The sequence below is a fragment of the Bos grunniens genome, chromosome X (assembly GCF_055505025.1).
Source record: "Bos grunniens cultivar Pamir isolate PY7600 chromosome X, Bosgru_T2T1.0, whole genome shotgun sequence".
In the NCBI taxonomy this organism is placed as follows: Eukaryota; Metazoa; Chordata; class Mammalia; order Artiodactyla; family Bovidae; genus Bos; species Bos grunniens.
The window spans coordinates 33654565-33719988 of record NC_141194.1 but is presented as its reverse complement, the minus strand read 5'-3'; the positions used below and the strand labels follow the sequence as shown (position 1 = coordinate 33719988).

Below are 65424 nucleotides of genomic sequence, written 5' to 3'. Positions count from 1 at the left end.
AAGTAGCTTGAAGTTAAAACATTCACACATTGCTGCCTGTTTTTCTGACTTGACTGTTTCAAACCTGAGTCTGATCACTTCCTTTACTTCAGAGTCTGGGAATGACTCCTTCCTGCCTTTCTGTGGCTACATAACTCAGGCAAAGTTACATGTCAGAGTTCTGACTCCAATTTTCATGGAACTCCTAGACTGTGGAATAGAATTTGGGCCCTTAGCTTTTGCCCCTCTAGTGCCCAGGTATAGAGGTGACCATGGTGACATGATGCCCAAGCTAGATTCAGGTAAAAGAGGGGGTCTCTGGTGTCTGTGTAGCATCATAATGAAGGGCCAACAAAGTTATCACTTCTAACAATTCTCTTGAAAATTTGCCTAAGCAAGGGACTCTTCACAGTTCAATGTAGTCCCATTTCATTTCTCAGTATGGGTCTTTTTCAATTTTTGTTTCTACTCCACACACACACACACACAGTCTTTGGTTGTCACCTCCCATCTCACTTCCAGCCAGATATCTTTTTTTGGTAGGTTTTTATTCAGTGTTTACTAATTGATAGAATCCCTGCTTTACTATTTCCATTTTTAGAGTAAATGCAGGTCCACCATCCCAAATAATATAAAACTTTTGGGGCCAGCTGTGTTGAGAAAATCAGCCTTTTTCATATCATTGAATGATACTGTGGCTCATATGCTGTAAATTAGACAATACCCAACAGGGTTTGCGGCTCCATATTTATTCACACTAAGTGGAATAAACCAAAACCATAAACAGCCTCACATCAGTTTGTATTTTTTTTTTTAACCAAATGAATTTGCTACAAACTTATGAAAAGGAAAAAAAAAAAAAAAAAACTTCTGTCTTGAGAGCTTTTTGTATTATGAAAATGAAGATTTAGGATTGTTGAGCTGTATTATACTCTGTAAATTCAACATAATTAAAAGAGGAATGGGGTATTCTAGGAGAATTTGGTTATTTGTTGTTTAAAATGCCTTCATTTTTTTTAACTTTTGAGAGAGTACAAAGACAATTTCATAGGTGGTATAATGAAGGATGGAGTCACTCAAGTAAGCACTTGAGACCAAGCCAGAAAGAAAAACAAAGCAAAAGGAGCATGGGGTTTAGGGGGCTGAGGAGGGTAGAGAAAGAAGAAAGCCCAAATTAGATGGAACAAAGATAAAGAAAAATATTGGCTGACTGGGAATGGAATCTATAAAGGGAAAGTGATAGAACTTGGAGGAAAAAAGGTAACTTTGACAGCATAGTCAAGAAATATTCTTAAATATTATTTTCTTTTTAAAAATATTATTTTCAAATGTACACTTTAAACCTGTGAACAAACAACAGACTGGTTCCAAATAGGAAAAGGACTACATCAAGGCTGTATATTGTCACCCTGCTTATTTAACTTATATGCAGAATACATCATGAGAAACGCTGGGCTGGAGGAAGCACAAGCTGGAGTCAAGATTTCCGGGAGAAATATCAATAACCTCAGATATGCAGATGACATCACCCTTATGGCAGAAAGTGAAGAAGAACTAAAGAGCCTCTTGATGAAAGTGAAAGAAGAGAGTGAAAAAGTTGGCTTAAAGCTCAACATTCAGAAAACTAAGATCATGGCATCTTGTCTCATCACTTCATGGCAAATAGATGGGAAAACAGTGGAAACAGTGGCTGACTTTATTTTTCTGGGCTCCAAAATCACTGCAGATGGTGGTTGTAGCCATGAAATTAAAAGACACTTGCTCCTTGGAAGGAAAGTTATGACCAACCTAGACAGCATATTAAAAAGCAGAGACATTACTTTGCCAACAAAGGTCCGTCTAGTTAAGGCTATGGTTTTTCCAGTGGTCATGTATGGATGTGAGAGTTGGACTGTGAAGAAGGCTGAGCGCCAAAGAATTGATGCTTTTGAACTGTGGTGTTGGAGAAAACTCTTGAGAGTCTCTTGGACTGCAAGGAGATCCAACCAGTCCATCCTAAAGGAAATCAGTCCTCGGTGTTCATTGGAGGGACTGATGTTGAAGCTGAAACTCCAATACTTTGGCCACCTGATGCGGAGAGCTGACTCATTTGAAAAGACCCTGATGCTGGAAAGATTGAGGGCAGGAGGAGAAGGGGAAAACAGAGGATGAGATGGTTGGATGGCATCACCGACTAGATGGACATGGGTTTGGGTGGAGTCTGGCAGTTGGTGATGCACAGGGAGGCCTGGTGTACTGAGGTTCATGGGGTTGAAAAGTGTCATGTATGGCACTTTTCAACCCCACGTATCGCTCACAACTGAGCGACTGAACTGAACTGAATAGAAAAATATCCCAGGTCTGGTCATCCTTATTAATCATCATTGTTTTTAATTTTTCAGTGTTCCATTAGGAACTATTTTCAAGGATAAGTATGTAAGATTATTTCTCCTTGGAAAGATAGTAGGCCAAAAAGCCTGTTGGAAGTTAGAAGTTACGGGGCTCAGAGTGCTCTAGCATTCTTTGTTAAGGGCAGTAAATATCATGACAGAGAGGTAGGGGGAAGTTGCCAGTTCTCTAATTTCCAAATGTAAGAAAACCATGGGTTTTTATTTCACATTGGATTGGTTCTTATTCTTAAGCCATTTGACAGGGGAGCCTGGTGGGCTGCCGGCTATGGGATCGCACAGAGTCAGACACGACTGAAGTGACTTAGCAGCAGCAGCAACTGTTTCTTACATTCAAATTGTTGCTTCAGTCAAAATGTAGTCAGCTCTATGGAAAAATATGATAAGAAGAAAAGAAACTGTCAGGGCTTCCCTGGTTTCCCTGGTGATCCAGCAGTTAAGACTCCCGAGTTTCCAATACAGGGTACATGGGTTCAACTCCTGGTCAGGGAACTAAGATACCATATGCCTCCCAGTGTGGCCAATAAATAAACAAATAAAATAAAAACAGCAAACAACAAAAACCCAGTTACCCATAAAAAAGTAACTCCTGCAGTGGGAAAGGATGATGTTTCATTAAAAGAGAGAAAGCATTTTTTCCATTCTTCCTATTTTTTTTTTTAAAGTTATTGATTTTAATTGGAGGCTAATTACTTTACAGTATTGTGGTTGTTTTTGCCATACATCGACATGAATCAGCCACGGGTGTACATGTGTCCCTCCATCCTGAACTCCTCCTTACCTCCCTCTCCACCCCATCCCTCTGGGTTGTCCCAGAGCACTGGCTTTGAGTGCCTTGCTTGAAGCATGGAACTTGCACTGCTCATCTATTTTACATATGGTAATATACATGTTTCAATGCCGTTCTCTCAAATTATCCCACCCTTGCCTTCTCCCACATAGATCAAAAGTCTGTTCTTTACATCTGTGTCCCTTGTGCTGTCTTCGTCTTTGTAAATTCCATATATATGCGTTAATATACTATATTGGTGTTTCTCTGAGTTACCTCACTCTGTATATCCAGTCTTCCTTTCTTAACCAGTATTTTTGGGTTTCTCCCCAACTTTCCCATATAGTGAAAGATCTGGGATCATCCCTACCCCCAACGAACTATTCAATAAATTGTTTCTTTTATAGGAAAAAGGGAAAGTAGTTAAAGAGATACAAGAGACAGATAACCTACCATTACAAGCTGAACCAATCAATTACAGAATTGCAAATTCAATTTCAAGGTGAGTCTATTCCTCCTGTGGGGAGGCGGGCTGCGGGGGGGCGGGGGGCGTCTCCTTAAAAATCCAGTCAAACCGGATTGAATCCTTAGCCCCAAGCACACAGTAAATGCGGATAGACTGATTACTTAAAGATATCCTACTTTTCCTATGCCAGGCCCTGGGCCAGGTCTTCCGGGCACAGGAAAAGGTTAATGCCATTTACAGACTCAGATCCAACTTGGCATAATGTAAAGCCCAATGAATAAAGGTTTTAGACAACGCGCGAAGAACACAGCAGCCGATAAGCAAGTAAGGTTTACATCACATTTTGTGGAAGCTCTCCTTCCCATTTTAGCTCCTGCGTTCGTTCCCTGAGCAAGCGCCCTTCCTAGGGGGCGAGAAAATAGGCTAGCTCAGAGAATAGAAACGCCGGTAAGCTGGCGGGGAAAGTTAGGAAATAGGGAAAACTGGGGGGTGGCGGGGAGATGACTTGCTCCAAGACTAGGTTCATCCTGAGTTTGAAAAGAGAGTACTTTTGTCACTTTTCTCCATGTTCCAAATCCCCGGGATGAGAAATCGGCGGGGCGGGAGGGGGCGTGTTACATCCCTGAGAGACCCTCCCTTGGCTCCAGTGGCCACATCCCAGGAAACCTAGGAATCTACAGCTGACGCCTTCCAGAAAAGGACCCACCCCAGCTCCCTAAGAAAAGGAAACCCACGTGACGGGAGGGGGCGGGGGCGGGAAACCAGGCGACCCCGGAGCAAGCGCGGCCAGGGGCGGGGCCGGGGCCCCGCTGCTTCGAGGAATCGCCCGGCACAGCGGTTCGAGGGCGGAGGGATCGCACTGGGCTCTGGGATCGCAGCACACGAGGACAGAGGACTCGCTGAGCGCGCACCGCGCACGCGGGGCCGAGAAAGAGGGGTTTCGCTCTGCTCGCACCGGGCACGGGCGGGGCGGACGCGAGCCTCTCGCGCGGGGAGCCGGGAGCCGGAGCCGAAGCCTGACGCCGCCTGGGTGCTGACCGCTGCCCCTCCCCGCTCGGCGCCGCCTCCCGCAGCTGGGGAGGGGCCGGGGCGGAGCGAGCGAGCCGGGCAGCGCCGGGGCGGAGCGGGCGCGGGCAGAACGCGGCGCGGGGCCGGCAGCGAGGGTCCGCGGCGGGATCGGCATCGCTGCGGCTGTCTACAACCCGGTCCCCGGCCGCCCGTCCCACAGACCCACCTTCGCGGCGCGGCGAGAAGCGCGCGGAGCTCCGAGGGAGCGAGTCCCCGCGCGCGCGGCGGCTCGGCTGCTTCCCTCCGTGGGAGGTCAGGCTCCCGGCTCTCCGGACCCGCCAGGCGTCCTCGTCTCCCGCGGGGCGGGCCGGCTGCGGCGCCCGGGGCATGGCTTCGGCGGGCAGCGGCATGGAGGAGGTGCGCGTGTCGGTGTTGACCCCGCTGAAGCTGGTCGGGCTGGTGTGCATCTTCCTGGCGCTGTGTCTGGATCTGGGGGCCGTGCTGAGCCCGGCCTGGGTCACGGCCGACCACCAGTACTACCTGTCCCTGTGGGAGTCCTGCCGGAAACCCGCCAGCTTGGACATCTGGCACTGCGAGTCCACGCTCAGCAGCGGTGAGGGCCCGGCGCGCCGCGACCCCTGTCTCCCGCCCCGGACCGCCCCGCGCCCCGCTGCCTGGACGGCTACCTCCTCTACCTCCCACCCCCTATTCTGTGTACCCCGACCCTAGTCCGTCCCCTTCATGCTGGCCCTTCGCGGATTCTCGGGCTCCAGCCACCTCTCCGATCCCCACCCCTCCCCTCTCCCCAGTCCGGGTCGCCGAACCTAGTGCGATGCCCCACGCCCTCTCCTCCGTGGCCATTCCTCCGGCTCTGGAGTAACACGTATGCTATTCTGGGTAATTGTTATCATTTCAGGCGAGAACCGTGGGGTTGTGTTGAAAATGAAACGCCTTACACATCCCCGTTAAAAAAAAAGTAAAAGCGCCCCAACTCCACCGGGATGCTGTGGGCTCTCTGCCTTCCCCACTTTCCTCTCTAGGAGAAATTTGCCTGAGTTTACCTCTTGGTGCCCGCGTTTCTGTCTGTTGTCCTCCTCTTTATCTGGCTTGTCCCCGATGAGTTTCGGTTTGGATTTTAGTTCCTTAAATTTTTGAGGGATGTGGAAAGTTGGGAGAGGGACAGGCTTTAATTTCCTTTCCTTTTTTGGTGACACGGTCCTTGGTTAAGAGTTGCTCTTCCTTCTTTCCCACTCCAAATGCCTTCTCTGTCCTCCAGATCTTTCCCTTCTGCGTGAGGTACTCACAAGATGCCTGGAAAGTTGTGGCTTATTCAGGCAGTACTGGAAGCTGCAAAGGGATGGGGTGGAGGATGGAGAAGGTAGTCCCCAGGGGAGGGGGGCGGCTTTACTGCTTTACTCTCTCCTTGAGCCCCGGTTGCCTTCCCCTGCACTCCAGTTACGCCCTTAGCAGAAACCTGCCAAAATTCGGATTTCTTCCTGCAAACCGCTATTCCTTGCTAATCTTGATTCTTCAACTGCTGGTGTCTGTGCAGAGAAAGGGGAATAAAAGAGGACCTGGCTGTGATTTTACACACCTACACGTGCACCCCTGAGAAACTCATTAAATTTCTTCGTGACAGTTTCATGTCTTCTCTGGGACTGTTTATAAAGCTTTACTGAAAACGTGTCAAGTTCTAGGCAAGTTAAAATAGGAAAAAAAGCCACAAAAATCAGATTTACTTTTGTCTTTCTTTTCTTGTTATAAGGGAAATTAGTTCACTTGCTTTAGTTTCTTCCATAAATTTGATTGTGTTTACTTACAAAAGGCTTTTTTCTTTGATATTACCTCAAAATTTCCATTGAAGGATTTTGCTTTGTTGCTTAATTCACTGTGGAGGGGACTGGTTGGCAGCGGGAGGTCAACATTTAGGTCTTTTAATTCTTTCAGGGTTGGTTGTTTACAACTAAAGATAAAATAAATCGGTAAAATGCCTTTCTTCAGTAACCAGGGGATCCAAATAAACTTTGGAGAGAATATCTTTTCTTTCTCTACTCCAGTAGAAATGGAAATTTATGTAGGAATGCCAGCTTCAGCACGTCTCCTTAGCAACGTGAATCGTTTGCCCCTTTCTCACTGTCTCCTGAAATAATAGCCCCCTTATTGCATAAAGACTTTTCAGAAAGGTTAGAGAAACTAGCTTCAACTCTCATTTTCTTTTCAGGCCCTTTTCTCTCGACCAGGAATGTGGGGAATGGGGAGAAGACAGCTCGAGTTTGTTGAGCGTCTGCAGTGTTTGCTAATTTCCTTAATTGCCTCCATACCCATTTATCTCTGCTTTTTTCCTCTCGAAGCATGGAAATAGGGAGACACAAGCTTAATGCAAATATAGTGATAATAGGACTCTGCAAGGTAAAAATCAGAGACTGGTACAGTTTCTGATTTTTTTTCCCCTCTGAGCCCGTTATTCTATCCTCTTGCAGAAAATCATACTCCAGCATTTATTTCTTTTTTCGTTCCTGAAAATAGTTTTTATCCTAGGAAAAAAGTATACCTCAGAAGCGAACGGGGGTGGTGGAGATGGTTTGGTTGGAGGCTATCTGAAACAAGTTCTTGACTTGCTTTATGTAGTAGCAGTTCGTTTTTCCTCCCCATGGTGGTGGGTGGGAAGGGTGCAGGAGGAAAGGAAACACAATATGGAAAATTGCTCCATCTCGCCACTTTACAAAGTCTGTTTTCTTATAGTGTTTGGTGGACTTGAAGCTTCTGTTCACCAGTATTCTGAAACAAGGGGGGAAGCTTGAAGTGAAACGAGCAGTTCTTTTCTTGCCCGTTCCAAAGGGCAGGCAGCTTTTCTCAGTCTGTTTGCTGTGTTGAATAGCAGGGAGGGCAATGTCTTCTCTGAAGATTTTAAGAGATCCACTTCATTGTCTCTCGAAATGAATTACCTCAGGAGGAACCACCAAGGACAGTTTTACTGAAGGCCCTTTACCAGCATCTTCAGGGCTTAATTAAAAACCTTTGTCTTAATTAGAACTAAAACTGCCGTGAAGAGGCAAGCTTGTAAATACAGAAGGGAAATTTCAGGCATGTTTCTACTGATGACGGTGTGTCCTACTTAGGCCCAGTTTTTACAGAAACTTTCCTCTCAGCCATTATTTTTACAGGTGCGTTTTTAATTTTGGTACCAAATATGCGTCGTTTACTGCTTATAACCTGTTTTATGGTTTTAAGCAAAAGCAGAACCATGCCTTTTTTGTCCTGGTGTATTGAAGGTTGCGTCAGCACTTCTAGTATGAACCAGTTGGTGTCGGTCAACCGGAATGCTTTTCTCTGGTGTCCCAATTCTGTATATGGGGGACTGCCCAGGCATTCATCTTTAAGCTATAAATTTCCCAAAAAGACCAATGAGAAAATGGCTAATAGACTGGCATTCACAGTGAAAACACGAAAAGAAAAAAGAAAAAAGATAAAGTATGTTTGTTAGGAAGTTTAGAATAGGTAGTCCTCACATGGCTGTCAGCCACAGAATTTCTAAGGATGGTTTTCCCCACTTCTGATTTTGGCAGTGTTTTAATGCATCTTAAATATTTCTTTTAAATGATAGTAATGTTTTAGACATTTGTTTAGTCACATTTAATTTAGATAACTTTTTTTCTAGAATATAATTTGTATAGAGTTTCACAGCCATAGCAATTACAAGAGAAATTGCCGAGGACCAGCCCCGGCTGAACCAGGGTATTCGAAGGAGAGACGGCGTAGGCGAAGATCAGGAAACAATTGCTTAATTAAACGTTAATTAAGGATATAAAGAGTAATAGAATGAGGATAGCTCAGTAGGAAAATTCAGTGGAGAAAAGAGGCTGAAATAAGGATAGCTCAGTGAGGAAATTCAGTGGAGAAAAGAGGCTGAATAATTCAGCCAGAAGGTAAGAGAAAGAACGACATGGTGAGACCAAGTTTCGGTGAACAAGGCCCACACTTTATTTTTCAAAGTAGTTTTTATACCTTAAGTTATGCACAGAGGATAATGGGGGAAGGGGTAGAGTCAGGCAGCAAGCCAGGCTTTCTTCCTGCAAACTTAGCATATGCAAAAGTTAGGTGATTTGCATCATCTTCTGGCCCGGAGGCCTGTTAACATTTTAAGACCTTTTCTTCAGAAAACTTATTTTTCTCTAAAGGTGATTGGTCAGGAGCCACCCTCCAAAAGCATTAGATAAAGTTGCATTCCTACAGAGCAAAGGTGTGGTGGGCTATAACAAGAAAAAGAATTAACTCAAGGGTCCCAGGTTACAAACATTAAAGCTACTATTTACACCAATTATATTAATCAATACACTGCCAGGGACACAGCAGGTAAGGGATATGGAAACTTAGCAGCAAACATTGGCCCAACAAGTGAAAATCCCTTCACCAATACAATTTCTAATCAATCTTTTAACTACTCAAAAGAATCTGTGTTTAGACAGTTTAGGACATCTCCTGCCTCTCACAGTTGGGAGGCTCCGAACAATCACATGAGGCCGGAAAAACCTATTCAGGCAGGCTAGAGGATTTCCAAAGGAGTTTGTAGGTTAAACACTGTCACACCCAGGAATTATTAACTGGAGCTGTAAGCTAACTTTTTTCAGAGAGGTAGTGGGGGACAGCCCCCCGTAAAGTCAGAGGTGTAGGTGAAAGCACAAAGCAGAAAGTAGGCAGACTCTGGTTTGGGGGGTAGATTGCTCAAGAATTTCCAGGGAGACTCCTGAGGCTTGATCCCGCCTTTGCGTATGCCAAGCCTCCTTCCTCATGACCTTTGTCATGGGTGGAGTTCCTCACGCTGGCTACCTGCAGTGATAGAATTCCAGTTGAGCTATTCCAGATCCTGAAAAGTGCTGCACTCAATATGCAATATGCACTCAATATGCAATATGCCGGCTCCCGGCATCTCCCCCTTTTTTATTTCTTAAAACAGCCAGATGCAGCTCAGTCGCGAGCTTTTGAATGTTCTGCCGAAGAATCCTGACAATACAAGGAAGAATGATTATGAGAAGCAAAACTAGAACTAAAGATATTAGACAGAATGTTTTTTCCAGAAATAAAGTTAGAGAAGGTGAGAAAAAAGTCATTAGCTGCTCCAGCGGTGGTAAAATCCAGTCGACAGTGTTCCAGGGCCTGTATTTGATTATGAACTTTCCCTAAGTCCAGGCCAATGTCAGAGCTGTTCCAAACACCTGAGATACGATTTTTGATTTTTTCCCCTTCATAATCTGTCTCGTTTACCTTTAAAGATGTCACGCATATCCACCGGTAATCAGAGTGGCAAGACAGAGCCATTTTCACTTTTAAAGCCTGTAACTCAGTCCCAATATGCATTATTGCCTCTTCTAAGGCCTCTACTCTCATCTCCAATTTTCTATCTATAACTTTCTGTGTTGCTAGAGTTAAAGAAACATTTTTAGACATGGTATCAACATATTGGGCAGTATGCACTTGTTGAGTCAATGATATTGCTGCCACAGTAACAGAAGTAATTGCTGCTATTAAAGTTGATATTCCTAAAATAAGTAAAGCCCACAAATCGTCGTGATCACATTAAATCTTGTAGTTGTTGTAACACAGCAAGACTATAGTTATATCAATAAGTGGTTACATCGTAAGATATGGTGGACATTGTAACACTACCAAAGAGCAAACATTATATTGAGGGTTTAAACAAGATGAGAGCATGCATTGTTCACAAGTCACTACATTGGGTCCACCAGTGAAAGTCACATGTACACTAAGTTTTCCAGAATCATTGGTAAAGAGAAAAACATAAGGAAAGGGTAGACAAGCCAAAACAGAATAAAGTAGAATTATTTTCTGGTTGGAGTTCGCACTGCAGCAGCCCCGTCAGTCTTGCCGGGATCTCGATGTTTATCTTGCCTCCCCTTCTGGCAGGCTCCTCTTTTGTGATCGAAGCAATGGGGGAACTGGATGTCTGGGGGTCTGCAACATGGCGAATCAACCTGTCTTGGATCTAAATTGGAGAATCTGCATCCTGTGGAAAAATACAAGCACATCCTCGACCGCTAGTTAATAATGGGTCAGGACCCTTCCATTGTCCTGAGAGGAGGTCCTTCCCTTTAACTAATGGTTTTGCATTTAATTGCTCCAGGCATCAATGGCGAAGCATTGCAGTAGTTCCAGCCAGATCAGTATTTAGAATATTTATTATGAAAAGAGCATGTTGCAAGATTTGATGGGGAGAACTATACTTAAACTCCCCTTCTTTTAGTTTTTGAATTTGGATTTTTAATGTTTGATGCGCTCTTTCAACAATGGCTTGTCCCTGGGGATTATAAGGGATGCCTGTATTATGTTTAATTTGAAACTTTATACAAAATTCCTGAAAAGACTTAGACGCAGGAGCATTGTCAGTTTTCAGAGCTTTTAGCAGGCTCAAATATGAAAAACAAGTAAAGAAATGTTGTATTACATCTTTAATTGCTTCCCCTGTACGAGCAGTTGCAATAATAACATGAGAAAAGGTGTCTACAGTTAAAGAACAAAGGACAGTTTTCCAAATGAAGAGACATGAGTTACATCCATTTGTCAGAGTACGTTAGGTTTGAGACCGCGAGTATTAACTCCCATAGGTAGACTATTATAAACAGTGGGGCAATATAAGCAAGAACGAACTATCTCTCGAGCAGTCTCTCTGGGAATTTGGAATTGATATCTTAAGGCAGTAGCATATTGATGATAAAGTAAGTGAGAGGCTCTGGCCTCCTCAATCACAGTAGCCACTGTATTTCAGGTTAACAAGTCAGCCAAATCATTAAAGGCATTTTAAGGGCCGGGCAATCCGGAATGAGCCCGAATGTGTCCAATGAAAAATATTTTATTTCTTTTCCAAATTTGTTGCTGTAATTTAGTTAATAAATTAAATATGGTAGTTTTATTTTCAGACAAAACCGCAGTTTTAATATGTGGAAACAACCCGACAATATACTGAGAATCAGAATAAAGGTTAAATTCCTCATCTGCAAACATAGCAAAAGCCTCTATGACTGCTATTTCAGCGCTTTGAGCTGAAGTTTCCTGTGTTTTTAAAACCTTTTGGTGATTTTTAGTAACTATGGAGGCTTTACCGTTTGCTGACCCATCAGTAAAAACTATCTGAGCATTTAGAATAGGAGATTGTTTACATCTGACAGGAAAAATAACTGGATGTCTGGATATAAAATTCAGCAAAACATGTGAAGGTAAATGATGCAAAAATTTTGACCAAAATAGTTTCCTATAGCAATCTGCCAATTTTCAAACATTAGAAGAGCATCAAGTTGTTCCTTATTATATGGAATTACAATTTCTGATGGCTCTTTACCAAATAATTCAATGTTCCGCTTTTTTCCTTTAATATCAAAGTATCTATCAATCCCGGATAAGAAGCCACTACATTTTTAGTTTGAGTGGGAAGATGGACCCACTCTAGGGGGCCGTTTTGCTATAAAACCAATTTTTTGTCTGGCCACCCCAATTACACCTATGGGGGTTTTACGGCAAAGGAATTATCAAGCAGTTGTCAATTTAATTTTTAAAATTTACATTTTAACAATGTAAATTTAGAGATATGTTAATTTAGGTCTAATGTTTAGTTTAGGTCTCTATAAATTTAAATAATAAATGTATAACCTCCTTATCTCATTTTGATATACAGATATACCTAAATGCAAAATGTATGTATATATGGCAACAAGTATAGACTTATTGACATAATATACTTGAATTAATCTTTATAATTAATGTTAATTAATATATATTACAGCAATACAACACGTACACAGCTAATACCAACCAACACAAACCAATGTACTGAAACAATACATGTCACACATATATAATTATACAGTATACAGAACATATATCATCACAGCACATCAATCCATACCAATTAATATCAGCCACACACATTATATTACTGCAATATGCATATATAGTATACATACTAATTTATATACAAATTAAGTATAGATCTTTTAAAGGCCTTGGAGCTGTACTTTCCTGCACCCAAAAGGCTAGATCACTAGATCTAAATACTCTGTGGCTCTTAGCTTGAGAAGTCAAGTTTTTTCCTGCCTGATAAGGTAAAAGCAAAAACTGTGTTATTCTTTGACCTTTATTAATTTGCACAGTTTTGGTAAGCGGCGAGATCAAAACTATAATTTCTCCAATATAATCAGAATCTACCACACCATATACCACCGAAATTTCTTGAAAAGAAAGCGAGCTACACCCTAGCACAAGTCCTATAATGCCCTCAAGAAGAGGGGCCAGCCACTCCCCTTGGAATCGGAGCAACCGGCATATCAGGGGTTAATATTGTTGCTATATCCCTTTACCGTCCGCTTTTTTCTTAGCCTGGGTGAAGGAGCACTGCATATTGTGCACGCAGTCTGTTTTAAAATCTCCACTGTTCAAAAACCTTCTTATCTTCCTCAGGCTTAGGCAACACTTTGAGAGGCTTTGGGGGCAAAGTGGGGAACTCTTGGGCCCTGGAAGGCGCAAACGGAGGCGGCAGCAATGGCCTTAAATCAGAAAGTGGTGGATAAGTTGTTTTTTTTTTTTTAAGGTTTGCGCAGAGGGGGTGGGGGGGAGGGGGAGCTCGCCAGGGCACCTGGTCACAGCGTCTCTTACAGTCTCTCTCTTCCTCTCTTCCTGCTTTTCTCACTTTTTTCTCCCCCTTCATTTTTCGCTACCCTTCTCTTTCCTTCGTTTCTTTCCCTTTACCCTCTTTCTCTCTTTTTCTTCCCTCCTCCCTCTCTTTCTCTCTGTATCTCTTTTTCTAACTTCCTTTCTTCCTTTCTCAATCTTGCTGCATTCCCTGATTCCTTCCTTCTCTGTTCCTCCTTTTCACTCTTTAGCTTTTTCTCTATCTTTAGATCTTTCTCTATTTTTTCTTTTTTTTTTTTTTTACTTTTTTTTTTTTTTCTCTTTTTATTTATTTATTTATTTTTGCTTGGGTGAGGCCCCCCTGAGGGGGTTTTCTTCAAGGAGCAGGCTCTGTATATTGTGTATTTTTTTTTTAAAAAAAGCTCCTTTGTTTAAAAGAAATCTTTTTTATCTTTTTCAGCTTTAGGCAATGCTCTGGGAGACTTTGGATGTAAACTGGGGAATTCTTAGGCCCTGGGAGGTGCAAGCGGAGGTGGAGTAGTCACCTTAAATCAGAAATTGTTGGATAAATTTTTAAAGGTTTGTGTAGAGGGGGAGGGGGCTCGCCAGGGCGCCCGGCCGCAGCGTCCTGTAAGCCCTCTCCTTCCTCCGAAGGTAGAGCACAGTCTCCCTCCTTTTCTTCGTCAATGGCAGAAAATATGATCTGCGCAGAAGGTGGAGACCCACTACCATCCACCGCTATAGCCTCTCCCATAGACTATCCCACAGCCTCATGACGAGGGTCCAGAACATTTTTAATCATATTTATAGGATAAGTTTTAGTTGTTTTTTACCTTCACCCAAGTATCTAAATTAACAGTAGCCTCTTTAACAGTTTCAAGATTACTTGTGTAAAGAGTTGCCATTCTTAGTTTCAGTGTTACCCATGTCAGAAAATTAAGTATAATAGAAGATAAAGCTTTTAGCTTTTAAAAGATCAGGCTCTTCTTTGGCCTTTTAACTTCAGAAACCGTTTTCTCTCTCTAAGTCTAACTCTTTTAACACTTTCAACACTTCCCACTCCTCTCGCCCTGTCTATCCTACAGGGGGGTCCGCGGCACCCTCGAGTGGGGTCCTAGCCGTCCCGAACCCTGGAAGAACAATAGGGCTGGTGACCCAGATTGTTCCGGGGGAGGAACAGTAGGCTGATGGCCCAAACTGTTCCGAGGGAGGAGCAGTAGGGCTGGTGACCCAAACTGCTCCGTGGGGGAACAAGAGGGCTGGTCACCCAGTTGTTCCGAGAACGGGGAGCAATAGGGCTGATGGCTCTGATTGCTTTGGGGAGCTTACCTTCGAAAGTCCCTGTTTCGGGCGCCACCTGCCGAGGACCAGCCCCGGCTGAACCAGGGTATTCGAAGGAGAGACGGCGTAGGCGAAGATCAGGAAACAATTGCTTAATTAAACGTTAATTAAGGATATAAAGAGTAATAGAATGAGGATAGCTCAGTAGGAAAATTCAGTGGAGAAAAGAGGCTGAAATAAGGATAGCTCAGTGAGGAAATTCAGTGGAGAAAAGAGGCTGAATAATTCAGCCAGAAGGTAAGAGAAAGAACGACATGGTGAGACCAAGTTTCGGTGAACAAGGCCCACACTTTATTTTTCAAAGTAGTTTTTATACCTTAAGTTATGCACAGAGGATAATGGGGGAAGGGGTAGAGTCAGGCAGCAAGCCAGGCTTTCTTCCTGCAAACTTAGCATATGCAAAAGTTAGGTGATTTGCATCATCTTCTGGCCCGGAGGCCTGTTAACATTTTAAGACCTTTTCTTCAGAAAACTTATTTTTCTCTAAAGGTGATTGGTCAGGAGCCACCCTCCAAAAGCATTAGATAAAGTTGCATTCCTACAGAGCAAAGGTGTGGTGGGCTATAACAAGAAAAAGAATTAACTCAAGGGTCCCAGGTTACAAACATTAAAGCTACTATTTACACCAATTATATTAATCAATACACTGCCAGGGACACAGCAGGTAAGGGATATGGAAACTTAGCAGCAAACATTGGCCCAACAAGTGAAAATCCCTTCACCAATACAATTTCTAATCAATCTTTTAACTACTCAAAAGAATCTGTGTTTAGACAGTTTAGGACATCTCCTGCCTCTCACAGTTGGGAGGCTCCGAACAATCACATGAGGCCGGAAAAACCTATTCAGGCAGGCTAGAGGATTTCCAAAGGAGTTTGTAGGTTAAACACTGTCACACCCAGGAATTATTAACTGGAGCTGTAAGCTAACTTTTTTCAGAGAGGTAGTGGGGGACAGCCCCCCGTAAAGTCAGAGGTGTAGGTGAAAGCACAAAGCAGAAAGTAGGCAGACTCTGGTTTGGGGGGTAGATTGCTCAAGAATTTCCAGGGAGACTCCTGAGGCTTGATCCCGCCTTTGCGTATGCCAAGCCTCCTTCCTCATGACCTTTGTCATGGGTGGAGTTCCTCACGCTGGCTACCTGCAGTGATAGAATTCCAGTTGAGCTATTCCAGATCCTGAAAAGTGCTGCACTCAATATGCAATATGCACTCAATATGCAATATGCCGGCTCCCGGCAAGAAATCCTTAGTACAAATAGGATTACTCAGTGTATACAGAATGCTGATACCCTAAACTTAACTTCAAACATGCTGTATAACCTCTTTGGGTGATTTTATGTTTCTTTTATAAAATTTATAAATACATAGCTATTTCATATAAATCAGATTGCTTTTTTGATGTCTGTGTTACTTATTGACTAAGCAAAATGCAAGTATGTGCAGATGGCCAAATGAACACAATTTACTGAGAGTAATTTTGGAATATAACAAGTGGCAATTATCTATCTTTCTATCCACAAAATACTTGATCAGATAGTGCCTTTTTCATACAATATTGTTAACATCATCCATGCACTGTCCTAAAAATAGCTATATTTATAACATGAGTCACTAGCAGTTTTGAAATGGCAGTGCACTGTATGCTAATGACAGGTGAATATTATTATTTTCAGTTGACAGGGGTTCTTTTAAGAGTGCTTTGTATGTAGCTCATTTTTAAAAAACTGATATAAAAATCCACTTTAAAAGGCATTATAAGAAAACCTGTCTAAACACCTGCAAATCTTAGAAAACTTGAGGTACAGTGGTTCTGAGTTCAGATGTGTATCATGTATGCATATTTTGAATCCATACTTTAATTGGGAAACTGGATTTCCTTGGAAAACTTCACAATATGATTTACTTCAGGGAAGGTTCAGCTTGTTGCTTGAAATGAGTTGATACTGATGCATGTTTACAAATAGCTTGGCAAGCCGGGGAGGTCATGACAGTTATGCTCTATTCTGGCTTCCTAAAAAAGAACGAACTAGAACAAAAGAATTTATTTAACCTATACAGTGTAGACTGATGGAAAATTATTCAAAGAGCAGCACTTAGCATTGAAACTTTCTTGTTTAATAATCCAGAGAAAACGAAGTATAACATTTCAAGATCCTCATGGTGATTTTCTTTTAAGGTCTCCTAAGATTCTGAAGTTCCCCAGATTGACTTTTACAAAGGACATTTTAATTTGTGGGTAGATATAATTCCTCTTTTGCTCACAATCATAGAATGATTGTAATCTCCAGGGGGCCATTTAGATCAGTCTTTGTCATCTAAGGGATTTGATGAATATGTGAGAAGCCTGGCCTTTCATAAAACTTTTCAAAACCAAACTGAAACAAACAAAAGCATATTTCAAGCAAAAGATTTTGCCTGCTGTCAGGAATAAATTTGAAGAATCACTTTCAAGTTTAATAGTGAGTAAGCCAGGGAACCCTGGAGTATTGTAGTCCATGGGGGTCACAAAGAGTCGGACACAACTTAGTGACTAAACAACAGCCACAACAACAATCCTTTTCACTAATATATCTAGTACTCCACCATTTCCCTAAGTGGGCTTGGTGGTGGTGGTGTTCGGTTGCTAGGTCATGTCCGACTCTTCGAGACCCTATGGACTACTGTTCCCAAATAAGTCCCTGGATTATATAACTTGAATATCACAGCAATGTTTGTATGAACTATCCTAAATTATAGCATAATCCTGTAAGACGGCAGAGTAGTGTTGTGAAGAATACACGAGGGAGGCTTTGGATTCAAACTGCCCTGAACTTGGCCACTTCCAATCATATGACCTCATAAAACTTACTTAACATCTTCACATGGTTTGCCATGAAGATTAAATATACATACATACCTGCTCATTAGGGTTGCATTTCTTCCTTATTGTATATTCAGAGAAGCAAACCCAAAATGATATATTCTTTTTCATTAATTGAGGACTTTTTCTTCCTTAGGTGGTAAGCTTTTTTTTTTTTTCACACCGAATGATTAAATATGTTGTTCATCTCAAATTTAAATTTTGAAAGGTACTACTCAGCATTTAACAGTGCTCTTGGTTGATCCTAATCACAAAATTATTACCTACTATCTGCCTTTTATTCAGTACTATTCCAGGCCAGACATCTCACTTATTCCCAGTATTGAATAAATTTGAAATGTAGGTAATGCTACGTCATATATTATTGAGAAAGTGAAAGTGAAGTGGCTCAGTCGTGTCCAACTCTTTTTCGACCCCATGGACGGTAGCCTACCAGGCTCCTCCGTCCATTGAATTTTCCAGGCAAGAAGGCTAGGCATTTTTGTACATTTACCAAGTTCTCAATCGGTGGTAGAGAAAGGTTTTTTCCAAGAGTGTTCCAGTTATTAAAACTGGAAAACAAACCACCTCCAAAGTTAGTGGTGTCAAATAACATTTATTTTATAATGTCCATGACTTTGGTGGGTCAGGAATTAAGATAGGGTGTGATGAGGATGGCTTGTCTCTGCTCTTGGATGTCTGGAGCTGGGGCCCAGGGTGATTTGAATGGCTGGAAACTAGAACATGCAGAACTGCAGGATCCTCTTCCAAATGGTTTCACGAGCTTTGACACATTGGTGGGAATGGCTGGGAGGCTGGACTCAGCTGGGACTGGCCTGTCTAGCATGGTGGTCTCGGGATAGTTGACTTCTTACAGGATGAGTAGTTTTCCTGAGAGCAAGGGTTGGAAAAGAACCAGTCTCCTTTCAGAACCAGCCTGGGAAATCAGAGGAGCCATATGTACAGCCCAGATTCCAGGGGAAGAGAACTGGGTTCTATTTCTTAATGGAGCAGTGGCAAGGTCACATTGTAGAAAAGCATGTAGGATAGGAAATGCTGTTGGGCCACGTTTGCTAGTCTGGCACTAGAGTCTAACTACAAATCTGCCTTCTTTCTTTATTGCCTCTGAAGAACAAAGACAACTACATAGCTCCTTTCTTTGAGAACTTTGAATCAATTCTATAAATAATGTTTGGCTGGGGTAAAAGCTGCCCTCAACCAACACATGGCTTTAATGATTAGTCACTTGTATGGGATTACTCTGGATTTGGAAGGAAATGAACTCAAGAACCTAAATTGCCTACAAACAGACAATGCTTTTCTCTGTCTATATATAAACACCTTAAGTCATTTTTGGTTTATAGTCTCAAAAGGATCAAACTGATTGAGAATGCATGTGTGCATGCTCAGTTGTGTCCAACTCTTTGTGACCCCATGGACTGTAGCCCACCAGGCTCCTCTGTCCACTGAATTCTACAGGCAGGAAAACTGGAGTGGGTTGCCATTCCCTTCTCCAGTGGATCGTCCCGACCCAGGGATCAAACTCATGTCTCCTGCATTGGCAAGTTGATTCTTTACCACTGAGCTACCTGGGAAGCCCCCATCTGGCTTCTTAATTTGATACTTTATGTTGCATGATAAAATTTTTGCCATTTTAGAAAGTTTTGTATGAGTCTGATGAAATGGTTTGTACATGAACACTACAATGTTACAAAGTTAAAAATTCCAGACAGTAGTTAAATTTTATAGTGCTAGAAAGGTATGAGAGTTGCAGAGGTTTTTTGTTTGCTTGTTTTTTTTTATTTTAATAACATGATTCTTTTGATAATTGCCTATATGTTGAATCACAGAATCATAGCACATTTGGACTAGAAAAGATATTTTTAAATAATCTTGCCCAATTGAATTTATTGCATAGATAAAAAAATGAGGTGAGACAAAATAGTAAAGACTCAATAGAGAGATTGTACTTAGCCGTAGTATTTTTGCAGGATGGGTTTTCAAAATTTCCAGTGATATTGCGGATAGCTATCTCTAGGTGTGTGAAGGTTTGTTGACTACCATGATGTATGGAAGGGCTTCCCAGGTGGCACCAGCAGTAAAGAACCCTTCTGCCTACGTAGGATACATAAGAGATGTGGGTTTGATCCCTGGATCAGGAAGATCCTCTGGAGGTGGAAATGACAACCCATTCCAGTATTCTTGCCTGGAGAATCCCATGGACAGCGGAACCTGGGGGGCTACAGACCATGGGGTCGCAAAGGGTCGAACGCAACTGAAGCGACTTAGCACACACAGCACATCATATATGGAGCTTTGGTGAAGAAGTTAAGGAGTACTGTGAAATAGGTATCTACTTTTTACAAGATTATTTATCATCCAAGATTTCATTTTCCTATGGAATTTAAAGAGTTTTCAAATAGACTTATATATGTTTATCATCATCATGTTTATTTGTTTATCATCAAAATTTACAGTTGCTGTGGCTAGTCCTTAAAAATCAACAAAAAATTATTTTTCTTTAAATTTCTCCACAATCGTCTACTTTAAAACAACTGCTTAATTTTAAGTTGAAAACCACTTCCAAAAAAGCCTTTGGAAGCCAGCCATGCAAGTTTCTTAAATTGATTATATGCAAATAAATTTTACTAGATCAACTTATTACTGCATTCTGGTTTTATTTTTTTTAAAGATACACTTATTTATCAAGTGACAGATTTTTCCTTAAGCAGAATTTCATCCTCACATGTCAAAGGTCATGGACAGTTAAATCTTACCAGTCTTTTCAAAGTATTGAATCATCTCCCTTGAAAATTAGACAAGGACACCTTCTTTACCCTTTTTAGCTGCTATATTTGTTTGGGAATTTTGAGACATTAGTAGACCATCAATTTTCTGTTCTATTGTAGTGTTGCTTTTGGCACCAAAGACTCTCATTAATAAAACAATAACCCCAACAAAAATGAAGCATCCATGGTTCCCAGAAAACCAGGAAAAAATATATCTAGATTATTTTGTCTCTAACAGCTTATTAACTGTTGTGAGATTTTAAATGATAGTTTAATGAGCCATTTTTTCAAGATAATGTCACATATATTGATTCTATCTTTATAAAATATATGTTAGGCAAAACGATGATACAAAATAGAAGTTAGGACCTCAAGTCACATAGTCTCTATGCATGAAAAAGCACACCCACGAAAGAACTCAAATTTCCATCGGAGGATTTTTCTGTCATGTTTTAAGGTCCTTAAACCAAATGTTCATTGTCATGCATAGCACTTTGTGAGTGCAACCTGGAGTCTATTCCTAGCACTAAGAGGTGACTTAAAGGGAGAATGTCCAGGGAGGGTCTTTCCTATCTCCTCTAATGTATCCAAGGAGTTAACTTCGTTGAAACGTATTCATTGACTTCCTAGCAGGGAGTGGGCTTTGTCCTGGTACAAAGTCAACCAGTCTTTCTGGTGGTGAGAGCAAGGTGATTAATGAAACAAACGGCTTCTTTTAAACAAGTTGACGAAATAATATAAAAGTACGAAGTAGTATGAAGGAGAAAATAAATATAAATTCACCTTTTGCAGGGGGACAAAGAAGGGCCCTCATCTAAAGAAGCTTGTTGACAGGGAACTGGTAGGAGCACTAGCTTGCCAAACTTGTCCCTCCATATTTACTAGGGGTGTCTTAATACTGATCGTGGGTGACTGGCTGGCTGTCATCCATCTGCTCTTTGATTATTATTAGCTACACTAAACCCATCACAAAAGCTTTTTAGTTGCTTAGAGGCAGGTCACCCACTCTTAGTCTTGGCATGGATTTTCTTCTTGTTGTTTTTCCAAATAATGAAGTTATTCAAATTGTAACTTTCTTAGGTTTTTTCCAAAGAATGGAGAAGGAACAATCTTTGATGTAACAAACACATCACAAGTTTATGTACTATGATTAGTAATTACTGTTGAGAAATACTGCTGCTGCTGCTGCTAAGTCACTTCAGTCGTGTCCGACTCTGTGTGACCCCACAGACAGCAGCCCACCAGGCTCCGCCGTCCCTGGGATTCTCCAGGCAAGAACACTGGAGTGGGTTGCCATTTCCTTCTCCAATGCATAAAAGTGAAAAGTGAAAGTGAAGTCGCTTAGTCGCGTCTGACTCTTTGCGACCCCATGGACTGCAGCCTACCAGGCTCCTCTGTCCATGGGATTTTCCAGGCAAGAGTACTGGAGTGGGTCGCCAGTGCCCTCTCCATTGAGAAATACTAGTACCCATTAATATTAGTTACCATCAAATGCAGATGTAAGCTTTCTGATATAATACTTGGTAAGAAACAGCACTCATTAGCAGTAATGGTGTCTTTCTTTTTTGTCTAAGTACTGAAACATACTCTAATAGTAGGGCTTTTGCTAAGCACTGTATACAGTGGTTTTATTTGGGGGAAAAAAACACCATATGATACGGTGTTTAGAAGATAAATCATATTTCCTCCAAATTCTGTGAAGCAGCTGAGCTGAAGTGCCCCTTTATAAAGGAAAAAGAATGTGTGTTCATCAAGCATCAACACAAAACAACTCAAAAGCCTTGAACGTAACTGTCACAGATTGAAAATTGATAGCCTGTTTGGCACTCTTAGACCACCAGAATTACCACCAAAATGTTAGTAAAATTGACCTGTACTTTGAGCATTAGAATTGTTGTATTTTGTATTTTGATGGTTACTTGGGGTCATTTATGTGTTTAAAATCAAGTTGGTACTGTACTTTTGACCCATTTTTTTTAATCCAAAGATGGGCCTAAAGAGTAAGACTTAAATTGTATTGTTGCCAACTTGATTAACATGAGTTTTAAAGTAGGTTCCACTTAACTTTCTGCAATCCGCTGCACAGTGTCTAAACTCTGTCATTTTATGAAAGACACATAGTTATTGGCCATGAATATTTGTTTGCACGTGAAGAATGTTAGTTTTGATATTAGTTGTTTGAGAAAAGAGATGGTCCTTTTAATTTTTGAAGTTAGAATCCAGACTCTTCTTTTGGCTGCCTTTTTTTGTATCTCATGGAACAGTGGAAAATTAATGCAATGCTGACGGATTTAGGTCAGGATGCAACTTAGCCAAGAAAACAAAGTTTAAAGTCCCTCAGTAATGGTTCTGGTTTTCCATTTCATCTGCCAAATGCAGACTAAACTTTAGCGAGAACTTTTGGATAACTTGTGAGGCAGTGTCAAGATCATAGGAGAGAATACTCTTCTAGGTTGAAGACGGAATGATTTTTATTGCAATTATAGATACCGTTTTGGTTAATATTCTTCTGCAGAATTCAAAGGTAAATATATAAGTGCCTGTCTGGCAAATTTGAATGTAACTATAAAAGTTATTAAAATCAATATTTTACTTTGTGATGAGAATTATAGGAATAGTGAGAATCGTGCATTAAAACATTAGAATACACTTGGGGAAGTACTACCCAGTCCAGCTGTGGGAGCTGAATTTATAAGGGTAAAAATCTGTTTCTTCATTACTTTTTAATTATATCTAATTTGCTAGAGAAGTGACAGTTGTGTGCTCAGGGATTTACATATGTAGAACTCATCTTAGTGTATAAACAATACCTACAGAATTAAATAAATTAGCCAGTGTTTGATGAGGTAAAGGTTTTGAAATAAGACAGGTGAAGGAAAGCTTTAGGCATTGGTGTGGTACACTGACCTTGGCTCAAAAAAGTGTGGAAAATGTATCATCATTTAGATTTTGCCTTTCCCGAAAATCGGAAGTAAATTTTGACCATGAATTCCCCAAGGGAATGTGAAGTCTCCAATTTGGCAGCTGTAATGTGGCCCATAGAATTTTCATAATGCAGTAGCAATTTCAGGCCAGTCTCATGTATTAGACTGTTAAGTAAGTCAGCACAATTCTGCAGAATACTAAAGCATTTATAGACATTGGAGGCTCTGGCACTAGCTAATAAAAATACCTTGAAAGAGGATTTGAATTTAATTCCTGAGTTGCATATTAATGTTGGACTTGATGTTATGATATAAGGACTGCCCAATTTTTATTCTTTTACTACAGGGAAATTATAAAATTGTGTGTGTATTTTATATATATATATATATTTATTATTTTTTCCTTTTCCTTTTTTTTTTCTTTTAGAGAAAGCTCTCATAGGGAAGTGCATACTTATCTTAAGCCTTGACTTTGGTAGGGGCAGTGCCAATGCCTCCAGTGTGTCACTGTGTCAGTTTTGCCAAAATACTCTTAGGTGGAAGTACAACCTGAAATGGCAGCCTCATTTCAGGTTGTATTTCCATTTCCAAAACATTGCTTCCAGCCTGTTTGAGACCTAACCAGTTTATGGACCAAGGCTATACATTATTTCCTCAAAACCGATTATCACTTATTTGCTCAGGTCTTAGAAACCAGACTCAGGTTTCAAATCAGCTGGCCTGACATTGAACAATGACCAGTTTTAATTGTACGGAGCACTGCAGTTTGTGAAACAGCACTATGGCCGCTGATGTTCTGCAGAGCTGGTTTATGTTCACTGCTCCACTACAGTATCAGTTTATCATTTATAGAAATGTATAAAACTAATGCAGAGTAATAAATCTCTAAGGACTCTTAACACTTCATCTGATTAAATACTGTGGGGGCTATAAAATTGGGGAACTAAGATTGATACAGAAATGAACCAATTATGAGAACTTAAAATAGATGATTTTTTTGAAGAAATGGAGCTGAAAATTGAGAATTTTATGATATTTCAATTTGTTTTGTAGATACTGAACGTGGGATAGTAAGTATTTGTGGCATGTAAACCTTCTAATGGAAAAAGCAATTCGCATAGAGATTTTTGGTCATTTATTATGCTATTAATGTGAAATTGGCCAAGTCCTATAGTATATAACAAAACATTTTATATGTATATATCCTTATTAAATCTACATTTGCTAGGTAAGTAAATATATATCTTTGTAAACAGGAATCCCAGCCTATTAATTAATGGCCATTAGTAGTTATCTGTAAAAGTATTTTTGATTTGTTTTATTCCCCATTTCCTAGTTTTGTTCAGTTAAGAAAGAGGAAAGTGGTATCAGACCAATCTACAAAGTCCCTGACTTTACCTCTGAGGCAGGTCCTAATATTTGGACACTGGATTCTGTTGCTGTTTACTGAAAGCGACACTGGTGCTAAACCTTGAAAACTGCCCTGAGCCTTCTTAACTATGGTAGCCGTATCAAACCACTTTTTCAACCTATTGATTGATACTCAGCTGGTCAGTGAGTTAAAGCTTTGGTCCTGGGCAACCTGCCTGAGTGATTCATTCTGAATGGTTATAATGACAACAATCCCCAAACTTGGCACTGTCCACCAGGGATACAACCTCAATACTTCAGTCTCAGCCTCAGCTTCTGGCCAGGACAGTGGCAGACATATGTGGCCCACTTCTAGTCTAGTCTCTCTCGGAAAATAAAAATGACTTTTCTGCTTGAGCCGGCATAACTACGGTTGTGGCCCAAAGGGAAGAGTAGCAATATCACAACAGTGGAGATGCTGGATTGGTGCTCTTTTTTCACTATGTCTGAAGTGACTTTCTCATTAGCTACAGCCTCAATACTCGAAGTGAATATAGGACATATAGAAGAAAATCAGAACTGGTTGTATTCATTTGCTTTTTAAAACTATTTCCTATGCTGTAAGAGGTTCTCTTCCTTCTCGTAGCTTCTATTGTACTTTATTGGCTTTCCATATGAAATAAAGTATTACTGTGTTAAGGAAATTGAACATTATGTGAGATTAGGATTATTTTTGCAGTTATCTGTTGCTATACTGGATAAGCACCACTTTGTACTCCTGTACTAGTCTGTTTATCAGATTGACTTCATCTTGAAATTATTGTGTCTGAGAGGCCTAGAAGAAAGTTTAGCATTTTAAAATGATACACAGGCATAGACCAGAGGTCAGTAAACTATAGTCTGAGGGTCAGAACCAGCCTCCCACTTGTTTTTGTAGATACAGTTTTCTTGGCACAACCATGCTCATTTATTTACATACTGTCTTGGGCTGCTTTCACACAGCATGGTAGAGTTGAATAGTTATAACAGAGGCCATGACCTGCAAAGCCGAAAATATTTAATATCTGGCCCTTTATAGGGGAAAGTTTGCCAGTTTTTTTTCCTTAGTCTTGTTTTTTACAAAATGCAAATAAATAACATATTTTTACTATTTGAGGATATTTAAAGTAGAGATAAGTGATCAAAATTCCTGTTTTATTTCGGATTGAAAATTAGAAATAGTCAAATGTATGGCAACTTATGCCTTTGGGGCTATTTGAAAGAGCTTATCAGAAAAAGACAATCTGTTGTGCTTATATTTTTAAGATATTTTTTAAGTGAGTGAATATTTAGTTGTGTCTTGATTTAAACAAAATTAATACTTTAAAAATTCTTATTTATTTAAAATAAATTGGAGAAAGTTACTAAAAGCAATAATCTTTTTATGAAAATAATATTCCAGCCAGAAAATTGGCTCTTAAAGTCTCCAGGGATTTGATTGATGTCTGGGTAGATTGATGTTATTATTTTCTTTGTACCTCAAACTCTTGGATAATCATGAAAATTTGATTTATTATTCAGAAATTTCAACTTTCAACTTTTCAGAAGGAATTCTCTTATGTTAAAGTACAATAAAATAGTGCTATGAATAAACTTTTTCAAAGAAATTTAGAGACTTCCAAATGTAAGAACTATTATTTTTTTTTTTTTATTCAAAGCTACATGATGCTTTTATGGAACAATAGCAACAACAACAAAAAATCCCCATAGTATGGCTATCCTTTTAAACTTTAATTGAAAGCCAGATATGCTTTTGTTTGAAGTTATATTGCTTTGTTACAAATAGATGGCATAAAAAAATGCTCTGTACTCTCTGGTGATTCATCTTTATATTTTAAGGAGTGTTCTATTTTCACCTTGTTTGTTTGTTTCTTGAACGCTGTGCAAGTTCTAGTTCACTGCCAGCTATATATCCAGAATTTACTAGGAGGAGAGGATATGGAAGAGGATGCTTGAGGAAGGGTTATGTAAGTGTAAATAAAAGAAGTAAATCTTAGGGGATTGTAGGTTTCTCTACTTGCCCCTTATCCTGCAGTGGCAAAGGGCGTACTTTGTAAGCTTTCTGGAGGGATAATTTCAAAGTACAGCATCAAAATATCATGAGTTCTTGACTTTAGATAGACTGTATTGCAATTTAACCACGGATTAAAGTCTATTTTTCTTTCTTGCACATACATTAAGGTGAGGGTCAGAAGAGGAACTTCCAAACAAATCCCACAGAAGAATGTTCACTGTATCATTTTCTATGATGCTTCCTAAGCTGAGTGGTGCTTTTATATATTCATTCTACTTCTTAGCGAACATTCTACCCTTGTAAAATGGAAAATGGGCCAGTTTTCTGTCATACTCATTCTAAATCTATTTTATAAGAAGTGACAAATACATTTCAGCGAGGTTTATGTTTCATTCAGGGCATGGTAGACTCTTAAATCTGTACAGAGGCCTGCATGTAGTAAGTGGTCAGTATATGCTTACTGTTAATATGTGTGAATGAAGAAAGGAGTCAGGGAACTGTTTAGAGTCCATTCTGGCACCTTGGGAATACTTACTTTCAGAAACCATCCCTATGGTGGTAAATGTAACAGTAAGATTAGAATGAAAGGAAAGAGAGGAGGAAAAAACAAACAACAAATCTTCCTGATGCTAATTTGCTGGGAGAGTTGTTTTCATGGGGGGGAAAGAAAGGCAAATAAAAAGTTGCGAGGTGGGGATTCAGTGCAAAGGAAGGATTTCTAAAAGAACAGCAAAAAAAAAAAAAAAAGTACTACAACCACTGCAACAACATCAATGAGAATCAGAGACATAAAAGCCAGACACAAAATAAATATCACAGAGTTAAAAGCCAGACATAAAAGTGTTGATAGCATTTACATAAAGTTTAAGAACAATCAAATTGAATACACAAATAATGTTGGTTTGTCGCCCAGGTGGGAGGGTGATTATTGACTGTGGAGGGGCACAAAAGAACCTTCTGGGTGGTAGAAATGTTTTATATCTTAATCTGGATGTGTTTACATGAGTGTGTACATAAAATTCATTAAGTTCCCTACTTTCTGTACTTAATAATTGTGTACATAAAATTCATTAAGTTCCCTACTTTCTGTACTTAATAATTGTGTACATAAAATTCATTAAGTTCCCTACTTTCTGTACTTAATAATTGTGTACATAAAATTCATTAAGTTCCCTACTTTCTGTACTTAATGATTTGTGCACGTTATAGCTCAATAGAAAATTTAATAATAATGAAAATAGGTTGTAGAAGGGGCATCAAATTTAGTCTGAATGCTTAATAGAATCCTTGGAAGAAAAGCATGGCAAACCCATGGTCTAAAAACTGCTTAGCTTAACATAGGAGACTTCTGAATAAGGACATTTATAGTAATTTTTGTTGCAAAACATTTCAAATCCCAAAGGATGTTTAGTATGCAGTAAAATCGCATCTATTTAGCTGTAGCAAGGTGACTGCTGCTGAGCATAGTTTACTGCTTTAAAAAAGCAATGCTTTTCTTTTTTTCTTTGCAGACTGGCAGATTGCTACTCTGGCTTTACTCTTGGGTGGTGCTGCCATCATTCTCATTGCATTCCTGGTGGGTTTGATTTCCATCTGCGTGGGATCTCGAAGGCGCTTCTATAGACCTGTTGCTGTCATGCTTTTTGCAGCAGGTAAATATATTCATTACTTTCAAACCAGTATTAAAGTTTCATGAACCTTTCTACCATCCTTCCCTCTCATGAAGAAGCAATATGTGGTTGCTATATTTACCTACAGGTTCAGAGGCATTTGTTATATTTTAGGGTAAATTGGCTAAAGCTTATTATAGTATCAGTTTTCAGTGTATTAAAGCATTTCACATAACACGGTGGCAATTTCTAAAATTCTAACTAAAACGTGAATAAATAGTGTCTCTTGCTAGGGCTCTTGCTTTAGGAATTACAGCAGGTGTATTTACCAATAGTCTTTCTTCACATATATTTTTTTCTTCCTTTTACTGCCCCCATTGATGATCTTCAGGCAGTGTTATCTTTTTTTTCCTGACATAAAGCTACAAAAGAGAAATCCAATATGTGTCCCCTTAAAGGTACACATCTGTTCTGAAATAAACACAGTTACTCTGAAAAATCATGATGTATAACATGAACCATCAGGCAATTCAGTTGTGTGAGGTCAATGGCATATTCATTTAGCAACCTTCTTTCCGTGAAGCACAGCTTGGATCAACCCAGGTAAAATCAAAGTTTTACTAAAAGTCAGGGGCTGTTTAGAAAAGGGGCTTATAAAGCTAAAAGCCCAGCACATTATTTGATATGGGTTTAATTTTCATTTATAAGAATCTTCTTAAATATTCTTAAAAATGACTCCAGCTGAAATATTCTTGTGATACCTTCAATTTACCCTGTCAGTCATGTCTTATTTGAAGACTGCAAAATAAGCCTCTGTGACTCTCAATAATGAAGACACTGACAGAACCATCTAGCCTGTTAGATGGATTTTTTAAAGCTGTTTAAAGATGGGGATAGCTGAAATTTCTCAGGATTTGAAGGGTCATTGGATCAAAAAGTATAAAATCAGAAGTGTTCTGCTGCCCCCTGCTGTTTTTGTTCGTCTTCTTATACCCATAAGGACTTGTCAGAATGCAAAGGTCATAAAAAACAAACCTCCACAGGACTGAAAGAATGTAGAAATAGATCTAGTTAAAATCTCTTAAGTGACTTGCTCAAAATCACATAGTAGTTACTGGTGGACCTGGGGCCAGGAGGCTACTGAACCTTAAACTGGTGGTTCATTCACTAGTGAGTCCCTCATTCATTCAGTCACTGTTTATTTGGTGCCTGTTATGGACTGTTCACTGTATTGTGACACCTATAAAACTGGCTAAATAGCATGGCAGATACTGTCTAATAGAGTAGAAAACGCTATTACAAAAAATATTTTGAATTCTTAGGCAGATACCATAGTATCATTATTTTGTTGATCTCATGTGTAATAAAGTTCTCTATTGTGAACACCATGAAGATTCTCCTAAAGATTCTACCACTCTTCTCCACTTTATTTCTCAGTTCATGGATTTACCAAGACTCTTTTCCTATTATTAGAATGAAACAAAGTAGATATTTTAATTGTAGTATAAGTTTATCTTTGCAGCTAGGATTTATTAACATAGTGATTAGAGAGTCGATCATAATAGTATTTGATAAATTGTTCTGAAATGATATGATTCTTTAAAATGAATTATGTTTTGAACAATTTTTAGAATACTCATATGTTTCTGATTTATGAAGATCTTAGAGGCATGGTAGGCATTATCTTGTAAATATCCAGTGTTATTGTGCTACTTAGTTACCATCCCATTTAGCCTTCAACTTACCCCATAATGGCATACGCAGAAACTAAAGAAGTCTGTTGTTTAACGTACCTATGATAAACATTCTTACAGAAATAACTAGAAGTTCCAGTTTTTTCCTCAGAAGTTCTATATTTTTTTCCACTTAACAGCAAAATTCATGAAAATGTGAAAGTACTGGTTGTAGCAGAAAACATTGTAAATGAATATAAGTTAAAGGTAATGGATTTGGTCAAAAAGTTTTTGCTTTAGCTCTCGCTGCCACAAGTATTAGTAAATTATAAAATAGTAAGACAAACTCCTACAGCAGTATTCATATGTTATTCTACCTGCTGAGACCTAAAATGATCATTATACTGCTACATTTTGAAAATGTACATGTGCTGAAATTTAATTTTACTCATTCTCTTTTGAGACTGTGCTTATAGAAGCTTTCTTTGAAATACCATTAGTTTAGTGTTGACTTTGCATATAAGCAAGGTAGAACTTACTGTTTATTTGAAACATGTCATGGAAAGGTTTCTCTCTCCCATCTGCAAAAGCTATGAGAGTTGCCTGTAGGTGATTTCTGGAAAAGATATTTATTACACATAATAATGCACTTATGATTTGGGTGTTAAGATTAACAAAGTTGGAAAATCTGCCTATTTGAAACAATGCTAGCTAAAATCACAGTTGTTTATCTTACTTGCTTCTTATGAAACATACTTAACTCTAGTGGTTGGCTTGTCTCACCAGTTTAGTGATTCTTTGTAAACGTGTATTTGGGGCTGTTTTCCCTTTTTACTCACTGTGGTCTACTTGAAAATGGTTTGTGTTTCTCTGCTTTTCTCACAACGTTTTCTTCTGCAAATAATATTAAGCCTTATCTTGGTATTCACACACATAGGGAATGATATTTACCTCAACAAAGAAGTAAATCTTTTTTCTTTTTTTGCTTCTGCTAAGACATGTAGTACATAAAGTCAAAACAGACATAGCACTACCACTTGGAAACATCTCTACACAGAACTGTATCATGAATTCAGTACCATATGCAGTGCCTGGTACTCCAGGGCACTCAGGAAATAGTTGAATGAATGATGGAAAAATGATTGAGGTGTGTGGCTTATAATCTGATAGGAAAAGACAGGCATGAAAACAACTAGCTAACTGTAAATCAGTTTTTCTTAATCCATTGCTGTCTTGGGAATTTATGAAGCAGCAAGTTTCCTGTGACCACAGATTTAAGACCAAGACAGCTCAAAAAGTAATAGTTTGGAAATTATTTTTCATATATTCATTTTTCATTCATTTATTTAACAAATATATGGTGGGTGCCTATAGTATGCAACTATACTATCCTGGCCTTAGATAATATACTCTTAAAGGTTTTTACTAAAAGCTGGTGATTAAGTCTTATAAACACAGGGAAGCAAATTGTAAAGGTTTTCATCTTCTCTTTTTCTCTGAGGTCCTTGGTTTAGGGTGGGCTTGTACCTACTTGAATAATGGCTAGAAGAGCTAAGAGCTAGTCATTGCTGCAGCCCACCTAAATCATCTGTGTTCTACAACTCTTCCACTTTTTGGTCCTACAAATACAGAGTTCAGAATAATATATTATTTATAATAATGCTGTTGATAATGATAATAATTAACTGGGCACCCACCTGCTAGACCCATGGCACATTCCTATCTCTGCTATAACGGTCTTAAGATTAGGTATTTATTTTCTCTATATTATCAGTGAAGAAGCAGGATTAGAAGGGTTAAGTAATTCTCTGGAGTTGTCCAACTAGTAAGTCACAGAGCCAGGGTTTCAATTCAGGGTATCACTCTGATTTGAGAGCCCAAGTGAAGTTTCACAAGTCATCTGTTTTGGGGTATGTGTAACACGTAGAAAAACAAGAGCTGAATCAGCCTTGAATTTTTCAATTCATTTGTCAACTGTGTACTGTGGTTGGGGCCCATCTTATAACTCAAGTCACTTCATCTTCTTGGGAACAATACCTGAAGGACAGCAGCAACTCCAAGTGTTAGAAAGATCACAGACTAATCAGTCCAGCATGGCTGAACCCTGGTACATCCTGGAAACTGTGCACATGTCCAGTACAGTTGACGTAGAGCGTGTTTATTTTTTGTGTAATTGATAGTGACAGATAATGCATGATGAGATTCTGATACCTGACATCTAGTTCTCACTAAAAACTTAGTGCAATTAGAAGGGTTGCCTTTTTCTGGCCGCTTTTTTGTTGTCTGGTTTTGTGAATCTTTCTAGGCCCTGCCCTACTGGGAGTTAGAATGTGCTTCCTTCCTCGCACCCCCCACCCCTGCCATGGCCTTTAAGACAAGTTGCAGAAATTGTGAGTCGTTCATAATCCAGATTTTAAATAACAGGATCCCCACTAATTGTATTGTTAAGGATGTTTCCTTTCTTTTTTTGATGCAGAAAGCCTCCTGTAGATGATTGTTCATGCAGGATGGGGATATTTTTTGGGGGGTGGATCCTGCACCTGCTTTCCATCTCTGACTAAAGGCTTGTGTTTTGCAGCCCTTCACACTGTCCTATCAGGAGCAGTGAGATGGCTGGAGGTATCTCAAGTCTAGATTTTGACAGACAAATCAGTGTCCAGCTTATATTTCACACTAAAAAGGAGTTCTTCCATTCGCAGATCTTTATCTATATCAAACTACCCTTTGGTTAGAACAATTTACAGTATCACCATCAATAATTCATTTTATAGGTACTGCTTACCTTGAAGTAGTAACAGATTAAATTAAAAGGGAAGGAAATTGATAGCTTCTTGTTAACCTTTCCTGTGTAAATGCTTTTTATTTTCCAAATGATTGTTTCCCTTATGCAAATTTGATAGAAGACTTGGCTGGATAGTCCAATCAATTCTGCTTTTAAATTATCTTCTAAATCTGTAGCTTTTTTTTAATACACCACCATTACTGCCTTAGTTGAGAGAATATCTCTTCCTCAAGTGGAACATCTCAGTTCCCAAATTTGAATCTCCCCCTAATTTGTTTTATTTTTCTGTTTACTTAAAACTGTTCATGTGAGTCTTTCCTTTCCCTTTCCTAGAATCCAGTTACTCAGTTTTTCTTTTATAGTCTTTCTTTCCCTGACCTTTCCCACTGACATTACCTAATCATCACTTTGCATAGGTATCCATGCCCAGACTCACCTCCTAGGGGCCTGTTCTTCTCCAGTTTCCTCCCCATTTAGTCTGTCTTGCACACAAACACATGAGGTATAATTCTGAAATACAAATCTGGTCTTATCATTTGCTCTTTTTGTTTCCCCGGAGGCAGAATCTAAGGCATGAGTCAAGTGCAAATACTTAATCTGGGAGGTGAAAGAGCAGATATGAAAAATGAGACAGGGAAGAGAAGGCAGCCAATAAACAGTACATTATCAAACCAGTTGCTGTAAGCACCTGGAGCTTCATCTTCCCGGAAAAATTCTGGAAACCAGCGCAGAACATGCTCTTCAGAGTTACCTCACTGGAAAGACTAGGGAATTGGAGTATTTATAAACCAATTTTGATAGTCATTGGTAAGGGATGTTGATGATGATGATGGGGCAACAGTAGTGTTAATTCCCCAGAACACTGTGTCTGCCCCACAGTCAGACAAAGTAGCTTTAGTGGCCAGGGGAAAAGTCAGGCAAAGAAGTGTAGGTGCTGACACTTGGAAGTCAGGCTGACATGTAGCGGAATGATGAGAAGGAGAGTATATGGATAGGGTACCAACAGCATCTATAGTTCAAATAACCTGTGAGATGTCTCCCTATAAAAACCAGTCTTATTATTTTTTATGACACACTAAGCCTTTTATAGTCTAAACCAAACACCTCCATGTGACTGTACCCTTCATTCTATCCATGTGAATTTTCTATAGGCACACCCTCTTATATCTAAGTTTTATGGCAAGCTGTCTTTTCTTCCTAGAGGTCTTTTCATCTTTCTCTTCAAGAACAAGTTCAAATAGTGCTTTGTCTCTGAAGCTCCCTTCTTTCTCCAGGCAGAAGTGGTACTTGGAGTATCATTAGAGCTCAGTAAACGTGATGAATGGATTCTAAGTGAACATGCCTCTACTACTACTGTTGAACGCATTTGTTTGTATCTGTGTGTCTGTATCCATGATAGGGTATGAAATATCAAAGGACATGGGCCATGTCTTATCTGTCTTATCCCTTTCACCTAGAATACAGTGGGCGTCCAATAAATATTTGTTGAAATATTGAAATATCCCCATGTTAGAGAACATTGACTATTTCAATAATGAGTGTTTTGAATATTTCAGTATAGAAAACATTGAAAAGTATCCCCTTAAAGAAAACTAGAAATAACATAAGAACCTCTGAGTTCTTGTCTTGTTTCTGTCTGCACAATTTCATGGCTGGTAGTTTTGTTGCTTCTTTTCCAAAAAGTAGGGTGAGGGGATAAAATGAACCTCAAATTCCCTTCAAATTCTAAAATGCTACACAACTTTACTTTATGCCTCTGAGATAGAGCATAGAAAATACCATGACCAGCATCTGTTATGTTTCATTGGTTGGCGGTAGAGTATGGTGGCATTTTCTTCAGTTCTGGACTCTAGATTTGTTTGTTTTTTTCCTTTGCAGCTCACCAAAAGTCAAGGAGACATTTTAACCTGCATCTGTATATTGTATTAAATGAAGAAAATCATTTACAAATGCAGGCTTATATTTTTTCTCAGTTTTGCATTACACACATTTTTCTCAGTGATTCCAAAGAGAGTAAAAATAATTAAGAAGCATAAAGCATTTTAGGGTCATTTTCATCTGGCAAACAACACAAAATTCTGTCTCTAAGAAAGCTGCTCAGAAGAGTGGAGGAGGCCAGTGAAGCCTAATGGAGTTGTATTTTTTTTTTCCCACTAGAGGGAATCTATATCTTTGTATTACACCATGGAGGCCAAATATTTGCTAAATAAAACACATTGAAATGGGTATTAAAAGCAGGCTAGGTAAACACCTCACTCCAGGGACTGACTGACTGACAAAGAAGCAATATAATCCTTTTAAAATATAATTCAGATCAGTTATTACTTCTCTGCTCACACTCCTCTTGGAGCTGCTCATCACATTTAGAACAAAATCCAGACCCCTGACCATGGTTCACAAGACCACTCCTGAATGGCCTCCTGCTGTCTTTTCCATCCCATCTCATGTTGTTCCCTTCCTTGCTTTCTACTGCTGTACTGTATCTGCAGCATCCTTACTGATATTCCGCTATACGTAATGTGCTCCTTCATTTGTTACCTGCCTGTGCCCTCTACCCAGGATCACTCACCTCCTACTGTATTGACCTGCACCCCTCACTTCATTCAGGTCTGTATTCTAATGACTCCTCATCCTTGTATCTGGTTTCAGAAAGGTCACGTCACTCCAAGTCTGAGCCTTATCGAAAGTAATGATTTTGAGGAATCATGCCCTCATGAGTCTTCTGTATTTCATCAGTTTTATGCCAGAGACAGATGACTGTTATGTAGACTTTCTAGGAACATTAATCATATTGGTAATAATGATATTTTACAGGTACTGAGAATAGATGAGAGTAGATTTTAAAGCATGAAATTCCAGTTTAATTAGACATGCTATCCATCCTGCTGCTCTTTTTTAAAAAATGTAAACTGAATCATTTTTTACTGTTTCAAAGTTTATTCTTGCCTCCTACACATTATTCACATTTTTGTTGTTGCATTTTGGAATTTATGGTATTTTTAAGATGAGTTAAAGAAGAATCATTTTAACCCAGAATTTATGTTATATATTAGGGATGGGCAAACTTTTTTATAAAGGGCCAGATAGTAAATACTTCTGGCTTTGTGGGCCACATGGTTTCTGGTGCATCCATTCAACTCTGCCATGGTAGTATGGACAGTACATAAATGAATGAGCCTGTGTTCCAGTACAACTTTTTTCAAAAATAAATAGCAGACCAGATTTGGTAGTTTGCCAACCCATGTCACATACTACTGTATCTCAGAGTTTCCAGGGAAAAGGTTGTCACTTTCTTTAGAGTGGGAGCCATCATATAGTAGAGATGCATCTATAAGGCAGATGCATCTTGTAAATTCTTGTTAAATTGATTGAAATAAAAGAGAAATTATGTAGCAGTTGTAATGTTACATAAACTAGAAGGTTATGATTTTGAATGGAAGATATCATCTCTTATGTAATCCAGCATCTCTCATATAAATATTTTACTAACTATGACTCATCACATTTCCGTTAGCCCGGACTCAGGATTAAGATTTAACGAAGAGGTAAGAGCTAAGTTTTGTGTCCTGTTATGATAGACATCATTAGCTTAGGTTTTCTAGTCTGATTATGTTCCGTGCCTTCAGAGACTTTATTCTTTTTTGAAAATAAGTGAGGTATAAATATATAAATGTCATCTATTATATCTAATAGGGTATGAGTCGGTGTGCCTTTTGACAAAGATGACTTTTGGACCCATTTTAAGAGATGAGAGGTATAAACTAGATGAGAAGAAAAGACTAAAAATAGTAATATAAGTAAGGACATCAAGGTAGGATTTTCTCGAATATTGGGCTGAGTTAGCTGATACTGAGAAGTGACAACAACAAAAGTACATCTTGAATCACAAGTATACCAGTTTAATCAGTACAAATGAATTCAGATTCCCTAATTTCTCAAGAGTATAAATAAGTAACAAAGGTTTTTAGCTGGTATTTGGGGTCACTATTCTTGGGAAGCTATTTACAAGTTTTATATAGTAAAACAGTTTACCTAAACTAGTACTACTTGCCATAAGAGTGATAATTATATGTGTTTGTAAACTGAGAATCACTACTTTGTATGTTCATATAAATTAGTATATTACACTATTTCATCAAATACTATTATAGTAATTTGCTATTTATTAATAGAGTAATCCTTACTGTACTGTGAAATAGTGTTAAACAGAAAAAGTTGTCAGTATTTTAAAGTATACCATCTAGAATAAGCAATGCTTCCAATTTTTGACTTTTTTATTTGATTAAAGTGTAATTCTCATACATATGTATATTTGTATATCATTTTATTTCCTGTAAATAACATTTTCCTAATTTTGATTTGTTTTTCTTCTTTCAGTTGTTTTACAGGTTTGCAGCCTGGTTCTGTACCCAATCAAGTTCATTGAAACTGTGAGCTTGAAAATTTACCATGAGTTCAACTGGGGTTATGGCCTGGCCTGGGGTGCAACTATATTTTCATTTGGGGGTGCCATTCTTTATTGCCTGAACCCTAAGAACTACGAAGACTATTACTAGAACCAATAGTCTCAAATTAAAAAAAAAAAAATCAACCATCCAACAAAAGGATTACGTCTGCATTTTTTCTAATTCATCATTTTCTAAAACACTTGCGGAGCATCAAACAATTTGCTCAGTTGATTTAATATCTTTTGCCTTTTGGCTGTCAACATCATAACCAGCTTTTACATCCATTTTAGGGACCTGCACAAATTAAGAGAGCTGATTAGATATAGGCAAATGCTGCAAACTTCCAATATATTCATGTCACTTTTCTTGACAAGCGAAGGGTCTATATGACAGCAACTATTGTGAGAAACTAGTTGGAATGAGAAATGCCTGAATCTCCTATTGCCTGCAGGGGAACAGCTGGCATAAACAACATTTAGAAGTTCTTTGCGCTGACAAGGATTCCACTGTTAGAGTCCTTATCGCCTGCTTATCCCATCTAGTGACTATATTGGTTATTTGCTTGAGTGAACTCTTGAAAAGTAAACTTCCCTTCAGCATCTAACGGGGGTTCTGAATGTAACTGGGTTAGTGATACATATTCCACCTACGTTTTAATGGGAGGTTATGCTTTGGCAATGAGCATCTCTATGGGAAGGGAGTCAAGATTTGGAGACATGTGCATTTCATTATGTGGTTAGAAATTGTGCCTCAGCCATATCTAGAATGAGGAAAAATTGAGAATCTCTGTTTTCCCTGGGGCAACTAGAAAGAAATATGCATGATTGCTTTTGTCCTAAGTACCCTTTAAATCACTTACCAAACATTACAGCAAACAATTGTGCATATGTAACAAGCTTAAGTATTTTTATAGAAGGTGAGCCGTTAGTATAAATGGTAATAAGTTGTTCCCTAACCCTACACCTGCATTTGCCTATTGCACATAAAATTAATATTTGCTCTAGTGAAGTGATTTGAACACTAACCTTGTACACGTTGTTAAGAGGCTTAGATCGGTATTCACACTTATTTACTGTACAAAAGTGCATATAAAAGCTTTTGCTCTATGTTCTCATTGGAAAGTGTTAAATAGAATTGTATAAGAAGAAAATCGAAATGGTGTTAATCTGAAAATTAATGATTCTTTTGTAAGCACTGTAGTTCAAAAGAGTGTAGCAATTAGGATGATCATTTTGTTTAAAAGTCATTAAAATAGAAGGCTTCTTTTTCCCCAAGTATTTTAAATGTCTTCATTAAAAAAGGAATAGTGATAGGTTTATATAATTGTCAGTAGAGGAGTAGAATTCATCTGGTTTTCATCTGGTTATCACCTGGTCCTCTGAAGTTAACTAATGGGCTAACTGATTTGTGCACACAATTAAGATGGATTTGTGGTAAGGGAATCATTTATTGATTGTTCAAATGGAAGGAAATAATAGGGAATAAGTTTGCAGCGAATCTTACACTGCAAACTTGTGTTAATCCTGTTTAATATACAAATTTGGATAGTTTAATTATAAACATATTTTTATAGCAAATATACAGTTCTAATATAAAAGTTATAAATAATTATTTTTGTTAACAAGGACACTATTTGGCCCTCTTGCAGAAAGCATTGGAGAAACCATTTAAAAAATACCTATATTCTGTTGTATCGCAAAATCCATTAAGAACAGGACTACATCAATAGTGTTTAATAATTTGCTTTACCTCCCAAAGCAGAGTTCTGCTTTCAGCTTGTCTTAAGAACTGTTGCCAAAAACAACAGGAAAAAATCCGCTATTTTATTATTCAAATGCTTAAAACCTCTTATCTTGTGACTTTTCTATGGAATCATGAAGTAAATTTGAAGAACCGGGCTTATTTTAACAATGACAGACAAAACTAATTAAGTGCATTCTAAAGAGAAAACTGTATAAAAGTAAATAATCCTGTGTAGAATCGTAAGAAACTATGAGTGAACATTTTCCAGAAAGATGTTACTATCATAGAATCTTTTGAAGCAATTTTCTTGAGAAATAGTAAAATCTGGGCCAGACTGTCCTGTAGTTACTTGCACATTAGCAGAGCAGCATGGGAAATATGATATTTATTGGATAGGGGCTTCAGCTACTAAACACTCTCTGTTGTGAGAGAGTCTCCTTATTCCTGAATAATGGAATAGCAGTACTTTGCTGCTGACATCAGTGAGGCGCTTTTCTTAGTCCTAGTGGAGGATGCAGGGTGCCGTTAGACCAATATCACATCTCGAGTCTTGATCAAATTTTCATTCTCTGTCAATTTGAAAAAGCCGGAAATGACAGAATATGGTATAGGCAAGGCACACATATTTGCAGTTTAATGAAAAGTAGATTTCTTATATTACTTTTTTCCCCTTTCCAGTGAAGAGCCCTTTGCTATATTTCTACCATCACTAATAGTTGAAAGTGTTTCATTACTAACAAGTTCAGTACAACATGAAAGTTATCATGGCTCATTTGAAATACTGTTTTGTCTATCAGAATAAACACAAGTGAATTTTTCACCCACAATAATATTATGTCTTTGCAGCTTTAGGTTTGTTTATTGTTTTCTTACTAGCCAAACTATTAACTCTAATCCCAATGTTTGTCAGGGAGAGAGAGAGACACACGCACCTACATATAGCATAAAGTACTCAGCAGGGCTAGTTATTTGGATTTCTTGCACAGCAATTTAGCTTTTTGTAAGTTCAACATGTAAATTTTAAAGACAAATATAGAGAGACCTATGTGTTTGAAATATAAATGATATATATGGATTAGCATGTAACTGTATATTATTAAACATGCAATGAGCTGACTGGTAAGTGACGTCTAATTGTATGGCTAGCAATGTAATTTATTCAGACTGTATTTTTGTACAGAGCAGCACACACTAACCTATGCCTCTGTGTCCTCTTTAATGCCTAAAACTGTGCCTAGAAATTTCATCTGTCTTAAAAATAAAATATACTCCATGCTGTTTATGCTATTAGTTTCTCTACTGCTGTTCTATATTTATTATTTTAAAATATATGACATGTTTACTACTTAAATATGAATTCATGGTATTCTGGTTATTTTTTTAACAGTCCGTTGGGGAGATCCTGTTTATCAATCCAGTGGTTTTTGAGTTTGCAGTTTCACGATTAGTTCTTCATTTCATGATTTTTGTAGCTGACATGAAATTATCTATGTGGAAAAAATAAAAATAAAAGTGGCTTCCCTGATGTCGTTTGACTTTGTGTCTTTTCTACTGTGTGGACTCTTTTTAGGGTTTCTAAATTATATGTCTTCATTTTCTCTTTTGAAAATATATGTTATTTAGAAAACATAGCTTGATATGACATATTCATTTTGTGTAAAAATTTTTTTAAACTTTTTGTTTCAAATTATCTCCCCAAATCCTTTCTGTCCTCTGCAGCTGAGTTATGTGAGCAATAAAATAAAGGATATTAAATGTCTTTTTTAAAACTTTCATTTTAAAAGGCACAGACAGGAGATAGAGTATAGGTTATCCTTTTTCCTACTCTTATCGCACAATTAGAGTAGTGAAGGATTTGATCCTCTATTTTGGTTTTCGTTCAGTTTTCAATAGTTGCAGTGTACATTAAAGAAGAGTTTCCTGTATTATTTCTGTTTTTTAATTAGACACTTAAAATTTTCAATGTGTGTATGTGTATGTGAAGAAGTTCATAAATTGTAAGTCCAAATTTCCTGTCACCCTTTGTGCTAAATAAATTGTGAGTATACTTGGAAAGGAACTTATATTAGAGCAAAAAATTTACTTGTATGATTGTCAGAAAATTTTCTGGAAGATAGAAATACAATCATATATAATTGAGCAAACTTTCTGTGTTGATAAAATCAGTTTAAATAAAAATACAGATTTTTGTCATGAGGACATACATCCTTTATGTCTCATATGAACCCTCAAATCTTGACAGGTTCACAGTATATTTTTCTGCTGAAAAATTATAAATCATTAGTAGATCTATGAGATATTTAATATCAGATGTTCAAAAGTATGCATATTTAAGTTATAATGGGTTGGCCAAAAAGTTTGTTCAAGTTTTTCTGTAAGATGTTATAAAAAACCTGAATGAACTGTTTGGCCAATCCAAATAAATTCTAACACTTTCACAAATTTTCTACCATTGTAGAAATTTTCCTTTTCAATGACCTTATTCTACTTTGATGGAGTAGCATCATTCATTAGATGTATTATATTTTCAGTATAAAGTACTTTCATTTTCATACAGAATTCTCATGTACAAAACACCTATACAAACATGTCTGGCCTTGTAATTATCCATGACCCAGTTTCTATGAATTTGGAAGGCATGGAGACATAACTTCAGTAGGATTTGACAAGGGAAAATTCACTGCCTTCAGAGATTTCACTGTGAACATGAAATAAGAAAACAGTTTTAATTTGCTTTGCCATAATGGCCATATAGTCAATTTGTGGTTTGTTTTATTGTCAGGCCCATGCTTTGTCAACAAAACGTTCCATTTTGGTAGTTTTTTAAGTCATTTTGGTTAAAAAATTAACTGATTGTGAAATTATTTGGTATTCTTTATAATCCACTGAATACCTGGATTTTTAATTTATTGATCAAATTTTCATGTTATGACCTGTTCATAGCTTTTTAGAAGTGCAGTCTTTTAAATGAGATAAGATTAAATGAGCAAATAAAAATGAAAATTAAGCTCATAGTATTTTCACAGGAAGCACTAATTTATTTGAATAATTTAACTTGAATGACTTCTGTGTCAAGTATTGGGGACACAATGTCATAGATACTTAATGTCAAAGTTAAAATCAGACTAAGTAACAAAACTCCATGTAATAAATGCCAGCAATTTTTCTGATTAAATGCAGGTTTGCAGACTGTTCAGGAAGTCCTCACATTTTTAACAACTACTAGATGTTGCTATGAGCAGAGGATCCATATAGCCATACTTGGAAAATCTGTTTTCAAAGAGTCACCAGCTAGGTGACTCACATTGATATTCCAGCCGTAAGTCTAATGGTTCTAAAGTGTAACCAAGAGAACAGGAGCTGAACTGTTCAAGTGGGAAGGATAATATGTGGTGTTTCAAAGCCAAGATTAACAGCACACAAAGAATGGTGTTCTTTGTAAAACTAAAACTGTGTTGAGTGGTTCACCAGAGAAACTCAGTTTTGGCAAGCAATTATTTTCAAGTTGAATGACTTCATAGAAATAGTGATTATAAAAGAAGCTTGGAACAAGTACTGGAAAATGTCATCAAACCAGCAAAAACCTTGAAAAGTTCAGTTTCTGCATGTGACATAGATCAATGAAGAAAATAGTATCTACACTATATATGCATAGTATATATATATACTATATATATAGGTTCAGTTCAGTTCAGTTCAGTTGCTCAGTCGTGTCCGACTCTATAGGACCCCATGAATCGCAGCACGCCAGGCCTCCCTGTCCATCACCAACTCCACCCAAACTCATGTCCATCAAGTTGGTGATGCCATCCAACCATCTCATCCTCTGTCGTCCCCTTCTCCTCCTGCCCTCAATCTTTCCCAGCATCAGGGTCTTTTCAAATGAGTCAGCTCTTTGCACCAGGTGGCCAAAGTGTTGGAGTTTCAGCTTCAGCATCAGTCCTTCCAATGAACACTCAGGACTGATCTCCTTTAGGATGGACTGGTTGGATCTTCTTGCAGTCCAAGGGACTCTCAAGAGTCTTCTCCAACACCGCAGTTCAAAAGCATCAATTCTTCGGTGCTCAGCTTTCTTTATAGTCCAACTCTCACATCCGTACATGACCAATGGAAAAACCATAGCCTTGACTGTCTAGTCAAGGACCTTTGTTGGTAAAGTAATGTCTCTGCTTTTTAATATGCTGTCTAGGTTGGTCATAACTTTCCTTCCAAGGAGTAAGTGTCTTTTAATTTCATGGCTGCAATCACCATCTATCTATCTATCTATCTATATAGCTTATATATATATATACTTTATATAAGTATATAAAGTTTATATACCGATTTTGGCTTGAGTGAGGATGTTCTGTGGGTGACCTGAAGGCATTTCTTATACTACAAAAGAGACAGGCATAGAGTTAAAACACTTTACATATGTGTGATGATGGTACTCAAGACTGCCCCTTGGTTGCTTTGAATTTATCATCATAAAGGTAAAACAATATCATGTAACCTATTTCATTTTTTGGTAAAAATATAGTTCACAATGAAGAGTTCAAAGAAATTGTTTTAAACCTGAAGAGAAGACATTTCTCTTAAAATTATTATGAATGGGGAATTATATTCAGTTCAGTTCAGTCGATCAGTTGTGTCCAACTCTTTGTGACCCCATGAATCGCAGCACACCAGGCCTCCCTATCCATCACCAACTCCCGGGGTTCACTCAAACTCATGTCTATCAAGTCGGTGATGCCATCCAGCCATCTCATCCTCTGTCATCCTGTTCTCCTGCCCCCAATCCCTCCCAGCATCAGTCTTCCAATGAGTCAACTCTTCACATGAGGTGGCCAAAGTACTGGAGTTTCAGCTTTAGCATCAGTCCTTCCAATGAACACTCAGGACTGATCTCCTTTAGGATGGACTGGTTGGATCTTCTTGCAGTCCAAGGGACTCTCAAGAGTCTTCTCCAACACCACTGTTGAAAAGCATCAATTCTTCGGTGCTCAGCTTTCTTTATAGTCCAACTCATATCCATACATGACCACTGGAAAAACCATAGCCTTGACTAGATGGAACTTTGTTGGCAAAGTAATGTCTCTGCTTTTTAAAATGCTATCTAGGTTGGTCATAACTTTCCTTCCAAGGAGTAAGCGTCTTTTAATTTCATGGATGCAGTCACCATCTGCAGTGATTTTGGAGCCCAGAAAAATAAAGTCTGACACTGTTTCCACTGTTGCCCCATGTATTTCCCATGAAGTGATGGGACCAGATGCCATGATCTTAGTTTTCTGAATGTTGAGCTTTAAGCCCACTTTTTCACTGTCCTCTTTCATCAAGAGGCTTTTTAGTTCCTCTTCACTTTCTGCCATAAGGGTGGTGTCAGCTGCATATCTGAGGTTATTTATATTTCTCCCGGCATTCTTGACTCCAGCTTGTGCTTCTTCCAGCCCAGCATTTCTCATGATGTACTCTGCATATAAATTAAATAAGAAGGGTGACAATATACAGCCTTGACAGTTGTTCCATATCCAGTTCTAACTGTTGCTTCCTGACCTGCATATAGGTTTCTCAAGAGGCAGATCAGGTGGTCTGGTATTCCCATCTCTTTCAGAATTTTCCACAGTTTATTGTGATCCACACAGTCAAAGGCTTTGGCATAGTCAATAAAGCAGAAATAGATGTTTTTCTGGATTATATTATCAAGTGTTAAATGGAAGAGAAACACTACTTCACTCGACTTTGATTATGTGTTTTAACAGAAGATAGAAATAATGCTATCATGCTCCCTCTCCCTGAAAAACTTGTGGATCAAACCATTTTTGGAGAGTAACTTCCTCTTTGTGGCCATATCACTACTCAGTGGTTATAATGGCAATTCTTGACATCAAGAACAAGTTTTCCAATTTTTAACTTTAAGGTGATTGTTCTTACACATTATCCAACCATTATGTCTATGTTAATTATTTGAGTCATGGCGTGTATGAAAGAAGCAGAATGAGATGTTGTGACCCTATGTTGGACTAGGCCACCAAGCTCCTTTGCCCATGCAATTTTCCATGCAAGAATACTGGAGTGGGTTGTCATTTCTTACTCCAGTGTCTTCCCCACCCAGGGATCAAACCCGCATCTCTTGTGTCTCTGCATAGACAGATGGGTGCTTTACCACTGGACCACCTGGGAAGCCCATGTAGTTGATTTGCAATGTGTTAATTTCTACTGTACAGTGATTCAGATATAGTGATTCATATATATATATATATATATATTTCATATTCTTTTCCATTATCGTTTATCACAGGATTTTGAATATAGTTCCGTGTGCTATACAGTAGGAATGACAAGTATGCTTCTCATTCAACTCCAAGTTATGGGTGCTATTCACTATGGGAACAAATTTGCATGAATTTGATATAGAAATCCTCATAGAGGCACAATGTTTCATATAAAATTTCCAGTTGTATTTTTCATATAAGCTTTTCAGTTACATTTTTAAATGCTTCTTAATGAAGCAGAATTTTGGAAAATCCATTCTCAAAATATTTCTTTGCAAACCTCAGTATTTAGCACATCTTTCTAGCCAACTTGAAAGACACAGAAAATTCTGAGTTTCTTTTCCACATTTTTTTCAGACTTGGGTATAATTATTTTTTCCCTATTTGTATCAGAAAGTCAATAAATATTAGTGTGTATTGGGACAGGTATTTAAGCTTTAGGAAGTTCAAGTATGATCCTAAACAGGGCAACCTCCTCCTGCTGCTTCTGATTGCATAACATCTTTGAACCAGAAATGTTCTAAAAGTTGAGTCAATTAAGACTTCTTATGTCCATTCAAGTCAAAAGCACTATTTGATTTCAGTTAGGCTTGTTTGGCTATTGCACTCTTTGGATGGCAAAAACACACACACACATGCAGCATGCTGTTTTCCTAAAGATAGGCTCATTTCGATTTACAAGCATAAACACAAATTTGTGCTTTTTTTATATTTAGAATGTTTTGCACATATATTTTTTATTTTGAAATAAGAGCATTCTTAGAATTATTTACAATCTATGGAAATATACAAAGAGAGCATAAGAATTGGAAAAAAATATACGCAGGAATAGGAGATCTAACAGTTGGATCTTCTGGTTTTTGCTATTTAGTCAAAACTGTGTGGTATAAGACTGTGCAGTTTTATGAGGGTAGAAATCTGAAAGGCTGATATAGTTGATTAACTTTGGAGTCTAGGCTCCACCTATGATGATTTTTCTGAGAACATTAGAGGGCTTGGCAGGCAGCCATATTTGCACCACATGACCCTGAACCCCTGGTCAGAGGTGATTACATACATCAGAGATGGTTCCTGCCTTAAGCTAGCCCCCTCTGTTTCTCTTGCCCATTAATTTGGAATTGTTCTCTGCATGTAGCTAGTAATAAAATGCATAAACTACAGAGTTTGGGGGTATATGCAGGGATGCAAAGACAAACTGCAGAGAATAAAGGAATGCAATAGATAGGAACAGAGAAGCAGTCAAGAGGGACCCTATACGATGCAGAGAGAAGAGTGAGTGGCCCTAGTTCTTAGTAAGGTTAAGCTGCCTTGTGTTCCATGAAATGTTCCCGTGTTCTTTCAATAATTTTCTGCTTTGATTAAACTAGTTTTAGTTAGACCAATAGAACCTTTTGTTAGACAAAGCACCCTTTGTTAGAGGATTCAGCATTCAGGTTGTGCTAAATCTCAAAAAAAGAATTGGAAAGTACATGAAGATTTCTTGACACACTTCCCATCCCACCCCAGGGTGCCTTAACACTCTAACTTCCCCACTGAAATTACTCCCAGTTGTCTCGGCACAGTAAAATGTAATGAAGTGAAAATATTTTAGTGTAAACACTCCCGTCTGTGTGTATATTTTCCCCAGGATCAAAGTCATATGCTAAGGGGGAAAGATCAATAATTATTAGATGACATGAAAACTGTCCTGGAATCTCTAGAGCCACTCATGGTAATTTCTCCCTCTTATATCTCAAATGCAGTGGCAATCGACCTTAGTCCACAAGAACTGTCGTGCTGCGCAACTCTGCAGAACACCATTCACATGTATTTTCCAAAAATGTTAGTCCTGCTGACTTTGCCTGTTTCTTTATACTTAATTGATTCCTTTGAGGATTTCAGAGTAATACCTCACACTCACAACACTATCAACCAAGGTTTCAATTGCCTCCACTCTGGTTCTGCTTTGCGTGCGTGCGTGCTAAGTCCTTTCAGTCTTGTCTGACTCTTTGTGATCCTATGGACTATTATAGCCTGCAAGGCTCCTCTGTCCATGGCATTCTCCAGGCAAGAATACTGGAGTGGGTTGCCATGACCTCCTTCAGGGGATCTTCCCACTTTGGCTTAGGTGAATCAAGACCATTTAGGATCAAGCATGCTGGAGTGAACTTGTTAATTGTATTTGGTAAAAGAGTCTACTCATCCAACTTTTCTGGAGACTTGATCTATATGGCTGCTTAAGTTAACCTAACAGTTTCAATTATTCTTGGATCATCCTTTGGCTAAAATAGTGGCTTCACATATGAAAAAAGCAGTTATACACAAACAACGACAACTGAGCCTAAGGTCAAGGACTTAATCTCCCCCACATTTGTGTTCCCAACTCAACTTGGGGTTAAATGAGATGGGAAGGAACCCTCCCTCCTGCTTCTTGCTATTGTATCCTCCCAAAGGCAAATGTGTGTGTGTGTTTTGAGAAAAGACCATTACTTGTTCTTGAAAATTCACTGATACATTATGTGTTTCAATATCAGGTGCACTATGACATAGAAAAATACCTTCAAAAAGAAGGTTATTCTTTCTTGCAATGAGTCCAAAAATGTTTATATGTTTAAATAATATGCTAGCATGATTTCTTTTTTTAGTTCTTAGAGCAAAGTATTGAAGGCAGTCAAATTACCTGTCATCTACACAGCTTTCATCTTGGGGCTAAGTCATCTAAGTCATTCACTTTCAGAAGGTTTTTTTTTTTTTTTTTTTCCTTTTTAATTTCAAAACAAAGTTTTATTGATAGATGTGGATTTTAGCTTTCACATTTTTATGTGATTCTGTACGACAGTAGATGGCCTCAAGCCCTTAAGAAAAACTGATTCATCACCAGAAGCATCTACTGGTATAACACAGGATCCTCGCTCTTTGTGAACAATACCTTCATATTGTCCAAAGAAGTCACAGGCACAGAGAACATAAAACAAAATCTAGTTCTGACAACTGGTACTATTGAAAGAAAAGTCACTTAAGACTTAATGAGTAGAACACTCCAGAGATATGGTGTGATTTCTGGGTCATTTGAGTTGTTTCAGTATTTGATAACTATTCTGCATCATCGTTTTCTCACTTGTTAAAATTTTCAGGCCTTTAAAGACCCTTAAACATATTTAACACCAAGTCCAATCCTTTAACACATTCTTTTTTCCTGTGGCCTGAGCAACAAAAGCCATTTGTTTTTGAAATACCAGGCAACTGTCACATATCCTGGGTTAAGGTAAAATGCATGCCTTATTTTCTATTCTTATTTGGATCTAACAATGCAAGGCAAAATAATTTTGCATTCCTGATTCCTTCATCAGGAAAATTACATAAGAATCCTCAGAACAAACATAGCATGAGGCATTTAGGAGCGCTGTATTTTACACACTATATTTAAATGCTGCAGAAATAAGAATAGAGTCTTAAAAATACATCCGGTCAGGACTGGCTTCCTCCTTTCTCCATTCTTTAAATGCAAACACATGCATATTGACAGCTCTTAGAAAAATAACCCTAATGAGAATTTCTCCCTTTCCCAAGGGGTGCCCTCTGCCAAGACCTATTTATGGAATAGTAGCGGGCTCCCTACTTCATTCTCACATTGTACGCTTAAAAGAGCAATTTCCACTTTTGAAGTATTGCTAAAAGGAACGAAGTCACCTTTTATCACAGTCAGGAAAGGTCAGCAAGTCAGTAATCCTCCATTCACTTACTGACAGAAATATCCTCTTTCCTTCCACAGCAGACCAGAAAAGTGATTTATTTGAGATTGGCATTAATACATAAAGTGACCAATGCACCTAGCTATGCCTGGGCAATCCCTTACATGGTCCAGAGGCTTCTTTTATTACCTGCTAAGGCTGTGAATTGAATCTGTTGGAGCAAGTATTGTAGATAGGATTCTCAGTCCCCTCCCAAGCACTCTTCCATAATATCTAATCTTGGCAAAGTTAAAATATTTTCATAATGAAGACCAACAAGCACGCTTTCTTTGATTCTGTGCCCAGATGTTAACTTTTACTTTGCATTCAGGTGTACACAGACACACACAGAGACACATACACACACGGGCATGGACACACAGACAAACACACAGCCTATTTATGAAAGTTGTGTTTGTTTCTTGCAAACCTCGTGTTGTTTTTCAGCCCTCCAAACTAAGTTTTACTGTCTTTAATATGGGCTCAGTAATGTGCAAGGCAATGAGACGTTAATAAACGTATAATCTGAGACTTCCTTGGTTGGGTCTTATAATTCAAGTAGGAAACACAAAATGTGCACATAGAAACAATAATTCTGCCTCACATGGTGATATGATTTACAGTTCTCAAAGTAAGTTCACTAATTTTAATTGCAACCTAATATTTTATTAACAATACAGAGTATGTAGCAAGATTCTGACCAAAATTAAAATGGTTAACGGTTACATTAAAATGGTTACACAGAAGAACCAGTCTGGGTTTTTCTGTGCACTCATAGGCTAAATATTTTCTTTTGGAAAAAAGAAAAAAGCAAATCTCTACCTGTATAATCTAAGATACCAGGGATTGCAAGAATTCATGTACCAATAAGAAAGGAAAAAACACACCAAGATTGGGTGGAGACATGGTGTAACAGGAGTTCTTTGAATAAAACTGGGTCACCAAAAGCTGTATTAGTTTCAGTTTAAAACTAAGCAACTCAATAGAGTGGCCACAGAGAAAAGAACAGCAAGGGAAACTTTAATATCTCAAACTTGGCATTGGGTGGAGAATTTGAACAACTAGTTGGTACTCATGCAAGTTTGAGGTCTGAATTCACAATTCCATGTGGTCCAAAAAGCTTCAAGCAGAGAATTTAATTTAAACTGGTCTCAGATGGGTAGTGCCTGAATTTGGCTGGCAAAAGTAAGTGAAAATTCTCTCTGGAAGACCTTAACTTTGATTCAGGCTGACAAAGATTGAGGATGCAGTTGATTATAAGATGGATCCTGATTTCATAGATGTGAGAAAATAAGTTTTAGGATTAATGAAATATTGCTATTACTTGTTTGTAAGTGAAGTAAATGGCTACCCACTCCAGTGTTCTTGCCTGGAGAATCCTATGGACAGAGAAGCCTGGTAGGCTTGGAGTCCATGGAGTTGCAAGAGTTGGACACGACTTAGCGACTAAACCACAACCAGCACCAAAAGATTTTCACTTCAGAATTAGCTCTTAGTTATGATTTAAATATTTGAGTTTTATGAAGACTTAATTGTCATATATCAGTCATTATTTTCCCATTTCTTTAATTTGGGGAGACTCATCTATATATATTCTGAAATATGTTTCCAGCCTAGCAATTCCAGGCTAACACATCATTTATTTACAAAATAATAATGGTAACAAATATTAGAGAAGACCTTAAGTAATTTATTTGAAAGATTTGCTCCATAAAAAAGCACTCATTAAAAAAGTATGATGCTTAATGGAAGCTTAGGCTAAAGAAATGGAGATGAACCAGATGATCTTATAGAGATGCTTCCAAACATGACATTCTAATTATAATTACTTGTTTGTTTAATCTTTTTCTATTATGAAATAAAATGCACACAAAAATGTACAAATATATAGACCTCAGTCATTTATCATGGAGCAAACAATCATATAATTATAGCCAAGATAAAAAAGCAGAAATTGCCAGCATTTCAGAGATCTTTCACTCTCCACTCATCACTGTTCACTGAGTTCCTCCCCCTAGAGATAATCATTTCCTTGTGCCCTTTTAAAAAGTAGCTTGAGCATCTAACTACTCATTGCTATCCATTAGTTTCATTTAGTCTGATTTTTGAACTCAGGAAAGTGAATTCATGGAATATTTGTTTTGTTTCTGTCTTACTTTGCTCAATATTATGTTCTTGATATTTGTTCAAATTGTTGCATATAAGTCATTCTTTGTTCATCTCATAACTGTATAACATTCCATTATATGAAGATGCCACTATTTATCCATTATACTAAAGCTGGACATATAGTTTGCTTTCAGTTTGGACTATTACAAATATTTTAGTATGATTATTCTTGTATATACCCCTTGATAAAACTTTGCACATAATTCTGTTGTATACTTATAACTTAGAACATAATTGATGGGTTGTAGGGAATTCACATGTTCAACTTAATTCCCAAGCAGTTTTCCAGGGCAGTGGTATTAATTTGCATGCCCAGGTGCCATGTAATAAATACAGTGCCAGGTTGTTATTTTTTTTTTCAGATTGTTTTTAGTCATCTTGCCTGTAGAAAACTTTTTCAATGATTTTTAAGAATACATAAAAATTTGCAAATAGCATTATAGGATTATGCTGTCAGGGTTAAGAACTATTGACAGGCTAGGACAATGAAGCAATGATATTAAGGTAAAATTCAGCAGGGGACTATACAAAACTACATCTTCTGAGCAAGTACAGCATAAGAAGACTAAGAATCACAGAACTGCACATGGAAAAGATAGTGGGATCTTATGAAGCTGTGGTTTGGTGGTTTAGTTGCTCAGTCGTGTCTGACTGTTTGTGACACTATGGACTGCAGCCCGTCAGGCTCCTCTCTCCATGGGATTCTCTAGGCAAGAATACTGGAATGGGTTGCCATTTCCTTCTCCATATGAAGGTGTAGTTGTCAGGAAAAAATAAGTGTTATCCAAATGTACATCAAGTGGTGCAATCGGCTTTCTCTCAGCAGGACTTGTGTTTGCCCTAACAAGGAGTTATCATTTTTCTCCCTAGATGTTTGTTGGTGAATGAATAAGTGAATGAATGAATGGTTTGTTTTCAAAGCGGAATACTAGAGAAAGTGACAGTTAAGAATAAAACTCTTCTGAGTATTCTCTCTCTTTCCCTCTAAATTTCCTTTTTATTCAAAGAAAGACCAAGAAAATTAGATGACAATCACCAAAGGAGAAGCAAATGATTAAAATAAGAGCCAGTTAAATCAAACCTAGGATTTGGGGGAGATATTTATGAAACAACAGGTTTTGTATAAATCATTTAAATCTTGGTTATGCTTTCCAAACAGAACTGTTTTCCTATTCTGTTTTATGCATTTCTTTGGAACTTCGTTTTCTTTTTTCTTCTCTTTTCTTCTGTTAAGTTCATTTTTGAAATTTCTACTTATTTAAAAGTCATCTCTCTATTTTATAAAAGAGGACTCCTGCAGACAAAAACCTTCCAAATCAAGAATTCCCTCTTCTGGTTATGCCTGGCTCCACTTCAGTGCACACTTCCATGCAGAGTCCTGTTTGCCTTCAGTTCTCCCCATCATTCATTCCACCCAGTGCAGCATTCTAGTTCTATTTTATTTTTGAAGAAAATAATAATTTGGGAGGTTCAATATATGTAAAAATGAAAAATTCAATGGAATTTTAAAAATTCATGCCCGTAGAAAATAGTCCATGTAAATAAAGTCACACTTCATGAACTTAGTGCCTATTAGCATCACCAGACTTTTCTTTTTTATGTTTATTCCAATTTCCAGGCATAATCAGCTTCTTGTTTTGCACCATTTGTACTTGCATGCCTCCTCGAAGCTGAGGAATAAATGCCCTGTTTCATTGCTATTTCCCTAGGTTATTTTGGTTCAGTGGTCTGATGTGTATAACGCTTCATAAAATTAAGAACTATCTTATTAATGCCTTCATTTCCCCATCAGGTTTTTTCGTCTGTATGATCTATGCTACAGATTACATTTACTGTGAACTTAATCTATTATTAATGACACTTGCCAAGAAAACGGTGGCTTTATTTTTTCTGTTTACTTGGTAGTTGCCTAGCAAATAACAGCGGTCTATCACTGATTCAGGAGGAAGGTGGCATGTTAAATTTCTCCATTTATCAGTTTTCCCTGTGTAACTGGCATATCAAAGAACAGTGCATTTTTAAATCATCTAGTGCTTGCCTGGGGTTTTAATTTTTTTTTTTAAATGAGTCGAAGGAAAACTTAGCTGGAATTTTATAGCATCTTTGAAAGGGAGTTGCAGCTTCATAATAATGACATATTTTTTGGTGTGCTTTAACATTGACAAAGTACTTTCAAAAAATAATCTAATTTCATCTTTATAAGAACAAAGCCATTCTGTGTACTGGTTAGAATATGGTCTCTGGACTGAGGTTCCCTAATTTCAGACCCTTTTGTCGTTTACATCTGTTAATATGACCCAGGACAGTTTGCTGGACTCTTCTCTGGGTTACAGTGTCTTCTTTTGTTCAGTGAGATGATAATAGTGCCTATGGATTTGTTGTATGAATGAGATGAGATCATCCTTTGTTAGTTATGTGCACTGATATTCAGCCTTAGTGGTATACAAGTGTAAGTTGATAGCTGGAGTTTGGCTAGAGTTTGATTATACTAATCACACCTGGTCTCCTAAGGAAGTCTTGGAATTGCTCTGTGTCAGTTAACCTAGGATAGTCTAGGCTGGAATGACTGGCTGTCCTTGACTCTGTTCTAGATGCGTCTCATTCTCCAGCAGTCTGTCCTGGACATGTACTCTCGGCACGAGAAGGAGACCCTGTTGCTAAAGTTAATTGCAAGCTTTTGTCTGCTTACCCATGCTGATACTCCACCAACAAAATAAGTAAAGTCATTGGATCCAGACTCCAGAGATAGGGAAGGTCAGCCCACTCTTGATGAGAAGACACTAAAGATGTATATTGCAAAGCACATAAATAAAGAGATGGGTAAAAAATCAAAGCCATTATTATAATATACTATAACATGTAAAACATAGCAAAGTGCATATAAGACAGAGGATTCAATAAATGTGAAGCTATTACTATTAGGCTTATCTAAATGCAACTGTCATTTTTGTAGATAAAAATGATCAAATATCAGCAATTTTATATGATTCAACCTCAAATTACTATTACAACATCCTGTAAAAGGGAATTATCATCTATAATTTTCAGTGGAAGAAACTGAAGCCTAATTAATTTTCAAAGTTAATCAGCTAGTAAATTTTAGCTTTTTATTTCAATGTAGTCTTCTGACTCTAAATTCAGTTGTTTTTTATATTATAGCTGCAATTTGAGATGCTTGGTAATAGATAAATAATGCTAACTATAACACAACTTTATATATAACACAGAGACATAATTTCCCAACTCTATCCTCATAAAACTCATGCACTGCCAATGAGTACTGATATCTGAAAAGCCTGGTCTTCTGCCAACAATAACCCCCGTAGCATTCCATCTCCTGGTTACTAGCTTCTAGAAATAGAAATGAAGCTGGTAGTAGCTAAATGCTATATCAGTACTCTCAGAAAAGCCATCTCAAAAGCACTTGAAAATTTGTGAGTTATAGCAAAATACATTATTTCATGCTCATCTTGCTTGTAGTTCCCTAACCACAGGGGCTGTGGTGTTTTTTCCAAATATATTTTATACCTGTATATCATGATATTTGAGCCAATTAAACAGATCTATTTTGTGTAAATATACATTTGGATTAATCTTACACATGTGCCTATTACATATCTAATACTAAACTGTGCATCACGATGTTTATAGAGATGTTCCATGTATTATGTTTGGGATGGCCTCTACTCAGTCTATTGATTACATTAGTCAATCCAGTTACGATACAATTGATTTCCCTATGTATGGATTCAGATGAGTCAATTAAATGAACATCAAAATTAAATTATTCTTCCAATTACAAATAATATTTCATACAACTCAGAAGGAAAGAATATTTATAAAGAGCAATAAGCTATTGAAAGGGCTTATTATATCTTGCTGCTAAATTGTTTCCTTAAAACTGCAGAACTCTGTTACTTAATACTTTTGAAATTAAATAATTGCACTGATTCATTTTGTTGGTGCTGTCAAATCAGGAAGGACATATGTTTATTAGTAGTATAAAAAGCCATAGCATCTTATCAATACCAGTGACATCCTAAGGATTCACACTTCTTAAGCATCCTGTTTCTGCTCTGAACCTGAAAGCTGTGTGTATAATTAACACTTTCCATATGCCATGTAAAGAGAAGTGTGAGGGGAAGGGGACATGACACCACAGAGTCCAAAATTGATTCCTATTTCTGTCATGTACTAGTTGGATGACTTTGGGAAAGGTTATCCATTAAAAAGTTCAGGGTCCTTGTATCTAATATTTGTATAAGCCCTAGCTGACACTGATAACCTATGACCTGGTGACTCAAATGGTAAAGAATCTGCCTGCAGTGTGGGAGACCTGGGTTTGATCCCTGGATGGGAAGATCCCCTGGAAGAGGGCATGGGCAACCCACTCCAGTATTCTTACCTGGAGAATCCCATGGACAGAGGAGCCTGGCGGGCTATAGTTCATGGGGTCACAAAGTCAGACACAACTGAATACTTTCACCCTAACTTTAACTCACACAATTACTTGTCATCAAATGAGATAGTGTGTACACTGAAATGCCACACAGTTGTTGTTCAAGTTCTGATTTGCATTAGGAATCCAGAGAACTATCTGAGAGATATCTGCTTATATATCTAGTGAAGGAAAAAATGAAAAATAGCCCACATAGCCTCTAAAGCTGAGAAAGTTACCAATCACATCTTCCAATTATAGCACTGTATTTTAGGGTTTTTCTTTTTTTGCATATTATAATTGCCACAGATTATTTTGATTCAAGACTATGGACTTCATTATTTTTCAGACTATTTTTACTGTGATAAAGTACATTTATTTTAATTTTAGCTCATATTAATACACATGCTGCACACATACACGCACACCTGAAATAAAAGTTTCGTGAAGTATTGCTACCTCTGTTGCTGTCTAGTATTTTCTACTCTGCTTTGCTCTGCTTTGCTCTGTTGTAATTATTTTACTTTTTTAAAAATTTAATCAGTATCCCAGCAACAATGTGTCACAACATAGGCTTTAAAATACTTTGAAGTAAAACAGATCCAAATTTAAACCCTAAATCATGCATTTACTTGCATAGAGACTGTGAACAAATTAAAATCCCAGTTTCCTCATATGTAAAATGGGAATTATAATAGAAATAAGCATTATTTCATAGAGACATAGTGAAGATTATATCAGATAATTAATATAAAGCACAAAGTACACTAGATGCTCATTATTTAGGGGTTTCAAATCACTATCTTTAATTGCATTAGAGATAAAAGTTTGAAAAACATATTTGACTGCATTATATCAAATTCAGAAAAGTTAGATAATGATCTGGACAATTCAGATTCTTAAATTTATTTCTCCCTTTACTATTTCATGTAGAGAGAAATAAAAGATTATTTTAGGATGTTTAATATCTATGAAAAAACAAACTTAATGTCCAAACACCATTGATTTAGTTTGGTGAGAAAGGCCATGAACGCTTTGGAAGCATCATTCTGGAACTTGACAAGTGCCTGACTGCACAAAACCATTCAGGGCCCTGGCCTAGTGTAGTTTAACTCTGTTCCTGAAAGCTCTAAAAATCCAGGCCAAGGTTTGTAAATACCAGTGCACAACTGATTGCAATGTTACTTTGTTCATTCTCTTTTTTCCCTACTCACCCTACTTCATTTCCCTAACAGGCATCAAAGTTTAAATTTATCTGAACCTTCCAAGTGTGTCTAAGAAAATTGTATCATTCTTAGACCTTTACCTCCCTGTGGGCTTAGGATACTTGACCAAAATCAAAACTCATATTTCAAACCATACCTCCATCTGTTTATTATGAGTGTGAGAAGCAGAAATTTAGCTTAATTTAATTTGTATTTTCTCTTAATTTAGCAATGCAAATTATTATCTTCTGCACTGTAGATGCTATAAAGCACAATGCAACTGGGACCCTGTTGGCTAGCAACCCAGAGAAGTAAGTAGATCAGTGGAGATGTTTACAGGGAGGAAAATAACATACTTAAAATTTCTTTTTGATTCTAAGAAAATTTCTTTTCAAATTGCAATCTACAGGTGTTTGCCTAAAGACCTTTTTAGTCATTACTGCTTTTCTTCTCCTCCGTCTTCTTAAGTCATGCCTAGTAAATACTGTTCTCGGTGGGTTTCAAAGCATTCTGCTGGTAGTCCTGGGGACTATGTCCTGGGGACTGTTGATCATGTTCTCTTGATATTATCTGAAACACAGTGTGTTTTATAGGGAAACTTGATGATTACTTACTTGTAGTGTTTCTATTTTCACTGGGTATGCTTAAATAGAAATGAGAGGAATACGGTGTCTTAAATAAAATTCCCCAGCAAAGGTAGAAATCTGCCTTTCATATCTCATTCATCAGGTCAACCTAGGCCCCCCCAAATCTTCCTTTGGAATGAAAATATTTCATGCCTAGTCTCTGATGGAAGGTGAAGTTTATCTTGATCTAACCTATTTTAGTAATTTTTCCATTAAGGAATCTTTTAAAAAAAAATTTTGTGACCTATAAAAGTTCAGGCAGTCTTAAAAATGGAATAACTTGAAATTAGCAGAAAATCTCATTAATAAAATCACTTACATGCTCTGTGTTTAATTGCAAGCCCTTTGGAGAATAGTGTCACTGTGGAATGAGATACACTCAGAGATTTTAATGACATAGACTTTAGGTTTGATATCCTTATAAATTTAAACGCAGAAATGATCAGGAAAAGTTAATCATTCATAAAGTAGTGTCTTCATTATGCACAGGCCATGTGTATTTTTTATTATTTTATTACATCTTTGCACCTTTATAAAAGGCACCTAGTTCCAGTGTCTCTGGGTCAGTGGTAAGGACGTGACTTTGCTTAGGTCCATGGCATATTTTGTCAGGTAGACTTTGGGGTCTCTCATTTCCATGTGATTGTGAATATGTTACGGTATGTATGTGTAATCTTAGGAGACTGTCAGTTTGTTTGAATATAAGGACAATAGTCACATTGGGAGTAAGGACTAGAATTTAGACCAAAGGACCTAACAACAACAAAAAAGCCATAAATGAATGAAAGGGATTAAGACCAGAGTCATGGAGTCTAGGCTTATGTGTGAAGGTGGGCACAATGTTTCTAGGTTTTCCGATTTTCAATAAAAAGTCAGAATCACAGATTTCTAAATTGAAAATGTGGGCTGCTATTTTTAAAAAATCACTTAACCATTAATTTATAATAACTTTTGTTAGTTTTTGAGTCCTCATTCCCTCAAATTTATAACATGCAATTTATATAAATTATATATATTTAAAATATGTAACTTAATAAATTTTGATAAGTGTATACAGTTATATAACTTTTATCCCAAACAAGTTATAGAATGTTTCCATTACCCCCTAAAAAGTTGTCTTATTTTCAGTTTCAGTCAATTCCCCTCCCTTGGAAGGAACAGTGGCTTTGATTCTAATCACCATAACTTAAACTGGCCTTTTCAAGAACTTAATATAAATGGAATGACACAGCCAATTTGGATTTGGCTCTTTTTGCTCAATATACTGGTGGTGAGATTCATCCATTTTGTTACATTTGTCACTAGTTTGTTACTTTGAATTGTTTAGTAGTAGTATATTCAATTCCTTTTGAAGCACAATGAGGACTAAGTTTTGGGCTTCCATGAAAGCTCAGTTGGTAAAGAATCCACTTACAATGCAGGGGACCCGGATTTGAAGATGTGCTGGAGAAGGGATAGGCTACCCACTCCAGTATTCCTGGACTTCCCTGGTAGCTCAGCTGGTAAAGAATCCACCTGCAAAGCAGGAGACCTGGGTTCGATTCCTGGGTTAGGAAGATCCCCTGGGGAAGGGAAAGGCTACCCACTCCAGTATTCTGGCCTGGAAAATTCCATGGATTGTATAGTCCATGGGATCGCAAATGGAATTGCTTAGTAGCATTATATTCAATGCATTTTGAAGCACGATGAGGACTAAGTCTTAAGATAGACTTGGACTGCAGGAAAATAGTTGGTTATTTCTGGATTGAAGAGAAGATAATGGGTGAAGGCAAAGAATGCAGAAAAAATGGGAGAATGATCATTGTGCTACGGAGAGTTTTAAAATAGAACTGGAAGGCAGAAGAAAGCAAAGGAATTCTTCAATAGGACTTTTAAGGGTTTTAAGAATTTGGGTGTCAGAGGGACATAAATGTGACCAAAGAAGTGAAGAAAACAGCTAATGAATGAATGAATCCATGATTTCAAGGTTGAACTCAAAAAAAAAAAAAAAAAAAAAAAGGTATCCTGGTTTTTGATACCTAAAGTTATTTAAATGCAAATGTTTGAAATGTTTTTAAAAGGGCACAGCACACTTTTTGTAGTACTTAAATACATTCTTGTGGGGGTGTCAGTACACAGTCTTTCTCCCCTGTCCTATTTTCTTTTCATTTATTTCTTCTGTCTTATTTTCTTCTTTCTTTTTTCTACTACTCTCACTGATTTTTGAATAAACTTATTTTAGAATAGGTTTAGATCTATAAAAATCTGTAAAGACAGCAGAGTTTCCATATACCACAAACTGTTTCCTTTATTATTAAAAATCTTACATTAATATAAAACATTTATTATAATTAATGATCTAATATTGATACATTATTATTAACTAATGTCCATAGCTTATTCAAATTCCCTCAGACTTTTGTTAATGTCCTTTTTCTGTTTCAGGAGCACATTCAGGGTACCATGTTACATTTAGTCATCATGTCTCCTTAGGCTCCTTATGTCTGTTAGAATTTCTCATATTTTCCTAGTTTTCAATGATCCTGACAGTATGAGGAGAAATCAGGTATCTCATCGAATTTTTCTCAATTGGGGTTTATCTTGTGTTTTTCTCATGACAGGGCTAGGGTTATTTAGTTTTGAAAGGATGACCACAGGGATGGTTCCAACTTTCATCACCTCATATCCAGGGTACATACTATTAACAAAGACTTATCACTGTTGAGGGTAATTTTGCACACCTGCCTGAGCTAGTATTTGTCAGATTTCTCTATCATAAAGTCCAAGGAGAAACTGGCAAACAGCCTTTTTTGCCTACTCCCTCTGTGCCAGGCTCAGGTGAACAGCTGTGGGAGGGGGTACTCTTGCACCCATTAATTTTTTGTCTGCTACAGTTCTGTGTGGGAGACCTGAATGCAAGTCCTAATGGGTATCAGTGATAGGTGACCCAGGGGCCCGAGTCTTCATTAGCAGCCACAAAAGCTGGTGCACCACATTTGTATACAAGCTCCTTCCAGTGGGTATCAACTCAAGTGAGAAGGCAAAGGTGATGTCTCTGGCCTTCCTGATCAACAGGGAGGACTGTAGTCAGCCTCTAGATGTGTGTTAAATTATAAGCCTGATCCTCAGAGGGCAGTTATTAAAGTACACAAATAGGTTTCTCTCAGGGAAAGATTGGGAAATTGATTTTTTTTTTTTTAATTGCCTGCTCCGTCTGTGCTGAACCCTGGGAAAAAGCAATGGCAAGTTTACAAAAGCCTGTCAAGAAATGTTTCTTTTTAGCTATAGTCTCTTGGGTCTTGTGGATGCAAGCCCTACAGGTTCAGGGTTAGATGTTTCGGGGGCCTGTTGCACAGTTGGGAGTCTCAGAAGTTGGGGCACTAGATGTGGGAGCCACACTCTTCACTCCCCAGGGAGATGCTGGGAGCTGAAAGTTCCTTCCAGATTATGTGGCTTTGTGCTAGGGGGTGGGGTTTATTGTGCAAGAGTGTCTCAGCCTTTACTATACATTTCAGTGTGGGTGATATGGGTATTTTATCATTTACCAGTGTGTGAGAAGGAAATGGTAACCCACTCCAGTGTTCTTGCCTAGAGAATCCCAGGGACTGGGGAGCCTGGTGGACTGCTGTCTATGGGGTCGCATAGGGTGGGACACTACTGAAGCGACTTAGCAGCAGCAGCAGCGGCAGCAGGTGTTGCTCAGCTATTTTCAAGATCTCTTGCAGAGAGAATTCCTTGGTGTGTAGCTTAGATGAGTATGTCCAATATCCATGAGAGGAGGAGAGTTCAGGAGACTTCTATGTCTCCATCTTGTACTGGAACCCTTTTAATGGCTTTAATAATCTTGATATTTGCTACCTGGATCATAAAGATTCTTTTTTTTTCCTTCAGGATTTTGTTTCTTTCCCATTTTCTTTTCTTCTGTTTATCTTGTAGTAGTGTAAATCCCTTTCTATTTAGCAATGACTGATTTTCATCTTCCTAACTTGGAGGGTTAAGTTCGCATTGTAAAATTATCTCTGTATTGATGATATTTTAAGCACAGGTCATATTTTTCCTACTTCTCACATTTGAGAAAAATAATATCCATTATTTTTTTCATCAGTATCTCATGCTCCACAATGGAATTTAATCACAATTTCCTAACAGCACAGAAAACTTCAATAAAGCCATTGTTTTCTATGACCATTCAAAAACCACATGGTAGATATGATAGGAATTACTTCTCCTTGAATCTCAACATTCTAAAATTGTTATCCTTCAGTCCAATCCTCTTGGATTCAATCCATAGTTGTTTGCTTCTGTGGATCTTGTGAGAGATTTTAATATTTGAGGCTTTTTTAAAGTCCTAAAGTTTTCCATAATTTAGAGGATTTTAGAGTCTTTCAGCTACCAAAAATGCTATTTTCTGATATTCTTGGAGATGGTTTGATAAACTACTTCAGAGTTGGATTACAGCATATAAAACAAAACATATTCACTTATTTTCTGTTGCTTGTATGTAGACAAGAAGCGTGAACTATGCATATCTTATTTTAGCCTGAAACTCAGTGGAATGACAGAGTATTTTACTATGAGTCAAGGCCTAAGTACAGATAATGAAATGATGCTTCCAAATTGCTTAGAAGAATTTTTTTTGGCAGGGAGGGAGGTAAGAAAAACTAAACTTTCCTAAACAACAAGGAAACGCTTTTCCTTGCATACCAGGAAGACTAGAGGTAGTACAGAGTCAAGTACTGAAACATCAGTGATTTAATGATTCAGTAAAATATCTCTCTCACTAGTTTGCTCTCCTTAACAACAACCTCTTTTCAAGAGAACGCCAATGGCAACTAAGGGTGATTACTTTCTTGTTTACTAAAATAAAAGAAAGTAATTTTTCCACGAAACGTGGAATAACATTTATTCTGATAAGTCCAACGTAGGTCACATGGCTATATGTGTATGTGTATGTGCTCAATCTCTCAGTCATGTCTGACTCCATGGACTGTAGCCCACCAGACCCCTTTGTCCATGGCGTTTTCCAGGCAAGAATACTGGAGTGGGTTCCCATTTCCTTCTCCAGGGGATCTTCCCGACCCAGGGTTTGAATCTGCCTCTCTTGTGTCTCCTGCATTGGCAGGTGGATTTTTTACCATTGTGCCACTATGTGGAGCAAGAGAAATGCTTTGCTCTTATTCCATTGCCAAATAGGAACTCCTTCTGGAGCTAGAAATAAAGTAGATGCCTAAACAAAATTGAGGTTCTGTTAGGAAAGAGAAAGTATGGCTTCAACTGCTTTCCATTCTATTTTCTATTATTTTCAAGGGCGTTCCCTGGTGGTCCTGAGTGGTTAGGTGGTTAGGCCTCAGCACTTTCTCTGCCATGGCCTAAGTTCAATCCCTGGTCGGCAAGATCCTGAAAGCTGCGTGGTGCGCCCAAAATTTAAAATAATAATAATATCTTGGAGATTTTTATCTACACCACATGGGCATTTAATAGTAGTTCATGTCATTTAGCACTTGAAGAGATGAGTACTGAAAATACATTGGAGTCTAAGTACAAAGTGGTTCATAAAATGAAGACACTGAATTTTTATACTGAAGAAATTATTTTTAACTTTCAGAAATAAAAATCTTTCAAAAACTGTTTAATTAGATTTGTTTCCTGGCTGCAGAAATAAAATACAATCTACTTTTAAATTTGTGCAGTATGCCTTCAAACACCAGTGATGTGCTGAGTCATGGATAAATAATTCACTTAGCTTAGAAACAGATGAACCAATTTCTGAAAGCTGCAGACACCTAAATTTCCCCGTACCTTTCCTTGTTGAGATTAGCTAGAACAGATAAATAATGGCATTCTAATCAGGACAAAAACAGAGTATCTCCTTTACGTTTTCAGCAACTTGCCATGCTGAATTACTGATGTCATGCCTAGTCATATAATTTGTGTCAGAATCCTCTGATCAGCTGTCTCTAAGTACTGCAAATAGTTGTTAATATTTGGTGTTTCCTCCAGAAATAGCACATTTGCAAATGATCATATCTTCTTCAAGAGATGTTAAATGTAGAGGTGTGGGCTAATGCTACAAGTAGTTTTATTATTATTATTTTTATTATTTTGGCTATGCCACATGGTTTGTGAGATCTTAGTTCTCTGTCCAGAAATTGAATCCAGGTGATAGCAGTGAAAGCGCCAAGTCCTAACCACTGGACCACCAGAAAATTCCCTCTCCAAGTAACTTAAAAGTTTGAATTCATTTTACCCAAATCCCTAACATAGTTCAAGGATTTTTCTCTGATTTTTATTCAACACTGCAGATTACAAGGTATCTTAGGGAGCATTATTCAGTAACCTGAATGGTTTATTCTCCCTGATTAAAGTAAATTAAAAAATCTTCCCCTGCCCCCAAAAAGCAGTAACTTCAATTTGCAGGAATAATAGTAGTTATATGGTTTATGTACAAGTATTTAAAAGCTAACATTGACTGTGGAATCAAAAGATGTGCTTCGGTGAACTTGAATAACTTTTAACAATAAAGTAACAGAACAGAAGTTTGTTTTCACTGAGGTTTCACAAGTATATATCATAAAATATTTGTAGGTCAAACAAACTAGATCAGAAAAGGAAAAACAATATTGCACACTGGGCAAATTTCTCCTTCTATTATTCAACTTATATATCTTTTCTCCAATAATTAACTTGGAACTTTTTTTAATTACTGAAGTTAAATTTACATACAGTGAGATAAGCATTATTCTAAGTGTACAATTCAATGATATTTGATTGTATACACACACATACATATAAGCAAGTGCAATCTATAGCCACTCAGGAAGAAATCGAAAGATGCTGGTGTTGCCTTATTCCAGTCATATCTGACCCCCAGATAAGCAATCACTGTTCTGATTTCTGTCAGCACGGGTTAAGTTTGTATATTCTAGAACTTCCTCTAAATGGAATCATATAATAGGTAGTGTTTTGTGTTGGTCATCTTTCAGTCAACATTATTTCTATGAGATTCATACATGTTGGTGTGTGTTTTAACATTACTGGTAGACATTATTCCATTACATGAATATACCACAATATACTATTTTGTTGATAGATTTTGAGTTATTTCCAGGTTTTTGCCATTATGACTAAACTACAAACATTCTCATACACGTATTTGGACAAAAATTCTTATAAATACCAAAGAGTGAAATTGCTGGATCATAAGGGTGATGTATACTTAAATATCTAGGAAATTGCCAACTAGTTTCCCACACTGTGTGGTTTTAATTTTCATTTCCCTGATGCCTAATGATATTGAGAATCCTTACATATACTTATTGAGAATCTACAGATCCTCTTTCATGTAATATGTGTTCAAGTACTTTGTCCATTTTTATTAGTCATGTTTTTTTATTTTAATTTTTATTCTATAGTGGAATATAGTTGTTTAACAATGTTGTGTTAGTTTCAGGTGTACAGTAAAGTGATTCACATGTACCTGTTCTTTCTCAAATTCCTTTCTCAGTTAGGTCATTACAGAATATTGAGCAGAGTCCCCTGTGCTCTAGAGTAGGTCTTTGTTGGTTTTGTATTTTAAATATAGCAGTATATGTGTTATTATAGAGAGATCTTTATATATTATGGACATAGGTCCTCTGTCAAGAATGTGTGTTGTTGATATTTTCAACTTCTTTGTGAACTTCATTTTTATTTTGATAAAGACAATTATTAAAAAACAGAATTTTAAAAATTTTGAAGTCTAATTTATCATTTTTCTTAAGTTAAATATTATTTCTGTGGTGTGCTAAGAAATATTTGCTGACTTCATATTTACAAGGATTCTGCAATGTTTTCTTTTAAAAAATTTTATAGTTTTAATTTTTATATTTAGATCTTAGTCCTTCTCCAATTAATTTTTGTGTACCATTAAGCAAGAAGTCAGGTTAATTTTTTCCATGTTTATTAAGTTTATCCAGCCTACTTTGTTGAAGATACTTTTCCTTTCTCTTTTGAACTGTGTTGAATTCTTTCCTGAAAATCAATTGATTTTATGTGTGAATCTTTTTCTGGGTGATGTATTCTGTTCATTTGAGGTATATGCCTATTTATAATATCATAATATCTCAATTACTGTAGCATAGAAAACCTTGAAATTAGGAAACCTAAGGCCTTTAAGGTGGAAAATTAGTCACTGATTTTCAATCTTACTTACTTCTAAAATAACCATACAAAGGTATAAATCTCCCCCTAAGTACTGCTTTAGTAGCATC

General features: G+C 37.7%; 1 protein-coding gene across 1 annotated transcript; it reads left to right on the top strand.

Moving 5' to 3' along the window:
* The first annotated feature begins 4736 nt into the window (after nucleotides 1-4736).
* Nucleotides 4737-40322, top strand: TMEM47 (transmembrane protein 47). Its single transcript, XM_086387983.1, has 3 exons — nucleotides 4737-5222; nucleotides 28053-28193; nucleotides 36984-40322. The coding sequence occupies exons 1-3, from the start codon at nucleotides 4997-4999 to the stop codon at nucleotides 37160-37162; spliced, it is 546 nt and encodes a 181-aa protein (XP_086244109.1). The 5' UTR covers nucleotides 4737-4996; the 3' UTR covers nucleotides 37163-40322.
* The last annotated feature ends 25102 nt before the right edge of the window (nucleotides 40323-65424 follow it).

Excerpts from the sequence above, each read along its gene's own strand:
- TMEM47 (XM_086387983.1), top strand. The coding sequence starts at position 4,997 with ATGGCTTCGGCGGGCAGCGGCATGGAGGAGGTGCGCGTGTCGGTGTTG. Across the intron at positions 5,223-28,052 it reads CGAGTCCACGCTCAGCAGCG|ACTGGCAGATTGCTACTCTG; the intron begins GTGAGGGCCCGG and ends TTTTCTTTGCAG. Across the intron at positions 28,194-36,983 it reads TGTCATGCTTTTTGCAGCAG|TTGTTTTACAGGTTTGCAGC; the intron begins GTAAATATATTC and ends TTCTTCTTTCAG.